Source organism: Vipera berus (assembly GCF_964194415.1).
Source record: "Vipera berus genome assembly, chromosome: Z".
Taxonomy (NCBI): Eukaryota; Metazoa; Chordata; class Lepidosauria; order Squamata; family Viperidae; genus Vipera; species Vipera berus.
Genome location: NC_138205.1, coordinates 110,301,726 through 110,373,814, shown reverse-complemented (window position 1 = coordinate 110,373,814; position 72,089 = coordinate 110,301,726).

Sequence of the window (72,089 nt, the reverse complement as noted above, 5' to 3'; positions counted from 1 at the left end):
AGAGTGGAAGTTCTCTTCTTTGGGGCATGCAAGACCTAAGCTCCTGTTCTAAATGCCCAGATATTCTGAATGGAATATCCTTCCAACCATTGCTGAATTGACTACAGGTATTCTTTTTTCCCTATATATTATATACTATTTTGAAATAGCATGGAAAGATTTGCAATGGGATAGAACCTGGTGTTTTAAATGGAGACTGGTTGAGCTAGGATTTGCGCTTTTCTCAGAGCCCAAAATGACCATCAAACCGCTTATAGGAGGAAAAGATCACATAACATTTTGACAAAGCAGAAGTCACAGCCTCAGGATAGAAATATGAATCTTTTTTCACAGTTCTTAATAGACTTTCATCATGTTCTGAACAGTTTGCATGTCAAAAGGTCATACTTGTTTTTATTGTAAAGTAAAGGGCAAATATCTTTACCTCAGGAGAATAGGTTAGGCGGCAAACATCTAAATATTTAAGGAACAAAAGCTTCTATAAAGAGAAAGTTGAGGATAATCCCATTGTATTTTTTTACACAAAGAAAGCAATAGTTAACATACTGACAAAAGATAGGCTTTTAGGATTCTCAGCAGGTTTACATCAAAGGTGTACAAAAATCTACATCTGGGTAGATGTACTGGTATTATAAAGAGTACCCCTGGAGTGAACATTTATAAACTCACCATAAGAGACAGAAAAGCCACTGAGGAAATATCTTGTGCCTGAAACTAATCTGAGATGATACACTTAAATATATTCTATAATAAGCACAATCATTATAAGATCAATTATATGAAAACTTCAAGAAAAAATGCATAAGACTGAAGCAAGTGTCAAGATGATTAGTGGGCGAGTTCATGAAAAGTAATGAATATCAACAGTAAAATCTGATAGAGGCAACTGAACTTAAAAGGAAGATGGGAGAACTGGACTGAAATCCTTTACAACCAGAATGATGGAATGAGAGAAACATTTGTAAAGAGGGTATCTAGATGAGTAGGAACTGCTTCCATTAGTAAGTAAGGTAAGTAGGCAATAATTTTGCTGTCAAATAGGAAAGCATCAAGGGCAGATAAAATACCCACTGAACTGTTGACAATTGCACTGTTAAAAAAAACTGGTGGCTAAATATTTTAAGAATCTAGTTTATACTGTATATGTATACTGAAGAAGGAAAATGCAAGATAATACTTAAAGTATCAATCCAATGCACTAACCTGATGCAAGTGAATTTTTGTTTATACTATATTATTTATAGTTTTAATAGTTCTGAATATGGGTAATTTTATGTTTATTTTACAATCTTTATAGTTTCAATAATTTTAATATGGGTTTTATGTTGTTTTAATTCCTGATGAGGAGCCTCCCAGAATTTGGTATAAGATGGACAGCTATACAAATGTTTTAAATAAATTATAAAGAAGAGAGAACTGCACATGGTGTATGTAATGTCAAATTAATATGCAACTTTTTGAAAAGCCAGAGAGATGAAAGGTCCTCCTCCTCCTCCTCCTCCTCCTCCTCCTCCTCCTCCTCCTCCTCCTCCTCCTCCTCCTCCTCCTCCTCCTCCTCCTCCTCCTCCTTCTTTCTTCTTTTACAGCTTCCAGTGCTGAGGGAGATACAAGGTCAATAATGCTGTAGATTTCCCAGAATTATGGAAAATTAAGGCTGATAATTATGCTAAATCATCTCATCATTTTATTGAGGATTCTTTACAATGTGCAAAAAATGATTGCAAGAACTGAGTTTTGAGAAACAAAGTGGTTCAAAATAGAGAAAGGAATGAGACAAGGGTGCATCTTGTCCCTTTAATGTCAATCTATATTCTTAATGATCTTTAAGACCAAACCAAAGTCAAGAATAAATATATATGCACAATATGTTTTTTTAATTTTTAACTCCAATTTTAATTTATTCTATTGGAGCTGTTAATTTAATTCTTTTTAACTTTTGTATTGTTGTATTTTATTGTTGTTAGCCGCCCTGAGTCCTTCGGGAGATAGGGCAGCATATAAGTCCCAATAATAAAATAAATAAATGTTAGAGGCAGTGTCAACTTATACAAGACTTATAACTAATGAGAAATTTCCAGTGGGAGCAATTAACCAATGGAATGACATCTCCAGAAATTGTGGGTGCTCCAACACTGGAGGCTTTCAAGAAGAGACTGGACAGTTACTTGTCTGAAATGATATAGGGTTTCCTGCTTGAGCAGTGGGTTGGGCTAGAAGACCTTTAAGGTCCCTTCCAATTCTATTATTCTGTCATTCTCTTATCATAAAGAATGAAAACAAAGATCAGTATACTTAAACAGTAGGATTTCCAATGGTATAATATATGGCTGTGAAAGCTGAATTGTTAAGCAACAGTAAGAATTAAAAAGAAGTGAGTATGATTGAATAATGAATTTAGGGATAATTACTAAAAATAACCGCATCTGTAAGAAATAGAGCAACTTAAATCAATAAAGGTAATAATCAGCAAATAAAATCTCATAAACCTGCAAGACGTAGCCGAGTTTGGAAAAATTATTATGCTTGCCAAGACTCAAAGCAACAGAATAGAAAACAATGGATATGATGGATGGAATCAAAAGGATTATTGGAATGTCCTTTGAAAAATTACAGGTTCCCCCCCCCTAAAGATAGGTCAATTTAACTGGCATTTGTTCATGCAGTCATCAGGAATCACTGCATATCACTGTCTGAAAATTACTATTTTACTGGGCTATTATGATATAATTTCAGATTAGTATTGCTGTGCATTAGTGACTTTTAGGCTCACAAAGAAACATATGTGGAGTTACATCTATGTAGTTTCCTTTATTGTTCCTCATTTATAGACAAAAATCTTGCCAAAAATAATTATTTGCAGGTGAAATCTAAAACTTGGTTTACAACAGACATGTCACACACAAGGCCTGGGGGCCGGATCCGGCCCGCGAAGTGGTTTCATGCGGCCCGCAAAGCCATCCTGGAAACAGTGAGGGAACGGTCCCCACTGCCTTGGCCCTGGCCCAGAGACCCTCCTTCTGCCAGAGACCCTCAGATCTGTCCCACTCCTGCCCAGGCCCCCATAGGCACCCTTGATGCGAACGATGTAGAGCTGGCCATGCCTACCCAGTAGGCTATACACACTCTAGCCACACCCACCCAGTAGGCCATGCCCACCCTGGCCATACCCACCCTGCCCCCTGAGGGCAATCGCAATACTGATGCGGCCCTCAATGAAATTGAATTTGACACCCCTGGTTTACAATGTCTCACATATTGCCCCCAACAACCTGGGTCCCCATTTTAGCAACCTTGGATGAAGACTGAATTAACCATAGCTTCATCAGGATTGAACTACAGACTGTGGGCAGAGTTTGCCTGCAATACTGCACTTTAACCACTGCTTCACCAGAGGAATCACTAGGGAGGAGATGTTTTTATTCTCTTCCTCCCAACTGAATCTTTTATGCTTTGCTGCCTTTTTGCAATCTGGAATGCAGCCCCTCCTCCTGGGAATCCAGAGTACATTGATATATTTTATCATTTTGGGACAGAAAATACACAAGCTTGAATCACAGAATATTTTTTTAAAAAGAAAAATATCAAGGGAGGGGAGGGAGAGGGGAAGGGGAGGGGGCAAGGTTTTTATATTTTTACACTAGATATCTACTGCATTGCATTTTTAATTAACTTGTCCACCATAGGGAGGCACTCTATGACTGGTTTAATCCTTTGGGGAATTTGTAAGATGTGCTGTTCTATGGGGCTCAAACCCTTTACTGGGAATTGAACTTATTATGTCGTGGGCTCTGGTGAGCAGGAATGAAGACACACAGCTGAGTACAGAGAAACTCATTCCTTTATTAAGCTGGAACTGTACTGGGGACTTGGGGTGCACCTTGCCACAATTTATAGCCAAACCCTCTGGTAGCAACCAATCAGATTGAACCCATGCTTGCTGCCCACGTTTGACCAATTGCAGGACCGGAGACATCCTGTCTGGGTTGCTGGGGAGCCGTTAACTCTCCAGCAACGCACGTGGTGAGGTACCAAAAGCCCAGTACATAACAGAACTCACAGATCTTACTTTCATACTTAAGATGACCATAAACAATGTACAACTTTAGGAGTTATATAGGTCTGGGCAAAGAGATATATAGAAGCTATCAGAATGGTATATGCAGTCCAGAGCAGCAGTCTTTTCTCAGAGCATAGAAATACAGCTTATAAAAAAAATGGTGGCACTTCAATCATATCTTCACAGTTGCCATCTTAACTTACTTTTCTTTTTTCTTTTTCTTTTTGCCATACCCTGCTAACACCACTGGCACCAAGAATAACGAATGACTGCATTTGTATTGGAAATGCTAATATTTCTCTGCTTTTTTCTTTAAAATATAATTCAAAAGGAAAAATGAGAGCATTCTTATACCCCAGTTTGGCAGTATCTCCTTTTGACATCTTTCCTCTCTTGTCATGCTCTTGCCTGTGTGAGAATAAATGCACTATAACTGGGGAAAGTGAGATAAATAAGGAGAATATAAAGCACAGTGTTTGAATGCTGCATTCTCAAAATACACCAGTCATGAAGCCTGACCAGGCCTGAAAGTAAAAAAAAAACCCTTTCAAATATGAATATAGGATCCCCACAGACTATTTTCTTATGTCTGTTCCACAAGGATATAGCATTAAATTATCATGAGTGCTTTACACTTAATTCCAGGTGTGCTGAAAAACTGTATGACACACATTCTTCACAGCTGTATAAAATTCTATAAGGGAATTATAGAATTTTATACAGCATTCTCCTGATGTATTGACATCGAAGGATCTTGAAAAACATACCCAGTTAATTTTGGAGTCAATGGGTGTTAAATTTGCACAGATGGAGGAGAAATTGGAGAAATTGGAGCAGAGAATGGAAGAAAGGATGGAGCAGAAACTTAGAGAGATGAAGGTAGACATTTTGTCCTCAGTGCATAAAGTAGCTAAATGTGTGGAGGTGCTGGATGATCAAGTGGAAGACTTGACTCAAAAGAATGCTATATTAGAAGCAAAAGTATTGGAAATTGAAGATTTAAAAGACAAAATGGATAGCGAACAGAGTTTGGCTCAATTTTACCAGATGCAGTTTGCTGTTAGAATTAGAGGCCTAAAAGAGAATATTAAGGAAGATTTAAAGCAGCTGGTTTCTGAGGCTTTTGAGGGGGTATTGAACCATCCAGCATCTGAAATAAAACAAGGCATGGACAAAGTGTTTCGTGTGAATTCCTGGATTGCTAAGCAGAGAAAGTTGCCTAGAGATGTGGTGGTTTATTTTGTAAAAAGGGAAATTAGAGATGAAGTTATACAAGCTGCCTATGATACTAAAGTTGTGATTGCTGGTCAAGAAGTTTTGGTTCTAAAAGAAATTCCTCCAAAGATTTTAAAGAGAAGGAAGGACTTTATATTTCTTGTGCAAGAGCTCAAGCAAAGAGATATAAGGTTCAGATGGGAGATCCCAGCTGGGTTGAGCTTCATGTATGATGGCAAAAGGTACTGTTTGGGTACTGTGAAGCAAGCGCATGATTTTTACAACAATGTTTTAAAAGCAACCCCATCAACACTTCTGGAAGCTGCAGAGGGATCTGGAGAAGGAGAACATCAAGAGGATGAAGATGGACAGATAGACGAGAAGGGTACAGGAGGAGATCAAGCTGCAACTCTTTTGGATGATCCTAGAGAACAGAGGGTGACGCGTGCTGCCTTAAAACGCTCAAAAAAGATTAAAAAATAAGACCAGTAGAAATCTATGGAACTTCCACAATATACTTATAGTCAAGTGGTAGCTGTGTTTTTAAGAGTTTTGGGATGATATCTATGGTAACAGAATGTTCAATTTGGAATTAATGGACAATTTACTACAGAGGAAGAGGAAGAAAATTTTGTGGGTTAATGCGGGTTAATTTGTGTAAGAACTATCTATTATAGCCTATTTTGGCTAGAGAGGTTAATAGGGATAGGTGCTTGTGATGTGTAAGTGAGAATATGTCTAGGTAATAGTGAATTGTGGAAGAACATAGATGGGAATGATGCTAGTTTTCTTTTATTTTAGTTCTTTATACATATTTAGTATTGTTAAGGATTGGTTTACTCTATATAAGCTAGAGAGTGATGGATTTTAGAGTTTATAATTGTTAGTATATGATTGTTTATGATTGCTTTTTAGATATATACCTTGTATTTTGCTCTGGGAAGTCGGGGGGGGGGAGGGGGGGAGGAGGGGAAGTAGAGGGGTGGGAGGCAGGGGAGGGAGGAGGGAGAGGGGGAGGGGGGGAGATAGGGGGGAGGTAGGGAGGGGAGGAGGGAGGGGGAAGGGGGGTTTTTCAAAGGAAAATTGTATTTTAAAACTTTTCAATAAAAAAAAAAAATTCTATAAGGGATGAAAACAGGATTTTCACTTATAAGAACTATGTGAAAGGCATATTTTTTAAAAAATATAAAACAGTACCTAAAATAGAGATAAATTACATTATGGATATTTCTGTAACTGAAAACTTACTGGTTAGAAAGTAGGCAGGAGCAGAGAGGGAGGGAAAGAGAGAGAAAGAGGGAGAGGGAGAGAAAGGGAATAATTTCAATATGGCACTGTGTTTTCAATCTAGAGAATATTTTAATTATTTTATTATTCTTAAAACATTTTTATATTCAAACCCATATTCATATATTCCTTCAGGTATTCTTTTTATAAATCAGAATCTCAAGTGTTTTTATTTTTTAATGGTTTACCACCAATGATTAGGTATAAAAATAGAGCTCAAAATCTTACTTGAAAGTTTAAAAGCATCCAGGAAAAATTTATAACTGGTTGATATAGTAGTTTAATTAAGGCATTGGGATCATTAAAACAAGGCATGTTTCTCTGAACAATGCAGCATAATGGTAGGTGTAAACAAGACAGACACTGCTGGATTGTAGGTTTGAAATCAATCTAGAAGGAATCAATTTATGTTATCCAACACTTCCAGCTGAGCAAACAGCAATACCTAAGGAATGGCCTACAACTTTAATAATACACGGGAATTAGGTGGTGGCGAATACCACCTCTGCTTAAAATATTTCAATCTCATATAAAAGAAAGAAATGAAAATAAATTTTGATCTAAAGTAGATTCCCTGCATTAGTAGTAGATTTACTACCATACTATATAGGGCACATTATATATAAAGATTTGCCAAATTAGAGTTAACATAGATACTAGCAGGCATATATTCTACTCTCAGTTGTCCCTGAACCTATATACCATTTCACACACTTCTATGTTCTATAAATTTATCTCTTGTGCATTTAAGAAAGGTCAAGTTTTTTTTAAACTTCTCAGTATAAGTATTCCCCAAGATGGCAGTGCAAAAGAATAAAAAGAAAAGCTCTTTGAAGAATAAATTTCCAAAGTCTCAAGTTAAGTAGTATTTATCTTTTTATTGTAAAAAAAGTGCCTGCTGTGCTTCAAATGTGAGATTTTATATTTATATGCCTCTTTCTGCTGCCCAAATAATATAATGAACTAAATACTTCTCTGTTTGGTCAGAAAGCCTGATTTCCATTTGTTTCATGTTTTGGTAATGGACAGATCTAGTACAAGGCTGCTTACTTTTAACTATATGTCTAGCACTTATTCTGATCCCAGGCTTTTAAAACAGCCATATCCAAATGTGAATTGGACTGATCTCTGTTTGTTTGTATCCCACCTTTATTATTTTACACATAACTCAAGGCAGTGAACATATCTAACACATCTTCCTCCTTCTATTTTCCCCATGACAACAACCTTATGAGATGGGTTGTGCTAAGAGAGAGTGGCTGGCCAAAATACTATATGATGGAAATATTAGTATATTTATATATTACATATAAGAACAATTGTATAAAAATCTGACATATCAGCAAGAAACTGTATCCAAAGTACTGGTAATTTATATTGTGTTTGTTGAATTTTGAATAGAAGAAAAAAAATGCTAGTGTTGTCTATGATTGGAAAGAAATATGCAATTTTCCCTGTTCTGCTGGATCAAATTAGCTAAAGTAGTGATGTTTACTGAGCCAGTATATTGTAAAATTTAGCAAAGAGCAAATATAGTTTTTCAGTAGAGCAAATTAACTAAATTTGTATTAATTGCAAACCAATCAGTTTTCCTTACAGTCTTGGTCTTTTCTACTTGATCTTTTCCATTATTGTAATTATGGTTGATCACACAAGAAGCCAAATGATTAGATTGGATATGGCATTTCTATATGTCTATTGAGTCCTTCCCAAGGATCTGGGATAGGCAAATGTTGTTTGATGGTGTCAAAGTAAGTTGTTCCAAGTGAAGCTGCTTTTTGTAACTGACTCGTGGTGATTTTATTACTGTTGATGGTATTCAAGTGATGCTCCAGTTATTTTTGGAATTGCATCCAAATTGCACCAGTCACTACTGATATTTATCACTGTTTTCCTTTGCCACTCTCCATTTAGAGACCTTTGTGTTCTGTGATTTTACAGCAGCATGGTGGCCTAGTGGTAAAAACCCTCACCTTCAGTGGTGGGATTCAGCCAGTTTGCACCACTTCGGCAGCTAATTTTTTGTTGCCCAGGCCCAGAATGGACTTCCAGAAGCGGCATCCACACAGAGAACCAGTTGTTCACATATTTGAATCCCACCACTGCTCACCTTCCACTTAGAAGGTTCAGCGTTCAGTCTTAGGTAGTGGCAGATATTTCTCTCCTAGGGCACAAGGAAAAAAGAGAACTGAAGGAAGAGCATTGGGACAGTAAATGCTCAGCTCTACCCAGAATTAAGGGATTACAGGATTGTAAAAATTAAAAAAAGAAAATGTTTTTGTGATTTTTTTCCAGTTCTTTCTCTTCTTTTCCACTGCTTCCAGGTACTGCAGTGTTCACTGTCCAGACTTTTTTTGTCTTTCTTATTAACTTTTGTTTTTTTTGTTATTGTTGTTATTATTTTTATTATTCTAAATTGCTTTGGTATGGAATCTCGTCAATCTAAATCTTTCCATGATCAAATCCATGTGTTTTTTTAATGTTTTGAATTAAAGGGCATTGTCCCTGTATTTCTATTTTGGCTCCAAACACAATTCCCTACTGAATAGTTGCTGAATTACCACATCTTTTTGGATTACAGTGTGCTAATCATACTGAAGATCTGTATAGCTTGATACAAAAGAGTATAGTTTTCTCAGTCAAAATTCCCTCAGGATATAATTCCCTGAGTTAAAATTCTCCAAGTAGGGATATTTTATTTTATCACAATTTAAACACATCTATTAACCTGGCAAAGATGCGACCTGGAGGCCAAGGAAAGACATTTTCCCTCCTGAGGGAAGAGTAAACATTTCAACTGCCAGAAGAGGAAATTTGTTTCAAGACAGATTTATACAGAATAACAGCATGAACTATGTTATATGAAGCCCCAACACCAGCACACAGATTTCAATTATGTTTTTGCCAATGGCTACAAAAATCAAACCATAATACTTAAGGGATAAAAATTGTTTCCTTACTCTTCCAGTTCTAAACAAGTATGATAAAAGCAAGCCAAACTGAAATAAAATATATATGTAATGCTACTGATAATCGTTAGAGATTATTAAAATGGTAAAAATGATAACAAACTTTAGTTTTAATGATCCTAGACTAGTTTATTTGGAATGTGCTTCCCTGCAAACTCTACAGGGAGATATTTCACAGTAGACTTATTAGACGGTTCTAGATATTTATATTGCAAATACTCTTTTCTTTTAGAATGGATTCCTAAGCCCTATTAAGTTAAGTAAGGATGTAGTAGGATTTTATTGGGAATGCTAAGGAAATAAAAATAGTGTTTTGTTCAATATTGAATATGTTGGCTGGGACCTAAAGGAAGTTATTCACAAAGAGGCCTTTATTTATTCCTTACATGTCTACTTTTCAGTAAGGACCTCAAGACAGTGTAGATAATGTTCCTGCTATTTTACACAAAACTACCCTATGAGATAGGTCAGATTGCAGGATTGGGACTGGCCCAAAGTACCCAGGCAGCTTCAGTGGCTGCAGTTGATGAGGGCCTGGGTATCCTCAATACCAGTCCAGCATCTTGACCACTACCCAATCCTGGTTTCCCATAGGTGTAGGGTTCATCCAGTATACTACAAATATATTTTCTTTAAATGTAACACAGGATTATACACTTTTAACATATTTCTCACTTTCCAGAAGCCCAAAACATTGAGACTGTCAATAAAATAAAATGAAGTAAAGTAAAATAAAATAATAAAATCAAAAGAAATTGCTTGAGCCCCTGAGGCACAATAGATATTTGCATATGACTGGGGAAATATTATCATAAATGAATTTTGGGTCACATTTGGTGCCCATGATATACAAATTTTGGTCTCCATTATATAAAAAATAGATAAAAAAGATGAGACTCTAGAAAGAGTCAAAGAAGAACTGGGTGCATCTGGTTCAATGAAAAGAAGGATATTATTGTGTAGTGGGTCCGACGCAAGGAAGAGACGCCAGCCGGTGTGTGAGTTCAGCTCTTTAATGAAGGGGGGTAGTGAACTGGGGAGTGAGGGCTACCTGGCCTCCTTAAATACCTAGCCAGGTAAGCGGACAGCCAATGGGGTTGGCCCTAGGTTTCCCGCCAAAACTGGGTTTCCCGCCGAAACCGTCCAGGCCAACGCCCCCTGGTGGCTGTTGCTATGCAGGTGCCTGCATACATAACAGATACGATAGCAGTGTTCCAATATTTAAGGAGCTGCCACAAAGAAGAGGGAGTCAACCTGTTCTCCAAAGCAACTGAAGGTAGGGCAAGAAACAGTGGATGAAAACTAGAACTAAAGAGAAATTTCCTGACTGTGGGAATAATTAATCAGTGCAATGACTTGCCCCCAGAAGTTGTGGGTGTCCCAACACTGGAGGTTTTAAAGAAGAGACTGGAGAACCATTTGTCTGAAATGGTATAGGGTTTGCTGCTTGAGCAGGGGGTTGGACTAGGAGACCTCAAGGTCCTTTCCAACTCTGTTATTCTGATGATAAGTGCCTATTGAAGGATAGCATCTCTGACCCAATTTGTCATGCTAACACTTAAGAAATCCACCTCTCCCAAATATTAGGTTGTGCATTTCCAGACCAGTAGACTTCATAGGAGAAGAGCAATGTAAATGTTACATAGCAAAACATAAACAGAAGGAATTGGATTCAATAAAGTTTTGTGAGCTGCACTGCCTTTTAATAACATTTGTTAGCTAGAAAACATGCTATTAGACGATTCCCAGCCAGAAAATCCCAAGATTTGAAGCACATCTAAAGAGCACTAGGTTGAATAGTATTTGGAGATAACATATTTAGGCAAATTACTTGTTTCATAGTTATTTCTGCTTGAACCTGAACAGCAAGCAATACAACATGGGGCTGTATAGCTCTTCAAAAGATATAAGAAGCTAGTCTTCTCAAAATGTTATACAGAATTCTTGCTCTGATATGTGATGAAAAATTTCCACATTATTTCTTCCTTCTTCATAGCTTCTTAAAGCTCCTTAATTTCCTTCATTACAGTACTGAACTTGCAGTCTTGTATAGCTTGTTTGGATGGTAAGATGTGATCCACTCCCACAAATAGTTTTCTCCTTACTCAGGACTTCAACAGAGATGACTGCATTCTTCAAGCTGGATGAACAGATAAAGGAAAGAGGCTGGCTGAATTGGCCTCAAGGCATTTGAAGCATGCAGAAATTTGTTTACTATCATCTGCGGGGGGGGGGGGAGAATAAAAAAATGTCTGTATGGCAATAGGGGAGGGGAAGAGATTATTCATAAAAGTCTTAGAAAAGTTTATAGCACAGAAATAAATAATTTTCTGGGCAATGTAGAACATCTGAAATTGTGACAAGAAGTTGTGGGGACTTTCATAAATAGCTGCCGCAATGACCAAAAAGTACGTTTCTTCTCAAGTCCCTTTATTCTCTGTGATGCTCTACCACTTTCATTTTTAATTGCTTTCTTTCTTTTTTCAGTTTGCAGGCAAAATTATAAATAAAGAATTTGAGTTTGTAGTAAATCTTATGGGAATCCTGAATTCCTATTTGCTTATTATTAATACCTATTACTTCTTATAAAATTAAGGATACTTTGCTTTGCCCTATATCAGTAGGCAAACTGGCAAATGCCAAAGATGCCTTAGCATATTGCTCTTCATGAAAATTCAACAAATGAGATTATTGGTTATTTTATTTAGTATATTTCTAAGCTGCTTATTAACAACAACAAAGGCTCAAGGTGGTATGCATAATTATAGGTGGTTACAAATAGGTCATAGCAAAGTGATTTGTAAACTCTCTCCATGAATAGTTTTTTTATATATCTCCAGATATTCTATTTTCAAATAAAAGGAATAGACTCTATCACCCAACACCTGATACCTGGTGATGCCTTAAAAATCAAACCTCAACTGTGTTTCTGATTCACAAGGAGAAATGCTGATATTTCAGATAATTCACTATTGCTATCCTTCTTTGCTTAGTCATGACATCATGTTGGAGATAAGTACACAACTTGTGGTCGTCCAGATGTTGCTAAACCACAATTCCCAGCATTTCCAGACAGCATAGCCAATAATGTGGGATGTTGAGAGAAATCATTCAACAACATCCTGAGGACCATAAATTCTGTACCAAGACCCCCTTTTCTAGTTTTCTGCTTGGTCTCTGACACCCATTACAAACACTGCAAATGTCCACCAGTCCATGGAAGCAACATCATCTTCTCCTTTAAAGTAAATTCAGAAACAGAACAGAAAAAGTCTAAGCTGGAAAAATAGGAATATTCTGTTGCTGCAATTCTTTCTTCAGACAGGCTACATGAAATTAGCTGATTTGATTAATAGACTTTTTAGGGCCACAGTTGATACAAGGCATACAAATGCCTTTCTTTAGCCATGAAAATCATGGCTTTCCTACTTTTCAAGGTTTGAAATTTTATCCCAGATGTGTTCATTATCAAATTGGTAAAGTTCAAATACAAATTAGGATTCCAATCTGCTGAAAAAAACTTGTTAGAAATAAAAATGAGAGTCCCCTTTTAAGCAAAGTGGTGTGTAGGGTCTTTGGTTATTAAATCATCTTAAAGAAGAAAGAATGAATGAGTCTTTCAGAAGATAAACCTGTTTTAAGAAGGATTAAAATATATAAACTGATCTACTCAGTTGGATATATCTCCTAGCTCTGCATGTGCTCACTCTAGGCTTGTTAACAATGTTTAACTGGCAAGAATGTATGCTCTACATGCAGACAGTTGTGCTTTAATAGACATTGTGCGTGTTTAATAAGTTGCCTTCTCTCAAAGCCTACCTAGAAGTGCATTTCTCTTTTTATATGCATTTTTGCTTTTCCCCCCTCAGGAACGATGTCACTTTTGGAGGGAGAGAGCAGAATCTTTGTCTAGTTAATACCGTATTTTCCGGCGTATAAGACGACTGGGCGTATAAGACGACCCCTGACTTTTCAGAAGATTTTCAAGATTTTTCATCTTATACGCCAGAAAATACTTACATGCCAGTTTCCAAGTGTCCGACACAAGCCCGATTCAGCCCCGTCTGATGCAAATGGTGCAAAGCCACGCGCTCTTCCAGGCCAGACTCTGCAAACAGCATGCCAGAAGCCGCAACCACCGCAGGAACTCTGAGTCCCCGCCTTTCGGCAGCCTGCACAGCCAAGCGCGATCCGGCTTTGAGATAGCATTTGCAGACGGAGCCGCTGCCACGTCTGGAGCCAAGCCCCACCCAGGAGACGGTTGGCCAGGCAGGCCCGGAAGATGCGCTAGAGAGCCGGGCTTGGGGCGGCCATGCCGAGGCCGGCTGGCGAGGGCCGCTGCATGGTCTGCGGGCAAGAGGGGTGCCAAGTACCGCTGTTCCGCACTCCGTGACGGGGCAAGCGATTCTTCCAGTCTGCGCGGGTCAGGCGGTGCCTCGGCAGGAGCAAAGGTGCTCCCTTCCTACTGTCAAGCAGCGCGCCTCTGGGGACCACCTGCCCCTCCTCTTTTTGGGGACCTGACAGCCAGCATTGGAAGCGCCAGCATGGCCAGTCCTACAGAGAGCAATGGCGGCGGCTGCAGTAGCTGCCCCAGGAGCTGACGAGAGTTTGCCCTCCATCACCCGTTCGCCATCGGCCGCTTAACCACGGGTCGCCATCGCCTACCTCCATTCATCCAGCGATCCCACCGTCCAGCAGAAAAGAGAAAAGATCAGAGAGGTGAACAGTATTTTCCGGCGTATAAGACGACTGGGCATATAAGACGACCCCCAACTTTTGAGAAGATTTTCATGGGTTAAAAAGTCATCTTATACGTCAGAAAATACGGTACCTGTATAATAACAATTTTACTACTGCAACTTTTCTAACAAGAGGGAATGATAGCAAAACTCCATATTCTAAACACAAGCTTATTGTCATGAAGCTAGACAGAAATTTTTAAAAAGGCAATCAGGTGTTTTATTCATTGGTTATTTCAGTACAGTAGTCCATTGGTGTATTGAAGTACTGTTTAGGAAATTACTGGATATTTTTAAGAAGAGACTAGGCAGTCACTTGTCTGAGATGGTATAGGTTCTCCTGCTTGAGCAGGGGGCTGGACTAGAAGATCTCCAAGGTCCCTTCCAGCTCTATTCAATTCTAAATAACTTCCCTATGGTTTAAAAGTAATTGACAATGTATAAAGTGTGCAAATATTAATTTCTGGAATCCCTACTCTTAGGATATAGCCTAACAATGCAATAGTTACAAGTTACAGGTAGTCCTCGACTTATGACCACAATTGAGCCCAAAATTTCTGTTGCTAAGTGAGACAGCTGTTAAATGGGTTTTACCCCATTTGACAACCTGTCTTGCCATAGCTGTTAAATGAATCACTGCAGTTGTTAAATTAGTAACATGGCTGTTAAGTGAATTCTGGCTTTCCCATTGACTTTACTTGTCAGAAGGTCGCAAAAGATGGTCACATGATCCCAAGACCCTGCAATTGTCATAAATATTAGCTAGTGGCCAAACATCTGAATTTTGATCACATCACTATATAAATGCTGTAAATGTGAAAAGTATCACATAAGTGTGAAAAATGTCATGTCACTTTTTAGTGCTGTTGTAACTTCAAATAGTCACTAAACAAAAGGTAGTCCTTAACTACTTGTAATTGTAATGTTTCTTTCTGCACAAACAATAAGGCAAATGTTAAATCATTCTTCTCTATAAAGTCTTAGGAGCTCTTGGGTATAGAATCTATGAATTTTAAATTCAATACAACTGTAATTTTGAACATCCTTTATCATTCAGCTTTGCTGTGGTTGTTTATTCATATCTTACAGCCCTAGTTTCACATTCTGGTTGAAAATTGTCTGTCTCCAACCAGATGTGAAAAACATACTAAATAAGAATTCTAATTCCAATGTAGTTGGCTGGCAGGTGAATTCTGGGAATTGTAATCTGCACATCTTAAATTTGCCAAGGCTGAAGAATGCCACTGTAGACAAAAGTAGATGAATGATTTATCAGGCATTTTATTGTTTAATATACATTTGACTTCCCAGTTATCCTAACACAGGGGTCCCCAACCCCCAGTCCATGGACCAGTACCGGGCCATGGCATGCCAGCAACCGGTCCAGACAAACAAGCAAAGCCCCATCCATGAGATGCAGGCAGCACACAAAACCCTCCAGTTCATGGAAAAGCCTCTCTCCATGGAACCGATCCCTGGTGCCCAAAAGGTTGGGGACCTCTGTTTTAACATACTGTAGACTGCCCCATCCCATCCACTTGCCCCTGTCAAATTCTTGTCATTCCTATATGTCTTCTAGTATCAATTACTCTTTGAATCTGTCCCCATTCTTTCTTATCCTTTTGCATTAGCAGTAAAATACTTGTGTCTGCTCTCTATAGCTCAGCAAGAGAGAGAGGATCTGATATGTGGCTTGTATAAAATATGTGAATTCACAAGAACATATAGGTATAAGAGCAAATAAAAGAAAAGACTGACTTTGGGCCAGTCACACTCCCTCAGCCCAGCTCACCTCACATAGTTACTATGGAGAGAATAGGAAGAAGGAGCATTAGGTATGTTGGCCACTTTGAGATTCATGGAAATAATAAAGGAATGATAAAAATATAATAAATAAAAATAAAATAAATATTAAGCTGAGAATCAGCAATATTAATGCATGCACTGTATAAATTGGTAATCAACTGCCAGAGAGAAGAATGTTAATATTTTTATATTTGGGGGCCAAGATGGTATAGAAGATGCGGAGTAAGCAATAGGTCTATTCAGAGGTAGCTGCCACTCTATAAAATACTCTTCTTCCAGGGGTACAGATAATTCCCTTGTGGACAGGTGTTTAACATGGTGGTTAAAACAAATATTTGGCACTAATTTAATTTATTGATGGCCTTTGAGATATTCGATAATTTATTCATTACTTTGTTTGAATTGCAATGTTTATTTCTTGCTTTTGACTTTCCTGTACCCTGCCTAGAATCCTTTTGCATCTGGACAAGCCATAAATATTGTTAAATAAGGAAATAAAATACAAACATTTTTCTATTACACTTAGATAAGAGAATCTGTCTCAAATACTTTAAATCAAATAAGTTCTGTATGATGTTGTTTTAAACCAGGGCTTTTCAATCTTTTCACCCATTATACCACTTTGAGGATATGGCAACATCCGAGTACCACCAGTCGCCTAGCAAGGTGTCAAAAACTTGATGACCCCAAAAAAAAGAAAAAAAATGATGAAGTACAGGTAGTCCTCGACTTAAAAAAGTTTGCTTAGTGACTGTTCGAAGTTACAATGGCCCTGAAAAAGTTCCCCCCAAGCCACAGCTGAGCAAGACGCCTGCCTGCCTGCCTGCCCGGTGGCGCTCTTCCTCCTGTCCAAGGTTTTCATTGTTGTGAGCATTTTTGTTGGGGATTGGCAGCAGGGGTGGGGTGGGGTTGTTTGGTTTTTATTCCCCCCCATCTGCTGGGTGGTTGCAGCAGGTTTTGGTCACTTCAGATGACCCTGGGACACTGTGACCATCATAAATATCAATGGCTATTATTGGATTGGAACTTGCTGTAAAGAGTGTTCATGCATCAAAGCTAATAAAAATACAGAAATGTACCATAGGACATATATTCTAAAATAAGATTCCTGCATTTTAAAATATTGCACACTTTTATTGCACACTTTTATCTCTCCAGTTACTAATAAACCAGGTATTTATTTTATTCATTTAATATAAGCCACTTTTGCAAGTACTATTGTTGGTATTCCAAGCACATTTACTATAAAAGTCCTGCATTTATCTGCTCTACTTCTTACTGGCTGCAAATTCAAAGCAGGTTCCAGAGATAGTCTTTTCTTGATAATTAAGATAACCATTTAACGATAATATGCCAACAAATAATAGGGTTCAAAATTCCATATATTGGATTGGTTCTTTACAATTTTCAACTATTGTTCCATTAGAGATCTACTATAATGTAATCAAACACTGCCTCCTTCAGTTTTTTTTTCAAATTTGTTTTTCATTAAGCAAAGAGTCCTTGTTTATCAATCACTCATTCCTTGTGAGCTGCGTGGGACTTAACAATTTCCTACCAGCTCCCCCACTGTCTTTGGTTGTTGGAAGTCAACAGGAAATTGCAAGGAGGTCTTTGTTTAACAATCCATGATTCTCATTTAATGACAACAAAGGGGTTACTGGTCTTGTACTAAGTGATGTGGTCACATGAAATTGTACTTTACCATCACATTGCTTAGTGGTAAAATTTGTGTCCCAACTATCATACTTAAGCAAAGTCTACTTGTAATTTGCTTCAGTCCTACAAAAAAAAAAAATCAAAGCCAGATTTTTATAGATCTACAGTATTAACTTAGGAAATTCACACCACAAGAATCTATCTTGTTGTTCTTCTTTGTAAACAGTTTGAAAACGCAAACGATTTGACATATTTCTACTGGTTTCATTCCCCACATTCTGAAAAGCAAATTGAAGTGACCTATGTTTATTTTTTTCCTAATGTTTTAAAATGTCGAGAACAAGAACTAAATATCATTGTTCCCATTTGAATTGCTGCAATCCCAAAGGAACAAAAATACTCTTACTCTTGATTTCACTAAACAAAGGATGGGTGGAGAGAACGAGTAGTCAGACTGTCTGCTCTTAAAAAGAGAGAAACAATTAAAATACGAATGAAGGCGAATATACGTGTCCCAGGATAATGTTGCAGGGTCCAATACGGGTCGGTTCCTGGGACCAGAGGTTTAGTCTTCCAAGCTTTCAGACTTGTGCTAGAGCCCATCTTCAGGGAACTTCTCTATAGCCCAGACATGTCAAACACAAGGCCCGGGGGCCAGATCCGGCCCGCAAAGTGGTTTCATGCGGCCCGTGAAGCCATCCTGGAAACAGTGAGGGAACGGCCCCCACTACCTTGGCCCTGGCCCAGAGACCCTCCTCCTGCCACAGACCCTCAGATCTGTCCTGCCCAGCCCCCCATAGGCACCCTTGATGCGAACGATGTAGTGCTGGCCACGCCCACCCACTAGGCTATACGCACTTTAGCCATGCCCACCCAGTAGGCCACACCCACCCAGGCCACACCCACCTGGCCCCCTGAGGGCAACTGCAATGCTGATGCGGCCCTCAATGAAATTGAGTTTGACACCCCTGCTATAGCCAATTAAAATTAAAATACTTGTAATTTTACCTGTACATCTTCTGATTACTGAGTTGCAAAGTGTTCAAGTTAGCATTTTCATTCCATTCCATTCCAAGGTTGGGAGGAGATATAAGACTCTGTAATAGTAAAAAGGAGCCACAATCTCAGAAAACAAACAAATTCCTAGCCTTAAATTACTTAGAACCAAGATTCAGTTACACTGGAAATAAATCAGCTCAGATCTCTAACAATGTTTATTTTGTAGGAATACAGAGATTGGGGCTTAAAAAAACCCCAAAATATTGGTATTAATTCTTGTGTAGAAGCATTCACAGTCAGTGTGTTCATTCAGTAACCTCCATATTGTTACAGCTACTTCCTCCAGCCTGGTGTCCTTTAGATATTTGGATTCAACACACAATAATTCTTAGGTATAGTTATAATTTGGAGATACCAGACTGAAGGAGGCAGAGGCTAATCTCCACTGATTGGCTAAACTCTGGAACATAGGAAGTTAGCAAACTGATAACAACTCAAAAATTATGAAATCTGCCAGAGTAAAAAGTCAAGTAAGGATTTGTCCTGATCTACTACTGAAAAAGGATTTTTAGTAGTAATAACATTTGGATCCCCTGCAGCAGTTGCTATCTTTGGTATTCGACTCTTTAATGATCAGTTTGTTTTGAAATAGTTCCAAAATGGAAATAACTTCAGTTGCAAAACCCATCCCATTTAATATTTAATAGTTTCCTTCCCATTGGAATGAGAGGGTGGGAGTCAATTACATTTATTGCTATCCCCAAGAGAAGACAGAATAAATGAATGAACTAAGTAATGAATTAAGTAAAATCCCCAGGAATATTATCCTTCAATAAAAAGGGATTACTTTAGGTATTAACATGTAGCAGTATCTACAATCTTTGCTTGTGGTGCAGATTAGAGCATGTTGTACGTAACATGATTAGTCTAGATCAAACAGATTTCATAATTCCTGGAATTATTTAATTAACATAATATTTCTATTATGCAATCAAGTTACTTTTATTTATTTACTATAATTTTTATTTATATTACACTGTCTCAAAAGGTGAAGATTCTATATCATTAGAGAGTCTTAATTAAAAGCTGATAATCACCTTTTGATAAACAGTAGCAAATTTCTTGCATCAGCAATCAATTGGACTGCAAGTCTCTAAGGGTCTCTTCCAATTCTGTAATTTCACAATTTACTATATTCCTAAATCTTTGTTAATTTGTTATTAGTTAATGAAGAAAGAATAGAGAAAGAATCACACGGGAGCTAAATAGACTTGTTGGGTTTTTTTTGCAGAAAATGGTATGTGCAATTGGTCATTATTTTTCTTTAGTTTTATTTTAACTGTTTGTACACTACCCATTTATGATAACTCTGGGTGTCTAACAATCAAAATCATTACAATCATCAAATAATAAATATAGCCTCCACGGAATAATGAATGATCCCTCCATATAAACAAAGACAAATAATCAAAAATTATAAACTAGAAAATACATAGTCATGTGCCTGCTGGACTTCAACATGAAATCACAAAATTCCCTCCTCTTGCCATAGAGCAGTGATGGCGAAACTTTTAGAGGCCGAGTGCCCAAACTGCAACCCAAACCCCACTTATTTATCATTGGGTGATGGGTGGGCGTGGCCCAGAGGGTAGGCGTGACCACTGGGTGGGCATGACTGCAGTGGTCATGACAGACTGGGTGGGCATGGCTGGGGTGGGTGTGGCCACCTTGATGTTGCTTGTGGGGAGGGATGCCTGTGGGGGCTGGACAAGGTTGGGGGAGATCCAGGGGGTCTCTGGTGGGTGGGATGGTGGGCAGGGTGCAGGTTGAGGCGAGACCAGGTAGGGGGGCAGGGCAGGGATGCCATTGCTGCAGGGCAAGGCAAGGCAAGGCAGGGACCAGGGCGGCTGCTGCCTGACACCATCAGCCCACACACACAGCAAGTGTATGTGGAGCAACAGTATCTGTCATCAGCCATAGCCTGTTGGCCCTTTCACCAGCACACTCTGAGGCTCTGCAGCCTCCTGCAAATACCGGGCTAGCCCTCCAGGAGTAGGGGAAGGGGGGTCCTGTATACCGGTTCCTTACCTCCACCTGGCTTGTTCTGTGGCCTTATAGCAGTGGCATTGGGTGTGATGCGCGAGGCAGCAAATGGCCAGTTTTGGCACGACATGGCTGTTTGCTACCAGCTGCGGCCATTTGCTACCTCACATGTTGCACCCAATGCTGCTGCCATGAGGCCACAGAACAAGCTGGGCAGAGGTAAGGAACCAGTATATTGATTTCTTGCTGCCGCCGAGCTTGTTCCAAAGCCTCATGGTGGTGGCATTGCTCAGGAGGTGGCAAACAGCCGGTTTTGGTGTGGCGCAGCTGTTTGCCGCCTTGCGTATTGCACCCAATGCAGCTTGGATGAAAGCAGCCATGGAACAAGTGGGGCAGGTTCCCCCCTCACCTGTCCATTCATCTACAGCTTTGGTGGCGCTGTAGGGAGAGCCACCAAAGCAGAAAGTGGATCACCGGAGGCTCAGGGAGGCTCAGTGGGTGGTCGGGCCATTGGCAAAAGCAATGCAGTTGACCGGAAAGTGGCCTCAGAACAAGTGGGCAGGTAAGGAAAGAAATCCTCTCTACCCCCAGAAATTGCCTTTCTTTCCTTACCTGACTCCCAGTCCAGTGCCATTTCTCCTTTGCGATCCGCCGCCACCTGCAAGGACAAAGGAAGTTTTTTGGGTGGGAAAAAAAGGTCAATCAATTAATTCCAACTTTTTGTGAAAGATTGAAAAGTTGGAATTGATTGAGTGACCTTTTCCCCCCAAAAAACTTCCTTTGTTTCCTTGTGTAAGGTCTCATGAGATGTTAGAAAGTCTGATGAATTTTTTTTTACCAATAGTTCCACAAACACCTGGTGAAGGCTGAGAAGTGAATGGAGAAATGGAATGCAGCTGAAAGGCAAGTTAGTAAAAAACAAAACAAAATGCTTTGGGGAGGCGAGGGCATCTGGGCAGGGGCAGGCCCGGTAACCTTACCCTGCGTGGCTTCGGCAGGTGTCTGGCAGGGGGAAGGAAGCAGCTGCATTGCTTCTCTACCCCATGCACAGGCCCCACCCCACCCCTCACATCGAATGCCCTGCTCCCACCACTCCCACCACCCTCACACGGCACCTTCCTTCCAGCTCTGATACATCACTTCCTCCACCACTGTGTGGGACTAAAAATAAAGTTGAATCAATCAATTCCAACTTTCCGAGATCTTTTTTTTTACTGTGAGAAGTTGAAATTGATTGATTGATTGATTGAACTTTTTTTTTTGTACATGGGAGTGGAGGCCTAAAACAAAAAGGTTTTATAAACCCAGCTTAAAAAGGGAGATTTTGATGCAGGTTGCTCATGGATGGGACTTAAGGCCTTGGACTGGGGTGACGGCGCACCTGCACAAAGAGAGGGCTCTGCATGCCACCTGTGGCATGCCTGCCATAGGTTCACCACCATGGCCCTAGAGGAAATAACTAGAACATGACTGTTTTTTGAAGCCTAGACAAAAGAGCAGACTAGATTTCTATATACTGGGAATTCTAGTATAGGAGGGTGTTGAAATTTCTAAAGTCCTGTCAAATGACAATCTCCTTAAGTTTAGGAATTGGAGGAAATTAACTCGATTGAATCTGATCAGATGGCCAAATCAATATAGAAGAAGGTAAGTTCCCTCAGATAACTGAGCCAAGAACTATATAGTTTCTGAAAGCATCTTCAATAGCCACAATTGGTGTACAAGATAGAGCTAATGATACCACCTGTTTATCCAGAAAAATTGTTTTCCATCTGTTACAACAACAGAGTCAAAAAGATATAAAATATATGGTGAATAATATCAACAATTGCTATTGTGGTGCTTATCTCAGAATAGTTTAAAATATTAATACTTAAACATTCTTTTATTTACATCACTATTTGCTGCTTCATATTTACAGTTATTCAGGTGATTTACATAATAGATATAATGTGTGATGAATCAACACATACTGTAACAACTAAGAAGTATCAATAGTGTGGGGATTTTCTATGAGTTATAAATTAAATTAATTATTTGTAGTGTAAGCTGTCTAATCATTTTGGAATTTGGCAGATTCTAAATTCTGTAAATTAATTAATTAATTGATAGAATCTGAATTTTAAAATATATATATCAAAATATTATAAACCACCCAAGTAGACTCTATCATAGTTGAATCTATTACTGTCCACTGTTAATTTATATATATTCATAAAATTTGTGCAATAGACTATATATTTGGAGTGGCTATGTTGCAAGAAATAGTGTATATTAAAGCACAGGTTTAGATTGTAACTGATACAATTTATTGCATTTTCTCACTGAATATGAGTTCACCAAAAATGTTTAGACTAAAAGATTATAGAACATTGTTTTAAGTGTTTTATGGACTATGGAGCTGACAAAAAATCCTCTCAAGTTTCGAACAGGCTTTGCTTTTGTAGACAATACAGTTAAGTTCTAATATCTCTCATCCATTGATTCAAAAAGTTACTTGAAGAATTCAAATTTCATTCATTTGGCCTACATAAAATAATTTGAAAAATCCAAAGAGAGATTATATAATGGATGAAGAGAGAAATGTTCACAGAAACACTTATCTAATCAAAGAAGGATGTTAGGTAATGTATATTATTATAACATTCATAAGATAACTTTAACTTAAAAGTTCTTTGTTAATCATTTCCTACTGTGTCTCCATCTCTGTCCCTGCTGGGCTGATCTGCAACTGTGTTCTCTCTCTTTTTATAAAACAGTTTCCTTGTCTGCTTGCAAAATGTTATCCTAACTAGGACTAATAAAGATATACTGGAGAGAGTCTTATCTTTTATGAGAATTATGATTATATAAAAAAGTTGTAATCTTAGAAAAGAGAAGAAGTTAAAGGAAGCCAAAAAGATAAATTACTGTGTCAGAAATAGGAGGAAAAAAATCCCTCTCTTCTAAATTATGCCTTTAATCAAAACCCTATCAAAAACAAATGCCATAAAATCTGTGGATAATTAAAAGTGACTCAAAATGTTATAATTAATCTACAATGTTAAATCAGAGAAAAATATGCTTTTTATATGCTTAATTGGCTTAAAATATCTGTTCCTTGTTGTTTCTTGGAAATAAAAATAGCACTGAATGTCAAATACACCATCTGAACAAATGTGTTATAATTTGCATTGGAATCCATATACGGTATATGTGGTGTCTAGAAAAAGAATAGCAGAGAGCACATAGCTCACTGTTTTTTTTTTTTCTAGACACCACAAGTATGGATTCTGATAGGCATTTTTGTGGCTGTCACAAAATTGTCCTCTTCATATATACTATTTGCTCACATGCAGTAGAATAATAAGGATTGCTTGGCTATATTTTTGCCAGTTTTGAACACATGCATGTACATACTGCATAAAATGAAGGTAAGAAAATTGAAAACATTGCATGAAATTTCAAGTAAGAATATGCATCCGTTGTGGGAGTTATATATAAATATAAAACTTTCATGTACTTAGCTTTCCAGGATGACATATTATTCAAATCAGAAGCTTTTCATACTGAGGATCTTTTTCAGTTCTTTTGGATATCCTTCAAGAATTTCTTTGCTTCTTAGCTAATGCCTTGGATTCACAATAGTTCAACACCCTCTTGTTAGAGTCTTCATTATGATTAACTGATGTCCTTATAAACCAGTTGTTACTAATCTTCTTGGATGCAGCAATGGGATTTGAATGCTTTGGGGTAGGAACTGAGGTATGCCAAGATACTTAGGCTATTCAAAGACCAGACTTTTGTATTGGTATAGGTTATTGCACCTTCTTAGAAAAAGGCTGAATAGGCATCAGTTACCAAATAGATGAGTGTAACTTTATGTTGTCAATTCATATAAAAACAATGGTGTTGGATACTGAAAGCCAGATAATCAGAGCAGCAGATAATCCAGCTATAATTATATAGCTGGCCATTTTCAATAGGCTATTCTACTCAGAAAATGAATATCCCATGATACTTTTCAGAAACACCTCTTTTAAAAAGACATCATCTTCTCCAAATTGTAAACTTGTTATCTTAAAAGTAAAATGTTTTCAGTTTAAATTTCTAAAGTGTAACTGCACTGGTTCTTTAACAGAAATTTGTGGAGGTGCAAGAGACATATTATTAACTCTGTTGGTCCCTCTGAATCAGCCAACATTAAGCCAGCTGAAGAGATTTAACTGCCTATGTAACTCATTAGCCAAGCAAATTACAATAGCATAAAATAAAAATAAACAATACCATTACAAAAGCAAACATTTTAAAATTGAAAATGTTTTATTAAAAATCAAATGTGCCACAAAGTTTCTTTTCTTTTTAGTATTCTCAAGTCAAGTTATTACTTTTTTCTAAATGGTATTTTTAGATAAAGAAGTCAATGAAAGCAGCAGTTTTAAAGGTACTTAGTTCATTCAATCATGTGTGTAAAACATTCCCAGTTTTTGTACTATGCACACTGGTAAGAGATAAAATGAACCTTGTTCCCACAGAGAAATTTCATTGAAGGGATAAAGTTCTAGAACTGTCGGAATTTGGAATGACTTGATACAGGCTGGAAATCTGTCAAGAGCGTTTCAGATGATGACGTGCATAGAAAATCTACATTGGCAAAGCATTAAAATTATATTAGAATGTATTCATTCTGGATCCAAGTTAGCAGTTTATATTTAAAGCTAAACTTGTACCATTAAAGAAAAAAAATAAAAATAAGCAGATGGCCAGGGCAGGAACTTCTAGTCTGATTTGGATATATATCCTGAAAATATTTCCTCACATCAGTCATAAGCATTTCTGCATGAGGGGGTGGAAGGGAATAACAAGAGGATAAAAACTTTAATAGAAATACACAAAACTGAGAATATATTTTTGATAGTTTAAAAATACAACAATTCCTGTCACTATAAATGGATAGAAGTTCTGTTAATTATTTTGCTGATAAAAATATTTGAATTGTAAGTTAAGAATCTAATATTTGCATAAGTATTTCCATCATCATTCATTTATCCAACCCTATAGCTATGTGAAGATGAAGCTAATTTTGGCCAAGCATTCTCTGATGGACACTTTTTAAATCAGAGGCCTTATTAAGGGACTCATTTTCTACTTTGTTTTGTCATGTTCCATATTCCCCAAACCATCATGCCATTGGCTAGAGTAACTACCCCAGCAGCTGACATCCCTCTTAGATGTCAGTGACTGTTGTTTCTGCTGTGGCAAGTAGCAAAGTATTGTGAATAACTGTCCTTGCAATTATTTAGTATTTCCTTGATAATGTCACCCCAGGGCATTGTAGGAAATTCAAATGATGAACAGTTGCTCATCTGATCCAAGGGGGCTATAAATTAATAATAATAATACAGTTGGAAGGGACCTTGGAGGCCATCTAGTCCAACCCTCTGCTCAGGCAGGAAACCCGATACCATTTCAGACAAATGGCTGTCCAGTCTCTTCATAAAAACTTCCAGTGTTGGAACATTCACTGCTTCTGGAGGCAGGTTGTTCCACTGGTTAATTGTTCTGTCAGGAAGTTTCTCATTAGTTCTAGTTGCTTCTCTCCCTGATTAGTTTCCATCCATTGCTTCTTGTCCTACCTTTGGGCACTTTGGAGAATAGCCTGACTCCCTCTTCTTTGTGGCAGCCGCTGAGATATTGGAACACTTCTATCATGTCCCTGCTTGTCCTTCTCTTCATTAAACTAGACATACCAATTCCAGCAACCGTTCCTTATATGTTTTAGACTCCAGTCCCTAATCATCTTTGTTGCTCTTCTCTGTACTCTTTCTAGAGTCTCAACATCTTTTTTACATCGTGGTGACCAAACCTGGATGCAGTATTCCAAGTGTGGCTTACCAAGGCATTGTAAAGTGGCATTAATACTTCACATGATCTTGATTCTATCCCTCTGTTAATGCAGTCTAGCACTGTATTGGCTTTTTTGGCAGCTGCAGCACACTGCTGGCTCATATTTAAGTGATTGTCCACTAGGACTCCAAGATCCCTCTCACAGTTACTACTATTGACCAAGATACCACCTATACTATACCTGTACATTTGGTTTTTCTTGCCTAAATGTAGAACCTTGCATTTTTCACCATTGAATTTCATTTTGTTAGATAGTGCCCAGTGTTCAAGTCTGTCCAGATCCTCCTGTATCTTAAGCTTATGTTCTGGAGTGTTGGCTATTCCTGCCAGCTTGGTGTTGTCTGCAAATTTGATGAGTTTCCCATCTATCCCCTCGTCCAAATCATTGATGAAGATGTTGAAGAACACTGGGCTCAGAACAGAGCCCTGGGACACCCCACTACATATCTCCCTCCATGTAGATGCAGTTACATTGAGGACCACACGCTGAGTATGGCCAGTTAGCCAGCTATGAATCCATTTGGTGGTGATACTGTGTAATCCACATTTTTCTATCTTATCAAGTAGTAGGTTGTGGCCTATTTTATCAAATGCCTTACTGAAGTCCAAGTAAATCATATCCACACCATTACTCTGGTCCACTAATTTTGTCAGTTGGTCAAAGAATGCAATAAGATTTGTCTGGCATGATCTGTTTTTGACAAACCCATATTGGCTTTTAGTAATGATTTTGTTTGCCTCTAGGTGTTTGCTGATGCATTGTTTGGTTATGTTTTCCAGAATCTTCCCAGGCATTGAGTTCAGGCTGATAGGTCTGTAATTTCCTGGATCCATTTTTTCCCATTTTTGAAGATTGGAACTATATCGGCTCTTTTCCAGTCCTCTGGTAGTTCCCCAGTGCTCCAGGATCTTTGAAAGATATAGTTCAGTGGTTCTGAGATCACATCTGCCAGTTCCTTGAGAACCTTGGGGTGTAATCCATCTGGTCCTGGTGATTTGAATTCATCTAGGCTTGACGGGTGCTCACTTACCATTTTCTTGCCTATCTTAACTTGTGTTTCTAATCTGTTTTTTATGGTACTGTTTTTGATAGTTGGATTGTATTTTCCCTTTGTGTAAAGATGGATGCAAAAAATGAGTTAAATAGTTCTACTTTCTCCCTGTCGCTTGTCACCTTCTTGCCACTTTCCCCCACTAATGGACCAATCATTAACTTTTTTCTTGTTTTTTACATCTTGAAAGAAGCTTCTTTTGTTATTTTTGATTTGGTCGCAAGCCTTAGTTCAATTTGAGCTTAGCTTTCCTCACTTCATCTTTGCAGGCACAGGTTATTTGCTGATATTCTGCCTTAGTTATGTGCCCCTCTTTCCACTTTTTATACTTGTCCTTTTTATCTTTCAATTTATCAGAGTTCTTTATGCAGCCATGCTGGTTTCTTTTGAGAGCTGTTATTTTTCTTCTTTGTTGGTATTGTGCTAGACTGGGCTTTTATTATCTCACTTTTCAAAATTTCCCAAACCTCTTGAGTTGTTTTCCCCTTGAGGATTCTCATCCATGGAATCCTTCTCAAGCTCTAAGTTTATTGAAATTAGCTCTCTTAAAGTCCAAGACTCTAGTTTGACTGTGTTGTACTGCTTGTGCTTCCAGAATGTTGAATTCCAATATTGCATGATCACTTTCCCCCAAGGTTCCTTCAACACCCTCTATCATTTCATCTCTGTTAGTGAGGATTAGGCCCAATAGTTCCTATTCTAGAGAAGTTCCCTTCTCTACTTTTTGGGAGAAAAGTTGTCTGCTAGGTTTGTCAGGAATCTGTTTGATCTTCCACTTGGTGCAGAGTTTGTTTCCCAGTTGATGTCAGGGTAATTAAAATCCCCCATTATTATTGTGATGTGCTTCCTACATACCTTAGTTAGCTGACTAGCAAAAAGGTCATCTCTTTCCTCTATTTGGTTGGGTGGCCTATAGTACTGTATACACTTATGGCAATGTCATTCCCCACCCACCCCCTGTTAAATTGACCCAAATGCATTCAAGACAGTTTTCATCATTGTTGTGCTCTACAGCATCTGTAGAGATGTAGTTATTTCTTACATGGAAAGCAACTCCACCTCCTCTTTTAGTTGGTCTGTTTCTTTTAAATCCCTCTAGCTGTGTGTTCTGTTTGTGGGTTTCATTCCACCATATTTCCATAATGGCAACAATATCATAACTGCCCTCAGTTACCTGAATTTCTAGTTCACCCTGCTTACTGTTCATACTCTGTGCATTCGTTTATAGACATTTGAGTCCTTTGTGGCTGACCCTGTGTTTACTTTCTACATAACCTGTGTGGTGCCTGAGTTCCCCTATTTTCTTATCACCTGTTTGGTTAGTGTACTTTGTGTGAAACTCGCTATTAAAAGCTTAATTTTGCTTGACAGCAAGGTTGATATTCTTGTCCACACACCTATCTATGTTACGTGCACTGATAACCCTATAGTTTTTAGATTGTTGGGGACAGGGATGTTCTGTATCAATTAACTCACTGTCCCTGTTGTTTAGTTTAAATATTCCTCCAGAAAATCTGTGAATTCTGCTATACGCTGGCCTTTTCCATTTTGCTCCTTATACACTGGTAAAACCTATACACTGGTAAAACCTCTGAAAAAGTAAGCGTACAGCCTATTCTGCTGAGTTTCTGTCCCAAGCTCTGGTAATCATTCTGCACAGAGAGTACATCTGTTTGGGACAGTTCGTTAGTGCCAAGATGTACAATACATCCACCTCACAGTCCTTGCTGGCGTTCTTGACTACTTTAAAAATATGCTTCTTGTGCCTACTGGCAGTAGCACCTGGAAGACATCTGACCTCTTTTTTGAAACCTCTGTATCCTTTCCTAAATTTACATACCTTATAAATGAATCACCAACCTGAAGGTGGCTTCTCTTTTTGGATGTCTTTCTCTTCTTGCATGACTGATGTGTAATACCTGATTCACACTTCTCCCTGTCAAAAACGAGTTCTTCATCTTGGACCATGATCCCCTGCTTATTTGAGTTATCATCACAACTACCTTGACCTGTCTCCTTAATGTCCCTATTAAGGTCAGCAAGGGTACTGTATCTGTTATTCAGGGACACAGCAAAAGCTTTGTGTTTATGGTTCACAGCTCTCACCCTGCCAGATGCCCACACTGCCCTTCTCCTGCAGGATCTTTGTGGTAGAGGGGGCAGATAGTGCTGAGGCTCAATAGAGTAGAAGGGCTGAACTGGACACCTAATTTCTGTCTGAAGAGTGCAGATTACAGAGTTTAGCTAAATAATCTGTCCTTGTAGACTAGTGATTTGTTTAGAGATAAGATAGTTTCCCAGTTTGAAAAGAGTACTGTGAAAGATAGCTGCAAAACAAGTGTTGCACTGAACTAAGCCAGACATTCTGAGATAAAAGGAATCTCACATGCACTTGCCCTGAATGTACGACCTCTGTTTTTGATTTTTAGTTATATGATTCATGCACCATTAGGTTCGCAGGCTGCTACTTTCCTCCTGCAACCGCCTCCTTCTTAACTCACAGATTGTAGTTCTCAGCTAGTAACATACACAAGGTCTCACAGTTTTCATCAGAATGACAGAGGTGGCATTATTACATCATGTGGCAAGCCCAATCCCATTTGGTCATGTGTTTTGGTCACAATGCAGACACAAAAGGGTTAAGGCTTGCATCCAAATACCCTAGCACTGCTTGCTTCATTTTGACCTCCCCACCTTGCAGACCCTGTTGCTCTTAAGTGCTTTAAACTTCATTTTTTCCTCTCATCCTTCCAAATTACAGACATTCAGCACGAACCAATTGTCTCCATACATTCACAGACATTATGTATACCTCTAGCTTGGAAATCTCATCTACTTCAGCCTATATACTCTTTTGTTCTTCATTTTTCTTCTCTCTTCCATTTCTAAGTCTTGAAAAGTCAGGAACCTCTTTCCCTCCTCCCGTCTATTTTTGGGGTTGCCTTGCCTGCTTCCATCTCATTCCAGCCCTTTCCATATCCATTTTCCAGCAATATCCACAGAATCTTCCAGCTTTCCTCAAAATGAGGAAACCAGCATTGAAGTGGAACAAAGTCTGCCCACGTTGGGGTTGCAACAGATCTGGAAAAAGTAGGATTGCATTATAATAGCACAGTGCTGTTTTCATCTGTATGACCTTTTTAGTATCCTATAGGCACTGATGATTTTTTTTGCATAAGGAATTGCCTCCATTTCAGAAGTTTTTATTCTTTCCCCTCCCAGCTAAGGGCAATTGAAGAGGTAATTTCCATTGTACATATGGTCAGGAACTATGCCCATTTTGAAACTTTTCTTTGCATTGAGTAGAGAGTCAATTAGTCATGCCATTGACCTCCTTCACTCAGAAGCAGAACTTCAGAGCATGTAGGCATGTGAGGTTATTTCAATTGGAACTCACAAGAAGTTGCGGTATGTGTACATTATTTTCATCTCCCAAAATATTTCAAAGCTAGGTAGATCTTCCAGGAAGTTAAATATGTCATCATCCCATGATTCTAAAACACTGTCTACCTTGAATTCTTCCCCCCCATCCTTACTGAGAAGTTGATGCAGATGTGTGCAAAGGGCAAGGAAGTTCTAGGACCAGGAGGAAATGTTGGAAAATAGGGCACATTTTTTTAATGTTACTGGAGGCTTTTCAGCTAAAATGTCACAAAATTGATCTGTGCTGTCACAGGAAATAGTTCAAGAAACATGGTAACCAACTTCTTAGAAGGTCATATAGAAGAGAGATAACAAATAGAAAGCCAGATGAGATCTCCAGCAGTAATTGAGGCAGCCTTCCTGATGATAACTGTCATAGAGGCCTCAGCATGATCTACTTGATCTTTGAAGAGGCACTGGCTTGCCTGAAGTTTCCTAGTGAAAACGAGAGGCATCTGGAAAAGGGAGAAGAAGGGAGGTGTTTTGCAGCAAGCAAAGTTGATTGTAATAAGTCACCTGAAATAGTCACAAAATAAGTGGAGGCATGACCTGAATTATTATAGGTGAAAACATGGGTAAAAGGCAAGCCCTATTGCCTTGCTGGTAATTTATACAGTAATAAATGAGGCATTTTTCAAGTGGCTGACAGCAGAGGACAAGCAAAACTTCATATATAATAACTGAAATAGAATTTCCAAAAATTTGTTGTGAATTATGGACTATTGTCAGAAATCAACTGAAAATCTACTGAATGAAGAAGCCAGGGTCTCCACAATATTGACATGGGCTTTCTGTGTGATTCCCTAATCTTTTTTATACAGACATTCAAGCTCTGCTGATTCCCAGCTGCATGAGTTCAACTCCTAAGTATTTATTATTTAATTTAATTTAATTTAATAATTTGATTTCTATACCGCCCTTCTCCCGAAGGACTCAGGGCGGTGAACAGGGCAATACACAATAAAAATCAGATACAAAAATTAAAAAACCATTAAAAACCAATTAAACATCATGCCCATAAAATCAATACATATTGAGTTAAGAACTAATTTTAAAAACCCAACCCCATCCCGTCAGACCAGGCCAGCTTGTTCGAAAAAGAATGTTTTAAGATCGCGCCGGAAGGAGCGAAGGTCGGGGGCCGTCCGGAGCTCAACCGGTAAGCTGTTCCAAAGGTCTGGCGCGCCCACAGAGAACACTCTCCCCCTGGGGGTCACCAATCGGCATTCTTTGATCGGCGGCACCCTGAGGAGGCCCTCTCTGTGGGAGCGCACTGGACGGAGGGACGTTGACGCCGGTCGCAGGTGTTGCCGTAGGTAATCCGGACCCATGCCATGAAGGGCTTTGTACGTCATAACTAACACCTTGAACCTCACCCGGAGAGCAACCGGTAGCCAATGCAGCTCGCGGAGCAGAGGTGTAACATGGGAGTATCGGGAAACTCCCAAGACGACTCGCGCGGCTGCATTCTGCACCAGCTGGAGTCTCCGGGTGGACCTCAAGGGCAGCCCCATGTAGAGAGCATTACAGTAGTCTAGACGAGAGGTCACGAGCGCATGAGTGACTGTGCGCAAGGCATCCCGGTCTAGATAGGGCCGCAACTGGCGCACCAGGCGAACCTGGGCAAAGGCCCCCCTAGTCACAGCTCCAATATGCTCTTCCAAAGAGAGCTGTGAATCTAGAAGGACCCCCAAGTTGTGGGCCCTATCTACGGGGGGTAATAGCTCACCCCCCATGGCCAATGATGGGATAATCGGAATTTCCCGGGATGCCGGCACGAACAGCCACTCAGTCTTGTCAGGGTTGAGTTGAAGCCTGTTCCTCCCCATCCAGACCCGGACCGCCTCCAGGCAACGGGACATCACGTCGAGGGCATCGCTGGGGTGGTTTGGGGTAGAAATAAAAAGTTGGGTATCATCAGCATATTGGTGATACCCAACTCCAAAACCATGAATGATCTCACCCAGCGGCTTCATATAGATGTTGAACAGGAGAGGCGAGAGAACCGATCCCTGAGGAACTCCACAAATGAGAGGTCTCAGGGTCGATCTCTGCCCCCCTGCCAACACCAACTGCGAACGTCCCAGGAGGTAAGAGGAGAACCACTGGAGAACCGTGCCTCCCACTCCTAGCCCCCTGAGACGTCGCAGCAGGATACCATGGTCGATGGTATCAAAAGCCGCTGAGAGGTCTAAAAGGACTAGGACAGAGGAACAACCCCTGTCCCGAGCCCACCAGAGATCATTCACCAGCGCGACCAATGCCGTCTCCGTGCTGTACCCGGGCCTGAAACCCGATTGGTACGGGTCTAGGTAGTCAGCTTCCTCCAAGAACAAAGGGAGCTGATGCGCCACCACGCTCTCAACAACCTTCGCCAAAAAGCGAAGGTTGGAGACCAGACGATAGTTGTTTAAAATTGCTGGGTCCAAGGCAGGCTTCTTGAGGAGGGGTCTCACCACCGCCTCCTTCAAGGCGGCGGGAAAACTACCCTGACTCAAAGAAGCAGTAATCACTGCCTGGAGCCAGCCTCGTGTCCCATCCCGGGCTGCATAAGTCAGCCAGGAGGGGCACGGGTCCAACAAACACGTGGTGGAGCTCAGCTTCCCCATGATCTTGTCCACTTCTTCAGGGGTCACAGGATCGAACTCTTCCCAGATTGAATCGACAAGACCGCCCGTATCCTCTTCGTCAGACTCTGCCCAGTCGGAGTCCAAACCGGTCCGGATCCGAGCGATTTTGTCCGACAGAAATCGACTAAACTCCTCAGCTCGACCCTGCAAGAGTTCCTCCCTCACCTCCTGATTAAGGAGAGAGCGAGTCACCCTAAACAGGGCGGCCGGGCGATTCTCTGCGGACGCAATGAGGGTGGCAAAGTGGTTAGACCTAGCCACCCTCAATGCTGCGAGATAAGTTCTCGTAAACGACCTTAGTCATAACCGGTCGGATTCGGATCGGCTGGACCTCCAACAGCTCTCTAGGCCCCGTCTCCGACGCTTCATCTCGCGGAGCTCCATGGAGAACCATGGGGCCCGTTGGGATCTGCGTCGGGTCAAGGGCCGCATGGGTACAACTTGGTCGAGTGCCTCTGTGGCTGCCCTTTCCCAGGCTTCCACCAGGGCATCGACCGAGCTGTGAGCAAAGGAGGCAGGTGGGGGCCCAAGCGCCGTTTGGAACCGCTCAGGGTCCATAAGGCGCCTAGGGCGGAACCATCTTGTTGGCTCAGCAACCCCACGACAGGGAGTGGCAAAACGGAAGACCATCCGCAGGAGATGATGATCGGTCCATGACAGGGGTAAATTAATTGGGGAACCCCCCCCAAGATCATCTAACCACCGTCCAGATAGAAAAACCAGATCGAGCGTGTGACCCCCTCCGTGAGTTGGGCCCAGAATAACCTGCTTCAGGTCCATGGCCGTCATGGAAGCCATGAACTCCCGAGCTAACTCAGATGATCCCCCCAGGGATGGTAGGTTGAAGTCACCCAAAACTATAAGTTTGGGGAACTCAACCACCAACCCTGAGAGGATATCGAGAAGCTCAGGCAGGGCTGCTGCCACGTGTCTAGGTGAAATATACACCAACAGCAAGCCCAACTGAGCTCTGGGACCACATCTCAGGAGGAGGGACTCACACCCGGCTATCTGGACTATGGTGGCCTCCCGCGGACATAAGGTCTCCCTCACAACAACTGCCACTCCACCGCCCCTACCTTGAGCCCTAGGCTGGTGCAGCACCCGGAAACCTGATGGGCTAAGATCAACCAGGGGGACCCCGCCCTCTGGGCCCAACCAGGTCTCCGTGATGCAAGCCAGGTCCGCATGCTCCTCCTCAATCAGATCGCGAATGAGAGGTGCTTTATTCATTACAGACCTGGCATTGAAATACACGAGCCTGAGCTCAGGTGGCTGCTCATCCTCGCTCCTGGTACCACCATTATGGAGGAAAGTAGGGGGATATAAAAGAGAATATCTTGTCTTCCCACATGTCCTCTGCCATAATAGTTCTTTGACCTCTCCATTGCTATCTAAGCAGACCTTAATTCATCTTTTTATATTGCTTGGTATAATTAGATCAATGACTCATCCATTTTTTATCTGAAAGCCCCTACCTAATTTGATCAATTAAACCTTCCTTTTTTCAGGCCATATTGTGAACTAATAGTTGAAATAGCACACTCTTACACTGCATATTTACTCTATTATAGCCAATGGATTTTTCACGGTTGATAGAGAACTTAACTGGATCCTAACAGCTTTCAAGCATGTCATAACACTTATTTGATTCTCCAAATTCAGACGATTCTAAATAAGAAGAAGAGCTATCCATTTTACAGGTTTCTCAATCCTTAGGCTAATTATAAATTCTACATAGGTTGATGATGAAAGTAAATTAATCTCAAGGAGACCATACAGAATGAAGAAAGCAGTAAATAAAGTTGAACTTTACACTTTACACTTCAAGAAAAACAATTGTTCAGAAAAATATTTTCTATAAAATAAATATTCTCTTAAAACATTGTGTCCAGACACAGCACATCAAGCAAAAACAAACAGAAAACAATGAATACAAGTAAACCCCCCCTAAAATCAAAAGAAGTGAAACCCACAATTATAAAACAATATGCACCCACCCAACATACAATCCAACTCCCAGAAGGCAGGGGCATCTATTGTCCTGCCCAATTCCTAGGGGGGAAAACAGATTTTTAAAGCTGGCACGCTTTAAAGCAGCCATCCACATGTTGGTGGGAAGATCAAAGAGGAAGTACTGCCTCAGAAAAGGCAGGCCTCCTAGTTTTCATCAGAAGACATTGTCTGAAGAAGGAGACCTAAAGCATGCACACACTGGAATAGCATATGGAATGGGCAAAAATAATCAGTCTGGTGGTCTCACAATAACATTTTAGCATGCCAGGTAGGGCTTTGTAGTATTGGAGAGTTTATTGGTTATTGTAATGTGAATTTTAATTTTGTAAGCCACTTGGAGTCACTGTGTATGATTTGGGCAGCCATGTAATAAATAAATAATAACTTGACACACATTGAATTGCATCTGAAGGCCTACTGGGAACCAGAGCAGCTTGCAAAATGTTGTTCCATTGGTATACTATTCATGCCTTTTGGAACCATTGCTGCTTCTGGAAGGTCTATAAGGGCAGTCTCATCTAGAAGCATTGCCATAGCCCACCATTACTATTTGATTTTTATTTGATATTCATTTCAGATATAACACACAATTTTCACTAATACTGGATATTTTCAGATTTCAGATGTTGCTGATGCTAATGTTGTTCATGATGATTGTTGTGTACTGGGTTCATTGCACAGGAATGAAGATGAGGCAAGTGAGTTCAGCAAAGAACATGGTTTATTTCTTGCAGGATCTGAACTAGAGAACAGGGCTGTGGCTGCAGCTGCAACAATTTATACCTTGGCCCCTAGGGGGGGGCAATAGGTTTGAAGCAACCTATTGCTGCCTAGGGGCAACCAATAGCAGCGCTGGAGACAGGTTGTCTGAGATGCTGGGAGTTAGCTAGCTTCCTGCTCTAGCAACCTACCAGCTGTTACCACTGGTGTTAACAAGCAAGGCCAATACATAACACCCCTCCCCCCTTAGAACGAACAATACTATAGCAACAATAGACATAGCAATACACTTACAAAGACTTAACACTGGTGTGAATAGATTCCACTTAGCAGCACAATAAAGTACTTACAACACTATAGCTCCATTGTCCATTACAATCTTATAGGTCAGCATTAAATACAAGGTACATACAACTTTATAGCTTTATTATTACTGAACAAAATCTTTCAGATAAGCAGGAGGTTTGCATGGCCTTGTGGAATGCCTGGGGGACCCAGGCACATCCTGGCCTACCAGCTTGCCCACCAGTCTGGGTAGACCAGTGTCTCTTAGTTCAAGTGATTCTGAGTGGCTTGGTGCTCTCTGGCTGGCCTTTCCAGGTTGGCCCACCCCAGAGTCAGTTTGTTCAGCAGAGTTAGCACAGCGGCTGTAGCCATCAGATTGGCTTTCTCCGTCAGGGGACCCATGTTGCACTTCTGGCTCCCCTCCTCTACAGCCAACTCCTCATTGCTTGGGCTGTGTGAGCCTTCAGGGTCTATGCATTGGCTGGCTTGGCTGCCGGTTTGTGGACCTGAGTAAGGACTTATGACAAAGTCCTTGTTTTGTGGCCGTTCAGGAAAATGCTTCCTAAGCTGATCTATGTGACGCCGGACAACTCTCCCGCCTTCCAGCCCCACTTCATAAGAGAGGGGGCCTGACATTTTAGTAATTTTTCCAGGCACCCACAAATTCCCATGCCCATAGTTCCTGGCCCACACCCCATCGCCCACTTGCAGCCCCCTCGGGGGTTTTGGGCACGATGCTTCTGCTGCCACCCTATCTGGATGCAACCTGTCCAGTTTTGTGATCAGTTGCCTCCCCCAGCGCAGCTCTGCTGGTCTTTTCCCTGTAGCCATGCAGGGCATGGAATGCTGGCAAAGTAAAAAATCTGCCAATTGCTTCAGTGATTCTTTTGTGGTCTGGACCATCTGTTCAGCTTGACTATTAGAAGAAGGGTGAAATGGGGCTGATGTTGCGTGCCTGATGAGGTTTGCTTTCAGGAATGCCTGAAATTCTGCCACTGTAAATTGGGCTCCATTGTCAGATACTATGACATCTGGCAGCTCATGTGTGGCAAAGAGTTTCCTAAGCAGCTGGATGGTCCTAGCAGTAGTCATGTTAGCAACTGGAATTACTTCAAGCCATTTAGAGTGGCTGTTGACCACTATAAGGAAGAGCTGTCCCTGAAAGGGCCCAGTGAAGTCTATGTGAATTCTAGACCAGGGAGTGTGAGTCTCCTCCCACCTGTGAACTGGAGCGTGCGGCATTTCAGGCCTTGATTGTTGGCATGTGTAACATCCATGCACCTGGGCTTCAATGGCCTTGTCTAATCCTGGCCACCATAAGTAGCTTCTAGCTAAAGCTTTCATATGGACAATACCCAGATGACCTTCATGCAGTGATTGTAAGACCCTGTCTGTTAGTGAGGTGGGGACTATGACCCTGTTCCCCCATAGGATACAACCCTTGTGAGCTGATAGCTCATGTCTTCTAGTAAAATAACTCTGGAATTCAGGGCCTGGGCTTTTATTCAGTCATCCTGTGTGTACCCAAGAAAGTACTTTACTTAATCTCTTATCAGCTGCTGTTTCTGCAGCTATGTCCCCTGTGTGGAGAGGAAATTCTGGCAAGTCCTGGATGGACAATACGCGGGCTGCTGGGGCCGGGTCTGGTTCGATTTGTGGCAGTGGAAGCCTGCTCAGGCCGTCTGCATGGCCCATTTCTTTGCCAGGTTTGTGAATCAGCTTAAACGTGTAAGCTGATAAAAATAGACCATCTCAGCATTCTGGGGGATAATATGTGGGATGTCTGTTTGTCTGTGGTGAATAACCCCAATAATGGTTTGTGGTCTGTGAAGACCGTGAAATCCCTGCCATATAAGTAGTCATGGAATTTTTTAACTCCAGCTACTATGGCCAATGCCTCTTTGTCAATTTGAGCGTAGTTATGCTCAGCAGAAGACAGCGTCCTTGAATAAATTGCAATGGGAACCTGGGTTCCATCTTTCTCTAAGTGACTCAAGACTGCACCCACTCCGTATGGGGATGCGTCACATGCTAAACAGACTGGTTTAAACTCCCTGAAATGAGTGATAGTGGAACTGACCAACAGAAGTGCCTTCAGGTCCTGAAAACTTTTTTCGTGAATGCTGGTCCACTTCCAAGAAGCTTTTTTATCTAAGAGCCTGTGAAGCGGCTCTGCCACTGCGGCCTTGTTAGGAAGGAACGCATGGTAGAAGTTGAGGAGGCCCAAGAATGCTTGCAGCTCTCCTTTTGTTTTAGGGCTAGGTGCCATCTGAATGGCCTTTACTTTGGACTCAGCTAGGTGGATGTCATTAGCATCAATGCAAAACCCCAAAAATTCAGTCGAGGAAACCCCAATACTGCATTTGCTCTTTTTTAGTTTGAGGCCTGCTTCATGCAGCCTCTACAGGACGGCTCTGAGCCTCCTTGCTAGCACTTCTGTGGATTCTCCGGCAATCAGCACATCATCAAAATAGGGGCAAACCCATGGGATGCCTTTGAGTGTGTGTTTCATGATTCCCTGAAAAATGCCCGGGGCTACACTGACCCCAAATTGCAAGCATTTTACCTTGAAAGCCCCCCCCGTGGGTCATAATTGTCTGTGCTGTGGCCATGGCCTCATCAACAGGTAGTTGCTGATAGGCCTGCACCAAATCTAATTTTGCAAATGTGGTGCCACCCTGCAAAGATGCCAGGATGTGGCTCACCACTGGAACTGGGTATGCGGGCTGTTTAAGGGCGCTGTTAATTGTGCATTTATAGTCTGCACATATTCTGACTTCCCCGTTGGCTTTAAGCGGTGTTACAATAGGAGTTTCCCATTCCCCACCATCTACTGGAACACCCTGTTCCACAAGCTTGTCTAGTTCCATATCTGTTTTGTGCTTGAGGGCAAAGGGGACCCTGAGAGGCTTAATTCTGGCTGGAACCACGTTTGGGTCTAGTTTAAATGCTATTGGCAGCCCGGTGTAAGTTCCTAGGGCTGAATCAAATACGTCTGTGAAGTCCTCGCAAACTGATGCTAGACTCGCGACTTGTGTCCGGTTGATACTGGTTACTTGGATGCCTAGTGCATCAAACCAATTGAGCCCAATTAGGCTCGTTCTCTGACCCCCTAATCCAACAACATCCAGGTGCCCTGCAAACCCTTTAAATTTAACGGCCAAGGTGGCTTCACCCTTAACTACAACCTTTGCGTTCTGGAAATCTGTTAAAAGTATGTCAGAGGGCCTCAGCTTGGCCCATCTCCTACTGCGGCTGCACATGCAGTTAAATGTGTCCAGAGAAATAATGGAAACGGCTGAGCCTGTGTCCAGCTCCATCTTACAGGGGACCCCTTGCAGCTCCACCTGGAGTCTATACTTGAGTTTAAGGGGGCGTCGGGCCCCGGTACGGCAGACACTTCTACGGCTTGAGCAAAACCCCACGCTGAATGGCCTTGGGGCCCTAGTACCTCTCCTGGTCGTATCTTCTGACTGGCGATTCGATGGCCGGTCCCTCTGGCAACCTCTGCAAATGGATGCGATGTGGCCATTTTTTCCACAGGCCCGGCATGTGGCTGTCCGGAACCTGCAGCCTGAGCTTTGGTGGCGGCTGCCACAACCTGGACATCTAGGCAATGGATCTGCCTTGTATGAAGTCTCTTGCTGCTTGCTGCTGCGGAGCTGTTGTTCGGGTTGTCTGTGCAACTTGTCAACTTTGGCGTCTTCTTCGGAGTCCTCAGTGAGTTCTGCATCCTCATGGTGGATGGCTTCTTCACATAGCATCGTTCTGGTGGGCTGGATTGTTTGGATGGCTCCACCGGTGGCTTCGTCTGCCATGACTTCATTTTGGGCATCAGCGAAAAACAGGACTTCTCTTGCAAAAAGTTTCTGCTCCAGCCCTCTGTTGCGGAAGCCGCAGACGAGCCGGTCTCGAAATCGCTCTTCAACATCTGAAAATCGACACAGGCATGCAGCCTGCCTCAAGGCCGCAATGTACTCTGATGTGGTCTCTCCTGGCTGCTGTATTCACTGTTAGAAGGTGTAGCGCCATGCAATCACCAACATCTTTGGTTGGAAGTGTTCTCCAAGCTTCTTCTTCAGTTCGGTGTAGGAGACAGATTCCAACGGCGTGGGCGCAAACAGGTTTTCGGCCAGATCGAACGTCGCTGGGCCACACACATAAAGCAGGGTAGTGGCCTTCAGTTCGTCTTCTGCGACCTGGTTCACCCGAAGGTAATTTTAGGGCAGTTTCTGCTTTACATTTGCACAGATCCTTCTTGCTTTATTTATATGAGTTAAGCTTCATGTCTCCTTTAGCCTTGATAATTTGAAAAATGGTAATAGTAACCCTATCATTTGAAATTGATTTATCTAAAGAAAACAAAGCAAGAATTTCAGATCCAAGTTGCACACAAGAGAAGTATTTGTCTTTCAATGACCAAGAAGTGAAGTTATGAAAAGACTATTCATCTCTGGTTAAAAAAATAAGTGGACAAGTTGCTGCCATTAATTCTGTAAGCAATAACAACAGAGTCTAATTTAAACATTTTCATAGCAATAGTAGGATGTGGAATATTTATCTCACTGTTAGGTAAAGCTATGCTTAACTGATAAACTGAGTGCAACTAATGAAATCCACCTGAGAAGTGGTGATGCTGGTCAGATTTTTCTTCGCCCATGGTGTTGAAGATAATAAGATCATCTTATGCTGTCCTGAAACAACTATTTAGCTGATTGCCTAAGGCAGGTTTATGGAATTTTCATAAATAAAGATGGTGTACATTAACCATCAGTTAGATACCAATGATTCTGCTGAATATCAGGTACAGAAAAATGAAAAAAAACCTACATAAGGGATCATATTAATTTTGCAAATTGTTCATCAAGCATAAGATAATTTTATGAACTGAGCTAAAGAAATGGTATGAATTTGCTCACTATTGCCACATAAAAAGAAATTAGAGGAAATTAGGGGAATGGAGAACATAACAACAAAACATAATTATAATTATATGAACATAATGAGATCTGGTAAAATTTATTAACATTAATATCTATGATGATCATCACCTGCAGTGTATGTCAGGTTTTTGCTAATTACCTGAAGTAACCCCATATTTGGTGCACAGTGAAAAACATGAAATTATAGGTCATACCAAATAACACTGGTGTAAAGGCCTTCTTTTTCCACAGTCCCAGCCCCCACCTCCCCTAAATATCTGATTATAGAGAGATAGTGGGGACTTACTACAAATTCCATTTGAGGTGTAAATTATTGACACATTTTTCTGTCACAATTACGGTTTGTATTCAGTTGTACATTCTGGAGAAATCTGGCTGAACTATTCTTAGATTTGCATTACTGCCTTACTTTTACATTATTTGCTTATTTGCATCAAAACAAACTAGAATAGATTTGGGAACCTTCAATCTTCACTTGTCTTAGAATGAGAATAATATTGAGAACTAGAATGTCTCAAGATAGGAATATTAATTTTAATTCCTTCACCAAGCAAGCTGGGGAAAGACAACAGCAAAGTCAGGAAGAAGAAATGTAGAAATTAACCCAAAAGAGGAATAAGGTACTGTAGCTTCATCTTAATTGTACTAAAGGTACTAATCTACAGTAGTCCCACCTGATCTGGTGCCTAAGTTGTTTCTTGCTTCATCCTAGTCATACAACCTAATGTTTGAACAATTCCCCACATCCAACCCTTGATGTTGCCTTGGCCAATGTCCTTGCAACATCTTTCCTAACATTAAGTCAACCAAAATAAGGAACATGAATCCACATAGCCATACAGCCACCAGGAGTTAACTTCAAGTGGCAACCAACTATACTAACGAACAGGGCTTTTTTTTCTCATAGAACGTTCAGAACGGAGTTCCGGCACCTTTTTTGGATGGAACCTTGTAGGGTAGGCAAGGCGGGTTGTATAACATGTGTGAGTTCCGGCACCTTTTTCTTTTACAAAAAAAGCACTGCTAACGAATATAAGAAGTATTCATTTGTTTTGGCACAAACAGAAAAACAATAGCTTTGTGCTTTCTGAACACAGCTACATGTATTCTATCATATTCTGTTCATACACACATACATATACATCAATGCACGATTTCAAACCCCTTCGTTCCAATGCATAATACAGCATTGGAAATTTGACAGGAAAATGCCACGTTTTCTTTGAGGCCTGTAGAGAAATTTGCAGTAGATAAAATCTTAAGGGACTAAACATTCAAAGGTAAATTAATGATGAATCTGCAGGTCATGAATATGACTACAGGCTGTTTTTCTACTGTTGTTTTCTTTTCCTATTCAGATCATGGTTCTCAGTAATTAAGTTTCCCTTTTTGGGATTATGGCACAGGTACAGAGGTCCAAAAGCTTAGCATTTACTTAACTGAGCCAGTAACAAACCTTGAGGCAATGAACCTTCTGCTGCAAAGAGAGGGGAGGAAAAATAACAAAATGCACAGCTGTCTAGACTCACTGACTGCCTTGGTGACAAATTTTCATCCTGCTCTTTCTCCATAAAGATACAGATCTAATCCCTCACTTTATCTCACCTACACCTGAGATATAGACAAAGAAAATAACTGCATTCATTTGCAAATTTGTAGCTTCTGTGAAAATCAGTAACTTTTGTGCAGAACTGAAAAGCTTGATGCTTCATTGTGTTCATTTCAGTGTAATACCTGTAATAGCGCTTGAGCATTTGGCAGCTGCACACGTCAACTCAAGTCAACTCAAATGTTTATTACAGTCAAAGACCAGTACAATTAAAAATACTCAATGAGTACCTAGTTAAAAGTTCTAGAATAAAATAATAACAAATAAATCAATAAAGTGTTAGTTACTGTGTTAAGGGTGGAATATGATAAAAATAAAGCATACATGAAAATAAAATGAATGCTTGGTGAATAGTCCATGTTGATTGGAAGCAGGACAAAGTGGCATAATGTCTCCTTTTATTATTAAATGTATTTATGGATAGATATATGAGAAATCCCCTTCATGGATTACTACCTTGTTGTGGCGAAGGGGCTTGCGTAATTCAGTGAAGCTATGAGCTATGCCGTGCAGGGCCACCCAAGATGGACAGGTCATAGTAGAGAGTTCTGACAAAATGTGATCCACTGGAGAAGGAAATGGCAACCCATTCCAGTATCTTTGCCATGAAAACCCTATGGACAGTACCAAAAGGCAAAAAGATATGATGCTGGAAGATGAGCCCATCAGGTCAGAAGGTGTCCAATATGCTACTGGGGAAAAGCAGAGCGCAAGTACTAGTAGCACCAGAAAGAATGAAGCGACTGGGCCAAAGCCGAAAGGACGCTCAGCTGTGGATGTATCTGGTGAATCACTGAACTAAAATGGACAAAAATGGGTGAATTTAATTCAGATGACTATCAGGTATACTACTGTGGGCAAGAACCCTCAGAAGAAATGGAGTAGTCTTCATAGTAAAATCAAATAAATAAATAGTTAATAAAAGAGTAGGAAAAGAAATACTGGGATACAATCCCCAAAATGACAGAATGATCTCAGTTCGAATCCAAGGCAAACCATTCAATATCACAGTAGCCCAAGTCTATGCCCCAACCACCAATGCTGAAGAGGATGAAACTGACCAGTTCTATGAAGCCCTACAGCACCTTATAGAACTAACACCAAAAAATGATGTCCTTATTGTTAAATAGTGGGTTCTTTGACACAGGAATGAAGACGCGAACAGAATACAGGTAACTCATAGTTTATTCCATGCTGTGACTGTACTGAGGGAAATGGCTGCAACCAGCCGCAATATATAGTCTAACCCCTAGGCGGCAGCCAATAGGTTTGAATCAACCATTGCCGCCTGGAGATAGCCAACTGCAGCACAGGAGACTTGTAGTCTGGGTTGCTGGAGAGCCGTTAGCTGCTCCAGCAACCCACGTGGTATTCCCTCAAAAAGCCCAGTACATAACACCCCTCCCCCCTTAGCTCAGACCATAATAACATCAATTAGCCTCAACAATTGTCAAAACCTAATATCCAAACACACTAAAGTAAAGTGATAAAAAACAATGTGGACTACAATGTTATTAAACGTCTGAATGAATAGGCTACCAAAATGGCACTTTAAGACATTTACATCATAACACTAGTTCTATAGTCAAGTGGCAACAGGATTTACACAACATAGGTAAAGGTAAAGGTAAAGGTTCCCCCGCACATGCGTGCTAGTTGTTTCCAACTCTAGGGGCCGGTGCTCATCTCCGTTTCAAAGCCGAAGAGCCAGCGCTTGTCCAAGGACATCTCCGTGGTCATGTGACTGGCATGACTAGACGCCAAAGGTGCACGGAACGCTGTTACCTTCCCACCGTAGTGGTCCCTATTATTCTACTTGCATTTTTACGTGCTTTCGAACTGCTAGGTTGGCAGAAGCTGGGACGAGTAACAGGCGCTCACTCTGTTACATGGCACTCGGGATTCGATCTGCCAAACTGCCGACCATCTGATCGACAAGCTCAGCATCCTAACCCACTGAGCCACCGTGTCCCTACACAACATATAGCTTTTTATTTTACAATGTAATCTGCAAGATATGAAGGAGGCTTGTGAGCCCTAGAGGAACGTCTCGGAGTTCCCATCAGTTTGTGGTCTACCAGCTTACCCAGTGGGCTGGGTAGACTTGTGTCCCTTTGTGCTCCTGAGTCAAGGGGATTTGATGCACTCTGGCTGGCCTCACCAGGTTGGCCCACCCCAGAGTCAGACTGTTCGGCAGAGTAGGCACAGCGGTTGCTGAGGTTCGGTTGGCTTGCTCCTTCAGGGGATCCATGTTGCACTGCAGAGCTACCCAGTTCTCCCTCCGGTTCCATCTCAGTTAAGAAGGAAAAGTCCTGGTGGTCCACGTGAGGGCTGGCTTGACCACAAATGTGAAGACCTTAGGAGGGACTTATGATGCAGTCCTTGCTTAGTGGCCATTCTGGAAACCGTTTCCTGAGCTGATCAATGTGTCTGACAACTCGCCCTCCCTCCAGCCCCACTTCATAAGATAGGAGCCCGGATGCCTTGGATGCCCACAGATTCCCATGACTATAGTTCCTGGCCCAAACCCAATCGCCCATGTGCAGCCCGCTTCGGGGTTTTGGTCAAGAGGCTTCTGCTGCCATTCTATCTGGATGCAACCTGTCCAGTTTAGTGATCAAACGCCTCCCCCAACATAGTTCTGCAGGACTTTTGCCTGTGGCAGTGCAGGGCGTAGAATGCTGGCAGAGTAAAAAATCTGCCAATCTGTGATGCCAGTGACTTGTGACAATGCGCTTGAGTGCCTCCTTCATTGTCCTCACCATGTGTTCAGCTTGACCATTAGAAGATGGATGAAAAGGCGCAGACGTTGCATGTCTGATGAGATTAGCTCTCAGAAAGGCCTGAAATTCAGCAGCAGTGAATTGGGCCCCATTATCTGAAACTAAGACATCTGGCAACCCATGTGTGGCAAAGAGTTTTCTCAGCACCTGGATGGTCCTAGCAGTAGTCATGTTAGGAACAGGAATTACTTCCAGCCATTTGGAGTGGCTATCCACTACTATAAGGAAGAGCTGTCCTTGAAAAGGCCCAGCTCTCCTTTTGATTTGGGCCTAGGAGCCATTTTAATGGCCTTCACTTTAGAATCAGCTGGGTGAATGCCGTTAGCATCAATCGGAAACCCAGGAATTCTGTTGAAGAAACCCCAATACTACACTTGTTCTTTTTTCATTTGAGGCTTGCTTCGCGAAGCTTCTGCAAGACAGCCCTGAGCCTACTGGCAAACATTTCAGGGGATTCCCCTGCAATAAGAACATCATCAAAATAAGGGCAGACGCCCTGAATACCCTTGAGTGTACGCTCCATGATTCCCTGGAAAATACCTGGTGCAACACTGACTCCAAACTGTAAGCATTTGAATTGTAAGCATTGAATGCCCCTCTGTGAGTCACGATAGTTTGAGCCGCAGCTGTGGCCTCATCAACTGGCAATTGCTGATAGGCCTGTGCTAAATCAAGTTTAGCAAAAATAGTACCCCCTTGCAAGGAGGCTAAAATATGGTTGACCACAGGGACCGGGTAAGCGTGTTGCTTGAGGGCTTTATTTAATGTCCATTTATAGTCAGTACAAATGCGAATTTCCCCGTTGGCTTTAAGTGGAGTGACTATAGGAGTTTCCCACTCCCCACCATCAACAGGCTGTAACACGCCCTGTTCTACAAGCTTATTGATTTCGGAATCAATTTTATGTTTTAAGGCAAAGGGGACCCTACGAGGCTTAACCCTGATTGGAACTACGTTGGGATCTAGCTTAAATGAAATAGGCGGGCCTTTGTATGTCCCTAGGGTTGAATCAAAAACATCCGCGTATTCCTCACACACTGACGCGAGGTCTGCAGTTTGTGTCTGGTTTATGCCAGTAATCTGAATACCTAAGGCATCAAACCAATTGAGTCCAATGAGACTCGTTCTCTGGCCCCCTACTACTATTACATCCAGGTGCCCCACAAACCCTTTAAACTTGACCAACAAGGTGGCTTCTGCCTTAAGTTTAACGTGAGCATTTTGAAAATCCGTTAGGATTATATCTGAGGTTCTTAGTTTGGCCCAATTGTTACTGCACCTACACACAAAATTAAAAGTGTCTTGAGAAATGATTGAGATAGCAGAGCCAGAGTCCAATTCCATCTTACATGGAACTCCTTGTAGCTCTACCATGAGCTTAAGTTTGGGTTTGAGCGGGCGACGAGCCCCAGTGTGGCATACGCTTCTACGGCTTCTGAAAAATCCCACACTAACTGGACCCTGAGCCCCAGTACCTCTCCTAGTCGGTTCTTCCAACTGGTGTTTGGGTGGCCGGTCTCTCTGGCGGGCTCTGCAAACCACTGTGATGTGGCCTGTCCTTCTGCAAGCTCTACACATGGCTGAACAAAATCTGCAATTGGCGCGAACATGGTTGCCGCCGCACTCCTTACATCTCGGTAAGAGAACTGCCTTGTAACTATCCTCTCGCTGGTAGCTGTCGCGGTGTTGCGCGTTGGTTTGCTTTTGGAGTCGGTTGATTTCAGGTTCTTCTTCCTCAGAAAATTCTCCGGTGTGTTTGGTGTCCTCACGATGGACCGTTTATTTGAACTTTGTCGATTTGGAGGGCTGTACTGTCTGAACTGCACCCCCAGCAGCTTCATCGGCCATCACCTCATCCTGTGCTTCAGAAAACATTAAATTTGGCCTAGCAAATAGTCTCTGCTGAAGCGTTCTATCCTGTAGGCCACAGACGAGCCGGTCTTGTAATCGCTCTTCTAAATTTGAGAATTTGCATAGGCGTGTGGCCTGCCTTAGGCCCGCTATGAACTCTGAAACTGACTCCCCGGGTAGCTGCACTCTTTGGTTGAACTTGAACCGCCAAGCCATCTCAGACATCTTGGCCTGGAAGTGCCTGGTTAGCTTCTTTTTGAGATCTGCATAGGAGACCGCTTCGATTGGTGTCAGCATGAAAAGGTTCTCGGCTAAATCCAAAGTTGCTGGGCCATACATGCAGAGTAGCATTACGGCCTTCAGTCCTTCTTCTGCTATCTGATTGGCTCTGAGATAGTTTTCTACTTGCGATAGATATGATGGCCATTCCTCTGGGTGTTTCACTTTGAATTCTCGCAGTTTTCTGACTTTCAGCATTCTTCTTGCTTTGTTCCTGCATTCTTCAGGATCCTGCTTCCAGGATCAGGGAATGAGCCCACTGAGCACAAGGTCACTAGCATAGCTTGCTAGCCGACCTTGAGAGAGGGGGGTGGAAATGCCTCTTCCCTCAGTGTGCACTGCCTTTACCTTGTAGACTTTAGCTGTTTAGTCAGTGAAGCAGGATCCCATCCTCGTCGCCACAGTTAAATAGTGGGTTCTTTGACGCAGGAATGAAGATGCAAACAGAGTACAGGTAACTCATAGTTTATTCCATGCTGTGACTGTACTGAGGGAAATGGCTGCAACCAGCCACAATATATAGTTTAGCCCCTAGGTGGCAGCCAATAGGTTTGAATCAACCATTGCCACCTGGAGATAGCCAATTGCAGCATAGGAGACTTGTAGTCTGGGTTGCTGGAGAGCCGTTAGCTGCTCCAGCAACCCACGTGGTATTCCCTCAAAAAGCCCAGTACATAACACTTATCATCATGGGGGATTGGAATGCTAAAGTAGGAAGCCAAAAGATAATTGGAGTAACAGACAAGTTTGGCCTTGGAGTACACAATGAAGCAAAACACAGGCTGATAGAATTTTGTCAAGAGAATATGATGGTCATAGCAAACACTCTTTTCCAACAACCCAAGAGATGGCTCTACACATGGACATCACCAGACAGTCAACACAGAAATCAGATTGACTATGTGCTCTGCAGCCAAAGATGGAGAAGCTCTATACAGTCAGTAAAAACAAGACCAGGAGCTGACTGTGGCTCAGACCATGAGCTTCTCATTGCCAAATTTAGGCTTAAACTGAAGAAAGTAGGGAAAAGCACTAGGCCACTCAGGTATGAACTAAATCATATCCAGTAGAGGTGACAAACAGATTTAAGGAATTAGATCTGATAGACAGAGTGCCTGAATAACTATGGACGGAGGTTGGCAACATTGTACAAGAGGCAGCAACTAAAACCATCCCAAAGAAAAAGAGATGCAACAAAGCAAAATGGCCGTCTGAGGAAGCTTTGGAAATAGCTGAGGAAAGGAGGGAAGCAAAAGGCAAAGGAGAAAAAGAAAGATACATCCAATTGAATGCAGAATTCCAGAGAATAGCTAGAAGAGATAAGAATGCCTTCTTAAATGAACAGTGCAAAGAAATAGAAGAAAACAATAGAATAGGGAGGACCAGAGAGCTCTTCAAAAAAATTGGAGAGATGAATGGAACATTTCATGCAAAAATGGCCATGATAAAGGACCAAAATGGCAGGGATCTAACAGAGGCAGAAGATTAAGAAGAGGTGGCAAAATTACACAGAAGAACTATACAAGAAGGAGCTTAACATCCCTGATAACCACAATGAGGTGGTCACTGACCTCGAGCCACACATCCTAGAATGTGAAGTGAAGTAGGCCTTAGGAAAGCTGAGCAACAACAAAGCTAGTGGAGGTGACAGTATTCCAGCTAAGCTATTCAAAATCTTAAAAGACAATTCAGTAAAAGTTCTACACTCAATTTGCCAGCAAATTTGGAAAACTCAACAGTGGCCACAGGATTGGAAAAGATCAGTTTACATTCCAATTCTAAAGAAAGGCAGTGCCAAAGAATGTTCAAACTATCGCACCATTGCACCATTTCTCATGCTAGTAAAGTTATGCTTAAAATCCTACAAGTTAGACTCCAGCAGTATGTGGATCGAGAACTACCAGAAGTACAGGCAGGATTTTGAAGAGGCAGAGGAACTAGAGATCAAATTGCCAACATACGCTGCATCATGGAGAAAGCTAGGGAGTTCCAGAAAAACATCTACTTCTGCTTCATTGACTATGCTAAAGCCTTTGATTGTGTGGATCATAACAAACTGTGGCAAGTTCTTAAAGAGATGAGAGTACCAGACCATCTTATTTGTCTCTTGAGAAACCTATTGCGGGTCAAGAAGCAACAGTGAGAACTAGACACAGAACCACTAATTGGTTCAAAATTGGGAAAGGAGTCCAGCAAGGCTGTATACTGTCACCCTGCCTGTTTAACTTATATGCAGAGCACATCATGAGAAAGGCAGGGCTAGATGAATCAAAAGTTGGAATTAACATTGCCGGGAGAAATATCAACAACCTAAAATATGCAGACGATACCACTCTAATGGCAGAAAGTGAAGAGGAACTAAAGAGCCTCTTGCTGCTGGTAAAGAAAGAGAGTGCAAAAGTTGGGTTGAAACTAAACATTAAGAAAATGAAGATCATGGCATCCTGCCCGCTCAATTCCTGGCAAATAGATGGGGAAGAAATGGAGGTAGTGACAGATTTTATTTTCCTGGGCTCCAATATCACTGCAGATGGGGACTGTAGTCAAGAAATTAAAAGATGCTTGCTCCTGGGGAGGAAAGCCATGGCAAATCTAGACAGCACACTAAAAAGCAGAGACATCAGCCTGCCAATAAATGTGCATATAGTCAAGGCTATGGTCTTCCCAGTTGCAATGTATGGTTGTGAAAGTTGGACTGAGCACCAAAGAATTGAGGCCTTTGAACTATGGTGCTGGAGAAGACTCTTGCGAGTCCCTTGGACTGCAAGGTGATCAAACCGGTCAGTCCTAGAGGAGATCAATCCTGACTGCTCCTTAGAAGGCCAGATCCTGAAGCTGAATCTCAAATACTTTGGCCACCTAATGAGAAGGAAGGACTCACTAGAAAAGAGCCTAATGCTGGGAAAGGTTGGGGAGAAGAGAAGAAGGGGACGACAGAGAATGAGGTGGCTGAAGCAGTAGGTGTGAGCCTAAATGGACTCCAGAAGATGGTAGAGGACAGGAAGGCCTGGAGGAACATTGTCCATGGGGTCACAATGGGTTGGACACGACTTCGCAACTAACAACAACAATATGAGAAATGCTTGTAGTAATATCAGAGAGGTGTTAGTTGGGGATATGAATGCTCATAAACATGAATGCTCATACATACATGATGCAATGTCTTTGGCTGGAAATCCCAATTATTTTGGGTAACTGAAATATTAGCTCAGTGGTATAATACAGTGAGAATGGATCTGAAAATTAATGTATTAAAGACCAAAGTAATTTTGCTTGACAGGAAATTCTACTATATATTTTCAAGTACATTTATATAGGCATAGAAATCCTGGTAGAAAGATAATACTAGTTAATTTGGAAAGAAGGGATCAGGATCTTGCACAAATAGTACATGGATGTGATGAAATGTTATCAAATATTTATTTTAAAAAATGGCCAAGTTTGCCAATTTTCCCAATATTGGTTGCTTTATTCCAAACCATCTTCCTTTTTATCTCCTATTCATGTGAACCAAAATTATTCAGGTTTTGAAGTATTCCATCTTGTCTGCCTTGGTTTGGTTTTACTTGACTGTGTCCTTGGCTCCTTTCTGTAATTTCCCAGGAAGAAGTAGCAGCCTAATGCATTCCTCTTTAGCTGTTGAAAGCCTAAGGATCATATATGAATGTATGTTAATACACACAGACACACACGTGTGTGTGTGATATTACTTACCATGTATATCTTTTCAGCTTTGTTTTAATATGCCTTTTCATTCTGCCTGAGGAGTTATCTATATAGTGGATGACAGCTCTTTAATCTGCTTATGTAGCTAGGCTCAACCAGGTGAAGATAGACGTGGTAGTTCTTGTTGGATGGATTAGAACATCTCACATCAGGTCACTCTCTAAATTGAAAGTTTCTGCTAATACAGACAAGTATAGGGTAGCAAAAAACCCAATAATCCAGTGCCCCAGGTTGTTGAAAGCTGAGCAGGTATTTCAGCTGTTTGTTCAACTCCTTCAGAATCTTCAGAAAAATGGTTTGGGGAAGTTTTTGTTTTTCCTGCTTTTTGCAGACACACTGAAAATGGCTATAGCATGGTTTGCCTACTTGTAGTTTGTTTAACCTTCCCATATTGTAATGTATTGGGATTTTTACTTGAACTGTTTCACGTGTCTATTTGAATGCTGCTTAAGGTCGCTCAATGGTGTATCTGTGTAACGGTCACTGACTAAGCCAGACTTGTTGTCTCCAAGAGCATCATTGGATGATTTGGGGCGGGAATGGGTTCCTTTAAACCTATTGGCCGCCACATAGTGGCCAACCATATAAGTAGCTGCGCAGCAGCCTCTGTTTCAGTTCTGTTCCTGTTTGCCTCAATAAAGCAATCTTCCTCTTTGCAACCTTCCATCTTGCTTATTGCCTGCAAAGAACTGGCTACACAACACTGGCAATGAGGGTGGGATGCTGCTTCTTTGAAAGAGCTTGAGGTCACTAGGGGTGAGGCCAGAACAGCACCTGGCAGGGACTGCGTCCCCCCCCTTGGTCTGCTAGAGACCACTCCACCTTGCGGACCAGTCCCAGGGCCTACCAAAGAAGCAGCAGCACAAGGCAATGCAAGACACGAGCCGCAAATACTTCTCACCATGTCGAAGGTCGGAAGCTTGAGGAATTCGATATCACACACCTGGAGAGATGGTCATCCTATATTTCAAGAATAGAGAACTACCTTCGCACAAACCAAGTCGCTGAAGATGGCCTGAAGGCCGCAACACTTCTCTGTGTCTGCGGGTCTGCAACATTCGACATTGCAGAGAACTTAGTCGCACCGGCACAGCTGGAGTCCGTTACTTACGCGGACCTGAAGAAATGGCTTGGTGACCATTTCCAACCGAAGCTGTCGGTGATAGCATGGAGGCATGCCTTCGAACAGCGAGTACAGCAACCCAGAGAGACGGCCACAGAGTTCATTGCAGTGTTGAGACAAGCTTCGTGCTTTTGCCAATTCTCAGACTTGGAAGAAAGGCTTTGAGATCATCTTGTCTGTGGACTAAGGAGTAGAGAGCTCCAACAAAAACTTTTCGCTAAGGAGACTCTCTCGCTCCAAGAAGCATTAAAAGAAGTTATGGCGGACAAAGCTGCCAGCGGGACCGTGAAGGTGTTACAACTCGCCAAAAGCATTCCACACGAAGAAGCAGTCCACCACGAGGACGCTGAACATCAACAAGACATTAACTCTGACCACGAAGTCAACAAGATCCAACGGCACCACAACAAGGAACTGAAGCCTCCTTACAAGGCGGTTCCTTTCCTTCGATGCTTGGGCTGTGGCAGCCGCCACCAACAAGCAGACTGCCAATTCTGGTCAGCCATGTGTCGGGCCTGTGGGAAATCTGGCCACATCGCAGCTGTCTGTAGAGGTCACCACAAAGACCGTTAACCAGACGAGCCATACAGGAGAGGTACCAGGGCACCGGGACAGCATAGAGTAGGGTTCTGCTCCAGTTGCAGGAGTGTCTGCTGCACAGGAGCTTGCCGCCCCCTTAAACCAAAACTTTGGCTTCAAGTCGAGCTGCAAGGCGTTCCTTGCAGGATGGAACTGGACACTGGTTCAGCTGTATCCATTATTTCACTTGATACTTTCCGGTTTGTGTGTAACCACAGCAAGAGGTGGGCCAAGCTTAGGCTGCCCAACATCATTTTAACTGACTTCCAGAATTCCCGAGTAGCCGTCAAAGGCGAGGCCACTTTGGCCATCAAATTCAAGGAGTTTTTGGGGCTACTAGATGTAATTGTGGTGGACGGCCAGATAATGAGTTTAATTGGGCTTGATTGGTTTGATACACTGGGTATTCAAGTAATCGGGATCCACCAGACACAAGCGGAGAACTTGGCGTCAGTATGCAAGGAATTCGCAAATGTTTTTGACACAAGCCTGGGAGAGTACAAGGGCCCTCCGATAGCCTTTAAGTTTGATCCTTCCATAACGCCCATTAGGATCAAGCCCCATCGAGTGCCATTTGCACTAAAACACAAAATCAATGCAGAGCTGGACAAGCTAGTCAGTCAGGGGGTACTACAGCCAGTAGATGGGAGTGAATGGGAAACCCCCATTGTCATGCCACTTAAGGCCAATGGGGAGATCAGGATTTGCACTGATTACAAGTGCACCATTAACCGGACACTACAGTAGCATGTGTACCTAGTGCCAGTCATTAGCCACATTTTGGCATCACTGCAAGGGGGTACTGTATTTGCTAAACTAGATTTGGCGCAGGCCTATCAGCAGTTACCTGTGGGTGAGGCCACAGCACTGCCCAAACAATCATGACACACGGGGGCTTTTAGAGTCAAACGCCTCCAATTCAGGGTTAGCATAGCCCCAGGGATCTTCCAGGGAGTTATGGAGCATACGCTAAAGGGTATTCCGGGGGTCTGCCCCTATTTTTACAATGTGCTCATCGGTGGTGAATCCACTGAGGTGCTAGCAAGGTGGCTCAAAGCCATCCTTCAACAGTTCCGTACAAGCTGAAGAGGGACAAGTGTAAAATTGGGGTTCCTTCCACTGAATTCCTGGGGTTCTGTATCAATGGTGAGGGCATCCATCCGGCAGAAAGCCCCAGATCCAAAGGAGAGCTCCAGGCATTCCTGGGTCTCCTGAATTTTTACCATGCATTTCTTCCTAACAAGACTGCAGTGGCAGAGCCGTTACACCGGTTCTTAGACAAAAACACCCCGTGGAAGTGGACCAAGGTTCATGAAAATAGCTTTATGGCAGTAAAGTCACTACTGTCCACAAATTCAGTGCTTACGCACTTTAATGAAAACTTGCCTGTATGCATTGCGTGTGACGCATCCCCTTATGGGGTGGGGGCTGTATTAAGCCATTTATCAAATGATGGGACACAAGTCCCAATTGCCTATTATTCAAGGACATTGTCCCCAGCTGAGCGCAATTATGCTCAGATTGACAAAGAGGCTCTGGCTGTCATGAATGGGGTGAAGAAATTCCATGATTATTTGTATGGCAGGGAATTCACAGTCTTCACTGACCACAAGCCATTGTTGGGGTTATTTACCACAGACAGTCAGACGCGTCAAATACTTTCCCCTAGAATGTTAAGATGGTCCATTTTCATGTCAGCCTACAGCTATAGGCTGGTTCACAAACCTGGCAAAGACGTGGGCCACGCAGACGGCCTTAGCAGACTGCCATTGCCACACGTGGAGCCAGATTTGGCTCCAGCAGCACGCATCTTGTCAATTCAAGATTTGCCTGAACTTCCCCTCCATGCTGGGGATGTTGCTGCAGAAACTGCTGCAGACAGAATTCTAAGTAGAGTGTTGTAATGGATTCACACCAGGTGGCTGAAAAATAGCCCTGGACCAGAGTTCCAGAGCTACTTCACACGGAGACATAAGCTTTCAGCTCATAAAGGCTGCATCTTATTGGGGAGTAGGGTTATTGTCCCCAGTTCATTAAGGCACTGTGTGCTTCAGTCTCTTCATGAGGGCCATCTGGGCATAGTCCAGATGAAGGCTCTCGCATGGAGCTACCTTTGGTGGCCAGGGTTAGATACGGCTATTGAGGCCCAAGTACACAGGTGTTACACATGTCAACAGTCCAGACCAGATATGCTGCAGGCCCCTGTCCACTGGTGGGAGGAGACTCATATACCCTGGTCAAGGATTCACATTGACTTCGCTGGGCTCTTTCAGGGACAGCTGTTTTTAATAGTGGTCAACAGCCACTCTAAATGGTTGGAAGTAATTCCTATGTCTACTATGACTACTGCTAGGACCATCCAGGTGCTTAGGAAGCTTTTTGCCACACACAGATTGTTGGACGTAGTAGTCTCAGACAACAGGGCCCAGTTCACAGTGGCAGAATTTCAGGCTGCCTTGAGGGCTAACCTCATAAGGCATGCAACATTGGCTGCCTTTCACCCCTCAACTAATAGACAGGCCGAACGCATGGTGCATACGACAAAAGAGTCATTCAAGTGCATTGTGTCTGGGGATTGGCACCATAGGCTAGCTGACTTCTTGCTTTGCTAGCACACTAGGCCTTGCACAGCAACGGGCAAGAGCCCAGCAGAGCTTCGCTGGGGGAAAAGGTTAATCACAAAACTGGACAGATTGCATCCTGACTGGGTAGCAGCAGACACCGCATGCCCAAAGGCACCAAGGGGGTTGCAAGTGGGTGATGGGGTGTGGGCCCGGAACTACAGGCATGAGAACATGTGGGTGTTGGGAAAAATTGTCAAAATCTTGGGACCCCTTTCCTACAAAGTGGCCCTGGATGGGGGGGTGAATCATTCGCCGCCACATTGATCAGCTGCGAAAGCATTTTGCAGAACGTCCACTAAACAAGGACCTCACAGCAGGTCTGCAACCAAAGCCGGAAACCGGCAGCCTAACAAAGCAGTTCACATGCTCTGAGGACTCATTCAGTCATTTCAACGGGGAGGTGGTTGTAGATGGACACAGTCCGGGAGTGCAACATGGTTCTCCTGACGGGGAAGGTCAAACCAAACAAGGCAGCAGCCTTGCTGACAAAGCTACCTCACTGGACTTTGGTTTGGGCCGACCAGGAATGGCCAGCCAAAGGAACTCGAGTCAATCCAACTCATGTGAACCTAAGAGTCCCGGTCTACCCAGCCCAGTGGGCAAGCTGGTAGACCAGGAGTTGTCTGGATCCCCCAGGAGTCCTGAACGGTCATGTAGACCACCATAATATTTACAATATTATATTCTTAAATAATGTGTGTACATTCTAGGGGGGAGGGGTGTAATGCATTGCGATTTTTACTTGAACTGTTTCACGTGTCTGTCTGAATGCTGCTTAAGGTTGCTCAATGGTGTGTCTATGTAACAGTGACTGACTAAGCCAGATTTGTTGTCTCCAAGAACATAATTGGATGATTTGGGGTGGGAATGGGTTCCTTTAAACCTATTGGCCACCACCTAGTGGCCAACCATATAAGTAGCTGCGCAGCAGCCTCTGTTTCAGTTCTGTTACTGTTTGCTTCAATAAAGCAATGTTCCTGTTTGCAACCTTCCATCTCGCTTATTGCCTGCAAAGAACTGGCTACACAACACATATTATTATTAACACTGAAGCTGTACAAGTCCCACTAACAAGTAGAAGTAAAAAACCTGAAAATAAGATTTAGAAATGCTGAGCAGAAGCTGCAATATGTTTGCAAATGTTGCAAGCACTATCTTTAAGAACAGACTCTACAAGGTAATAGTATTTAATCTGTCATCGTATCATAACTGTAAGAATACCATGAATTTTGAAATTCATGATTCTGCATGAGTGTTATGAAACACTTTCCGACAATAAACACTATTGACAAGTGGAGCTAATTATGTAGAAAGATTGTGAGTTCCCTCATTACTGGATAGGTTCAAGTAAAAAGTGGATAAATTGAAAGAATGCTTTCATTTGTATTCTTGCACTGAATTGAATGGGCCTTTTCAATTCTGTGGTTTTAATTAAATACGGAATCGGCAGCTAGATTATGCAAAAAGCATCTCAGTAGCTAGGCTCACACAGTGCATTAAAGCTAGAATATAATTTGATTGAGTTTTGGTTTAAGCACATTATTTCAGAAGTCAGAATTAAATAAATTAGAATAATGTAATGAATTTGTACAATATTGTAGACATCTTTTTGTGTGCTTTAGAATGTCTTGCAAGAATGAAAGAGAGAATGAAGGAAAAAATGTTTTATTTTAGCAATGATGATTGGAGAATTCTGGGAGCTGAAGTAAAGTTGCCAAGTTTAAAAAACACTGGTCTGTCCAGTGATCTGTCCATTGAGCTCATACCAATACTTCTAGATTTCAATTCCAAATCAGTGCTTACTTTTGATTTACATTCTTGCCTTATAATTGATTCAAATATTATATTTATGCATATCTGAATCCTTCTCTCTAACAGTATTGAATCAATCTTAATATTAAGCAGAAGATATATTCTGGTTACAGTGAGTAGGGGCTGCAAATTAGTTCACTAGTTTCCTGGCTATATCCATAAGTATTAGCAGTTGGAATTATTGAAAACCTGCCAAGACCCACATCCTAGCATGGAGCTCTTTGTTAACTTCCAGAATTATCGGAGCATGCTCCTCCTTCTTGCTAACCATGCTTCTTTATCTGATCTCTCCATGTATATGAGTAGAGTACAGAAGAGATTATCCTGCTCGCTGTTTGAATCACTTTGCAGATTGAATCCATAGATATAACCACTCAATGTAAGTGATCATATGCATAATTTATGGAAATCAAATTATTTCTTTTAAAAAAATGAAGCTGCTTTTATAACTAAAACTTAGTAAACCATGGAACACTAAATAAAATCTAACATATTCTTAATCAATAGCAATGTCTGTCTGCCTCTCTCTCTCTCTCTCTAGCTTGGAAGAAATTTAATGTACTAAAATTAATAATTCCAGTCCTATAAGAATTTTCTTCACTTTTTTTTAGGCACGATACTTTCTCCAAAACTTGTACCCTGTAGATAAGCATCTATTGCTTGTTAGCTCACAATTGACTTCAAATAATAGTGTACTTCAAAGTGAATTCTTTATTCACCTGAGTTTTTAATGATGTCAATGAGCTCTCATTATCACACTTAATTGAATAATTCAACAAGGTAATGTGCCAGCACGTAGACACTGTAGAGCTAAATTTGTCCATGCATCTTTCTATGGCAGTAGTTATGGCAACCATTGCTAAAGCACAAAGATGTTCGTTATGCATGCAACAGGATATACAAAATCCTTCAGTAGCATACAAAAACAATCCATGTAGTGGTAGAGTTCATTGGCTTGTCTTTCTTCTACAAAAGGCACTCCGGCCTCTTTAGTGATGAGAGCTTCAGAGTGCATGGCATCCACTGTTGTAGACACGTGAAGACTTTTTTTTTAAAGTGTCTGACCTTCAAGGCAGTCTAATTGAGGAGCCCCACTCACAGCTTGTTCCATACTCTTTTTATACCATCTCCAGTTGTGATCATATGTTCTGTCATCAGCCAAACCAGGTCAGGTGAACCCTTGCAGTGCAGACCACCAGGGATCACAAAGATGTACTGGCAGGGGTGCAGAGACCACTTTTACCTTTAAATGGGCTAGGTATTCATATCAGGAATTTCTGAAGTGTTTGAATTTCCTTGACATCTTTCAGTTCTTGAACCCCTAGTTTTTAGCTCAGCTCTTAAGCTTCATTGAGAACAAGTCTTATCAAGCTCAGTGGAACCTACATCCAAATACCTTGCCTAGGATTGTACTTTTTGCTCATAGTCATTTATTCATTATTTTTAAACACATTTATATGTATGTGTTTTTTTTAATTATGCAAGATAAGGAGGCTGAAGCCAGGAGGTGATGTTTTCCAGTAGCAACACCAACGGTTTGGAATAGCCCGCCTTTGGATATTAGATTAGCCCCCACTGTGACAGTCTTCTGGAAAGCATTAAAAACTGGGCCTTGGGAGTTGAATGTTGTCTCATTGCTGTCTTTTCATTGTGATCTGCGGGATGTAGTGTAACTGTCATGGGATTGTGTAATAGGGTTTATTAATATTTTATGGCAGGAAGATGTTATTTTGTTTGTTGTACTATACCATGAATGTCTTTTGTATTACTGTTTGCTGTGGGTATTTTAATGTTTTATTGTTCATTGTAGACATTTTAATGTAATGTGGGTTTGGGGTTATATTTATTGTAGATGTTTTTTATTATTGTTTGCAGTTTAAATTGCTATTAGCCATTTGGGATTGAATGACATTGATGGCATACGCATTTTTAAAAATAAACAAATTAGAGGTAATTCTTATATCTTGAGAATAAATCTGATTAGATTTATTGCAAGAGACCTAAATATAATAAGTGTAACCTTCTGCTCTGAAGACTTGAAACATAAACAGAACAGATATCAGGCAAAGTTCTTATTCAGCTTAGCTTATTTAATGCCAAATATGTCTTTCTCTCTGGCTCTGCCTGCCTGCCTCTTTCTCTGCTTGGAAGAAATTTAATGCTACTAGAGTTAATAAGACAACATGAAGGGCAGACCTTTTCTGTGGCAACACATAAATAGCATCCTGCCATATTTTATTCCAGAAGATCTTTAAATTTTTGTATTTTATTTATTGCCTTTTTTGTTTAGAATCCTTTTCAAGATAATTTATGTTGCCATTCATGTTAAATACTTAATTCTGTGTGGCTGACAATCACAACTAATACTTCTTTTTTAAAAAGCTTGACAATTGACTTGAGGCATTATAACATGCAACTATGCCTTTTTGGGGGGGCTCATCAGATATCTTGGCCTATCATCTGGAAGAATAGCCAGATCTTGACAGGTTTCTGGAAGGCAAGGAGAATCAGTTCTCCTGGATCGTGAGGAAGCTGCTCCATAGGGCAACATTGCAACAGAGAAGCCACATCACGGTCCCATCAAGTGACATGATCTGCAGTATATATTCCATCAGATGTTCAACTGTAGGTGCTCTTCTGGGCATTTGTGCATGAGTGTATCTGTCAGTATAACTTATTTTATAAGAAGCTTTGGTACTTTTAATGTTTCATGTAACTAATAGTGAAAAAGCCAACAAGCTGGTATGATTTATTTCTTAAAAATCCTAGGATTACATTCCTATTTATTAATTATCCAATCAACATTGTTGTCACAGATACAGTAACAGAACTGCAGCTGTATAGAATTCTTCTTTCTCTTTTTACAATTTAAAGATTCTAATTACAAAGAAATCCAGTGTGAAACCAAAGGTTGTGTGACATATCAGTAACTGCAATAGTTTTCTGCCAGCTTGTCACATTACTGTGCTTTCATGGAGACACTCAGGAAACACTTTGTGCTAGTTTATGTTAGCTTTGCTAAAAGATGGAAATATTTTAGTTTTCATAGGAAAAATTTTCATGAGAAAGGAAGGACAGGTTACAGGTGGAATGACTTTAGAAGTGGAATCTTAAGAAAATACCAGCAAGCAATCTGCAGGAGAAAAACGAGAAATGGGATGGAGCTCACATCTAGCAATTAAAATGGAATAGACAGCTCTGAATGTTGAAGACTTAATTCAGATTTTAATAAAGAACAATGTGGGTTGCTAAACCACAGTCAAATTGAGAGCATTTTATTTGTTTGTTTGTTTGTTTTATTTAATGTCTATATCCACCGATCTCCACTAGTGATTCTGAGCAGCAAACATGATAAAACACAAAACAAATAAAAATTAAAACAATACACACATATACACACATATACATACACACACATACATATACATATACTCATACACATACATGTACATATGTCATGGGTAAATCTGGAAGATGTTGCTGAAGACAATTGTGGGCAAGAATCAGAGAAGCAAGCTGAAAGTCAGAAGAAAAAGAAGCAGTTAGGGATATGTCAATCCAAGCAAAAGGCTATAGGAAGAGTTGAAGAGGAAGGAAGAGAAGAGGATCAAAGATTTTACCAGCAAAGAAAAAGAGAGCTGCCATCCTGACTCCTAGAGGGAAAAGTTACCAATATCTTCCTTAGCATTAATTTAGGAAAGAGGTAAGGTTAGGAACAGAGTATTACACAAATGTATTAAATTCAGAAGAGCTAGTCTGGTGTACTGGTGAAGGCATCAGGCTAGAAACTGTAAGATTGTGACTTCTAGTCCCACGTTACATATAAAACCAGCTGGGTGATCTTGGGCCAGTTACCCTCTCTCAGCTCTAGGAAGTGGGCAGTCACCCGTCACCATACATAATGGGGGAAAAAATCTTCTCGCACTTATGAGTGTTCTATGATTTCCTCAATCTCGAGTCCTCTGCCTGAAGCCTGTGAGTTTAAGGTTTTTGTGCAGTGTCTTAGCTGTTCCTGGCACTGCACTCTTCTGGATGGAGAACTCTGATGTCCTTCCTGAGATTTATTGGAATCATATGCTCATATGCTTCTTACACCACTGGGACCATTTTGGCCTTTAATGTCCATCCTCTCTAGTATCTCCTTCAGGCTCAGGTACTTCTCCAGCTTCTCATATTCCTTCTTCCTGATGTTGCTGTCACTTGGCACCACTACATGTTTTCTGGTGCTTGTCTACTACCACAGTGTCTGGTTTGATTGACCATACCTGCCTGTCTGGATCTAGAAGTGCCACAGGATCCTAATCTTGTTATACTCCATGACCTTCGGTGGAGTCTTCCATCTGAAAGTGCAAATTTCTGGCACAAGGGGCATTGGAAGTTTGTTGCTGTAAGAATTCGAAACTGTTAATAAAGAGACTCTCTGGATCTGCAATAGTGGTGAATATCTGCAGCTCGGATGTAGGATGAGGGTGAAGGTTGTTTTTCTGAGCTTGTGGGTTGGTTTCTGAATGTTTCTTTACCAGGCTAAGTAACATCTTCAGTGACATTTAGGGAATGTCTGTGTCAGGGCTCTTCTATTTATAAGGGCTTCAGATGTGGGTGTGTCAAGTGAGGGTCTTGTGATGAGTCATCACAGAGAGGCTTGTGATGGGTCTTGTGATGGGGAGATTACTTCACATCTGGGTCATTGGAAGGTGTGAATTATCAGTGGGTCAGGGGTGAGTCATCAGTGAGAGGCTGGTGATGGGTCTTGTGATGGGGAGATTACTTCACAGCTGGGTCATTGGAAGGTGAACTGCTGGGGGGGAGAAGGGTTTGAGAGTTGGTGCTGTCTCCGGGTGGCTGTGCAACTGGATTCGGAGGAGTTCATAGGCTGGTTGTAGATAAATGTGTTTGTTGATGGAATTGCTTGTGGAGTGCCAGGCTTCGATGAACTCACAAGCATGGCAGGTGGTAGCATGCCAAAGATTTTAGTATTGTTTGGTGTTGGTGTGGGAAGCAATTAAGGATTTGGGATTGTGGCATTTATTAGCCAGTGTTCGTGTACCCTGGTTTTTATTGATGTGATGTTTGCCCCACGTAGAAGTGGTTGCAATTGTTACAGTTGATTCTGTAAATTAAAGAATCTCCCCATCACAAGACCTATCACAAGCGTCTCTGTGATGACTCATCACAAGACCCTCACTTGACACACCCACAACTGAAGCCCTTATAAATAGATGAAAACTGACACTGACATCCCCTAAATGCCACTGAAGATGTTACCTAGCCTGGTAATAAAACGTTCGGAAACCAACCCACAAACTCAGAGAATGAACCTTCACCCTCACTCTCTGGACCATTCAGAGATATTATGGACATATGTGTGTTTGTGTTTGTGTGTTTATGTGTGTGTATCAAATCAGTGTTGACTCCTGTCAAGACCCTGCAAATATCTTGCAGGATTTTAGAATGCCTTCTTCTACTGCCTTCTTCCTAGGGCTAAAAGAGAATGACTAGCCTAGATCCACTCTGCTGACTTTGTGCCTAAGGTGGTGTTAAAAATAATGATCTCCTGATTTTCCAGCCTGGTGCCTTAATTACTACACCAAACTGGTTTTATATTGTGTTATAGTTATTGGTTAAAAATCAGGGGGGGTAACTATTGCATTCCCCGCTAAAACAGTTGAAGTTTAATGACTTAGTCTTAAAAGAAGTTTAATGATTTAATCATTAACTTTCAGCCTAATCCTGGAACTTCAGTGGAAGAGTTTGGTATCAAAAGAAGTCATAATGGCAGCTGTAACCTTGGAACTGAAGCTCAAGGCCCTTTTTACATGAATTTGCAAACCAGGCAGTGGTAGGATTCAGCCGGTTTGCACCGGTTTGATAGAACTGGTAACTAATTTTTTGTTGACTTCAGCGAGCCTAGCCTTTTTTGCAAGGCCCAGAGTGGACCGCCAGAAGTGTGGATGCCACTTCCAGAAGTCTGTTCTGAGCCAGGGAGGCTTCCCAGGTCCACAATGGAACACCAGAAGTGCCTGGACTTCCAGAAGTGGCATCCATGCACTTCCATCCATGTTGTGGACCTGGTAGGCCTCGCTGGCTCAGAACGGACTTCTGGAAGTGGCATCCATGGGGAGAATCGTTTGTTCAGGTATTTGAATCCTACCATGGAACCCAGACCTAACCTATTTGTTATGTATACAAGTGCAGGCATCTGCATAGCAACAGCCCCCAGGGGGCGTTGGCCTGGACGGTTTTGGCAGGAAACCCAGTTTCAGTGGGAAACCTAGGGCCAACCCCATTGGCTAGCCGCCTACCTGGCCAGGTATATAAGGAGGCCAAGTAGCCCTTGTTCTCCAGTACGAACCCCCCCACACACAATAAAGAGCTGAACACGGACTCCGGCTGGCGTCTCTTCCTTGCATCGGACCCACTACATTACAGTGGCGACAAAGGTGAGATGATGACCCTGCTACCCCAAAGGAGGCAACCCCGATGTGTGGATATCTCATGTCGCCTGGTGAAGAATGCCTGGAATTCGGGTTGGGGACTTGTCCTGCCAGCCTGTGCAAACCCACGAGTGTACCCTGCTCATGATGTTGTCTGAGGCTGTCTTGGCTGCAATGTCCTTGGCATGTACTGGGCATTCTGGTAGTTCCTGCAGGGCTAGGATCTGTGTTGATGGGGCCGGGTCTGGTTCCGGGGTGTCTATGGGTAGTCTACTTAGGCCATCTGCGTGGCCCATCTCCTTCCCTGGCTTGTGCACCAGCTTGCAATTGTATGCTGCAAGGAAGATGGACCACCGGAGCATTCTGGGAGATAGAATTTGGGGGGTTTGCTTGTCTGTTGTGAACAGGCCCAGCAGTGGTTTGTGATCTGTGTAAATTGTGAACTTTCTGCTGTATAGATAATCGTGGAACTTTCTTACCCCTGCCACTATTGCCAGGGCTTCCTTATCTATTTGGACGTAGTTCCTCTCTGCTCCAGACAGCGTTCTGGAATAGTAGGTGATTGGAATTTGGGCCCCTGAAGGTTCCAGGTGACTTAGGACAGCGCCCACGCTGTAAGGGGACGCATCGCATGCAATGCAAATGGGCTTGGACTCTATAAAATGTGTTACTGTGGAATTGTCTGACAGGAGCGCTTTTAAGGCTCTGAAACTCTGGTTGTGGATGGGGGTTCAGGTCCATGCTGCCTTCTTGTCCAATAACCTGTGTAATGGTTCTGCTATTGCGGCCTTGTGTGGAAGGAAGGTGTGGTAGAAATTGAGCAGACCCAGGAATGCCTGTAGCTCTGCTTTGTTCCTAGGTGTGGGTGCCAGCTTGATTGCCCTTACCTTGGACTCTGTGGGGTGAATTCCCTTGGCATCTACCCTGAATCCCAAAGATTCTGTGGAAGGAACACCAATGCTGCACTTTTCCCTCTTTAGTTTGAGGCCAGCAGCGTGCAGTCTGGTTAGAACCTCCCTAACCCTACCTGCCAGTTCTTCAGCTGATGCTCCTGCAATCAGGACGTCATCAAAATAGGGGCATACTACTGGGATGCCCTTGAGGGTTTTTTCCATGATCTCCTGGAAAATGCCAGGAGCTACACTGATCCCAAACTGCAGTCTGTTTACCCTGAAGGCTCCCCTGTGAGTTACTATCGTTTGAGTGTCAGCCGTTGCCCTGGTGACCATGAGCTGTTGGTATGCCTGCGCAAGATTGAGCTTTGCAAAGATGGCGCCGCCTTGGAGGGAAGCGAGAATGTGGCTGACCGTGGGGACCGGGTAAGCGTGTGGGTTTAGGGCGCGGTTCACTGAGCATTTGTAGTCGGCGCAGATCCTCATCTCCCCGTTGGGTTTAAGTGGGGTGACTATCGAGGTCTCCCACTCTCCCCCATCTGTGGGCTCTAAGATTCCCTGGCCCACTAGCTTGTCCAGTTCGCGCTCAATTTTATGCTTGAGCGCGAAAGGTACTCGCCGTGGCCTGACCCTAATGGGGGCGATGCTCGGGTTCAATTTGAACGAGATGGGGGGCCCTGTGTACTTCCCCAGCTTTCCATCGAAGACGTCTGCAAACTCCTTGCAGATGGCCTCGATGGATTCTCCCTGGATCTGGTGGATTCCCATGACCGCGATTCCCAGGGCCTCAAACCAGTCTAAACCGACTAGACTGGCTCTCCAGCCCTCTACCACCACTACCTCCAGGTGCTCCTCATGACTCTTAAACCCCACGGACAGGGTGGCCTCCCCCTTTACCTTGACCGGCGTGTTTTGGAAGTCGGTCAGCGCTAAAATTGAGGGCCGTAATTAAATCCGCTGCTTGCTCCGGCTGTTAATGTACTTAAAAGTCTCGTCAGAAATGACGGAGACCGCAGAGCCAGAGTCAAGTTCCATGTTGCAGGGAATGCCCTGTAAGCGGATTGTTAATCTAATTTTTGGTCTGAGCAGCTGGCGGCTACCCGTGTGGTATATGCCCAGCCGGCTCTCAACATAGCCAATTTTAATTTGGATCGGGGCCCCAGTACCTCTCAACGGCGACTTCTCCCGGTGTAGCTCATGGATCTCCTCTCGGGGGCGGCGGCTACAACAGACCGCGGCTATGTGGCCTGTCTTCTTGCAGGCCCGACACGTGGCTGACCGGAACTTACAGAGGCTGTGCACGTGGTTTCCGCCGCAGCCTGCACACTTCTGTGAGTTGTTGGCCGGCTTGGGCTTGTCCGGGCACCCACCTCATTGGTTGGGGATCGACTTCAGCCGGAGGAGGTCGATGCTTTGTTCGTCCTCCTCGTCCTCGGCTGAGATTACTTGCTGGTGGATTCTGGGTGTCTGGCTGCCGGTTCTGGACTCCTGGACAGCCTGGACAGCCCCACAGGCCGCTTCGTGGGCCAGGATAGCATCCTGGGCCTCCTGGAGCGAGACCTCGTCTTTCGCGAAAAGGCGCTCCTGCAGCCTTGTGTCTTGTAGGCCGCAAACCAGCCTGTCATGTAGCCACTCCTCCAGGTTCAAAAATTTGCAGGTGACGGGCGGCAATGTAGTCGGCCCCGGACTCGTCAGGATGCTGGTCCCTCTTCTCAAACTGTGACCTCAAAGCCAGTTTGGACCTGCGGGGCCCGAAATTTTCATTTAGCTTAGTGACGAGGTCCCGGTAAGAGACGGTTTCTATGGCCTCTGGGGTGAACAGGTTTGCGGCGACCTCGAGGAGTGCGGGTCCGCCTATGCAGAGCAGGGCTGCCGCCTTTGAGCCGTCCTCCAAGATCTGATTAAATCTCATGCAACAGGTACCGGGCACATTTTTCCAGGTGGCAGGTGTCGAACTTGCGGGGTTGCCCTGTTTGTGCCATCGCTCTTCCATCGGTTGCTGCGGCGGGCAGTTCCGTTGCTTGTTGCGGTGGCCAGAGCCGGTCTTGGGTCTCTCGTGGTGGCCGGTCACGGTGGCTGGCGGTCGCGTTGGGGAGAAAGGAAAGATTCCTCTTTCCTTCAGCACGCGGTGCATTCCCCTAGTGACTTCAGCTCTTCTGTTGGCATCATCGGTGGCAGGAACCTGGCAGCCGGACTTAACCCAGCGCAGGAGCAACGCAAGCCAGATGTGCTGGGCCAGGGAGAAGCCACACCCAGACGGTCCACCAGACCCCACAGGACACCTGCGTACCTAGCAGGCTATGTGTGCAAGTGACCTCAACTTGTTATGTATTATGCATGCATTGTAAATAGTTATGTGTGTTATAGTTATTAAGGAGGTTCTTCTCTAAGGGGGGAGGGGTGTTATGTATCCAAGTGCAGGCATCTGCATAGCAACAGCCACCAGGGGGCGTTGGCCTGGACGGTTTTGGCGGGAAACCCAGTTTCGGCGGGAAACCTAGGGCCAACCCCATTGGCTAGCCGCCTGCCTGGCCAGGTATATACGGAGGCCAAGTAGCCCTTGTTCTCCAGTATGAACCCCCCACACACAATAAAGAGCTGAACACGTACTCTGGCTGGCGTCTCTTCCTTGCGTCGGACCCACTACATTACACTATTTGCCAAGGAATCTCACAAGGCTGTTATGAGGTTAAAAGAGACGGAAAAAGCATATATGCCATCTGGACTAAAGTGCAATATAAAGCTAATTTGTTGTTGCAATATGAAACAATATTGTTGCCATATAGCAGGGATATCAAACTCGCAACATCATATGATGTGTCACGACATATTGTGACTTTTTTGCCATTGCCAGCAATGGGGTGGATGCAGTTTTGCTATGATGCATCTGGCCCATGGGCCGGCAGTTTGACACCCCTGCCATATAGTGTAGCATTATTTTTTTAATGAGAAGAATTCTTACTCTTTTTATGTAAGTTAAGAATAGTATTCTTCGAATTGTGCTGGATTTTTCTATTCTTTTACATTAAGATCAACCCCCAAATAGTCAATAATACTCAGTTTGCTTATTTGGAGAAATGAAAGAAACCTAGAGCTTCCTCTCTATCTATGTATGGATACAGGTGTGGAAATATAAAGTTTCAAGCCATATTAATTTTACTAGAAAGAATAATGTAGTCAGGAATAAGCTATACATCACAGAGTCCTTTTCCTTAAGCAACATCTTTTTTGGGAGAATAAGAAATGTGAGTGATCTCTCTTGAACGTATTTTAATGGCTTGCTAATAGGTATCGAAAAATAGCTTAGCTGGAGACTCCCTCAGCATGTCCAATACTATAAGATGTACTTTCAAAAATTCAGCTTTTCAATGTAATCTCAAAAGAATCATTCTTCATAATAGTCTTCCTTGATTTAAAGACAATAAAAGATATCTTACACTTTGCACAAGGTGGTTTCACTTTACAGCATTCAGTGATATTTTATAAGGTGACAGTGAATGTGCACTAAGAAAAAGGAATTCACTGCCAAGCTGATGTAACAAAAAGGTTTGCATCTTGAAAATTTCCTTAAGCTCTTCTCAAACAACAACTTGAATTTCTTTTGAGTAATATATCTCTCCCCTTCATGGATTACTGCCTTGTCGTGGCGAAGGGGCTTGCGTAATTCAATGAAGCTATGAGCTATGCCGTGCAGGGCCACCCAAGATGGAAAGGTCATAGCAGAGAGTTCTGACAAAATGTGATCCACTGGAGAAGGAAATGGCAACCCACACCAGTATCTTTGCCATGAAAACCCCATGGACAGTACCAAAAGGAAAAAAGATATGATGCTGGAAGATGAGCCCCTCAGGTCGGAAGGCGTCCAATATGCTACTGGAGAAGAGCAGAGGGCTAGTACTAGTAGCGCCAGAAAGAATGAAATGACTGGGCCAAAGCCAAAAGGGCACTCAACTGTGGATTTGTCTGGTGGTGAAAGGAAAGTCCGATGCTGTAAAGATTTTTTCTCCATAGGAACCTGGAATGTAAGATCCATGAATCAAGGAAAGCTGGACGTGGTCAAACAAGAGATGACAAGGCTGAACATCGACATCTTAGGAATCAGTAAACTAAAATGGACAGGAGTGGGTGAATTTAATTCAGATGACCATCAGGTATACTACTGTGGTCAAGAAGCCTTCAGAAGAAATGGAGTAGCCTTCATAGTCAATAAAAGAGTAGGAAAAGCAATACTGGGATACAATCCCCAAAATGACAGAATGATCTCAGTTCGAATCCAAGGCAAACCATTCAATATCACAGTAGTCCAAGTCTATGCCCCAACCACTGGTGCTGAAGAGAATGAGGTGGCTGGGTGGAGTCACTGAAACAGTAGGCATGAGCTTAAATGGACTCCAGAAGATGGTAGAGGACAGGAAGGCCTGGAGGAACGTTGTCCTTGGGGTCGTGATGGGTCAGACATGACTTCGCAGCTAACAACAACAACAAATATATCTCTCTCTCATGCACCTGAACATTTGTTTTTCATTATTACTACAAATAAATTTTAATTTAGTGGTACATAACCAATTATGCTTAAACACCTTCCTAATTGTATCTGCATCATGTTTTACATTGGCTTGCATCTTGATATTAAAGTCAAAGGAATCATTTATGTATCCTGGTACAGGAGCATATCATCTGGTGCCCTCTAGATGTTTTGAACTTCAGCTCCAGCCAGAAAGGCCACTGAGAAGGAATTATGAAAGTTGCTTTTCCCTGTATTGGTTGAACATAATCCCATTTATGAAAATCAAAGAGAAGTGAAATATGGCTCTCCAGTTGCTTAATAACTCCAGTTCTTACCTACAGGGGAAGGAAGAGGACCTTGCTGGAAATAAGTAGGGATCATTACCTAGGCAAAGGGGGCTGAAACATTTTTTTAAAGTCCAAAATAATCGGATAACATTCAAAATTAGTTCAGGTAGACGCTTCCCCAAAGTGTAAGAAGGACGTTATCCAGGCTATCCAATTTGATTGCTATAGTTTGACTGAGTGGCATCATAGATGGAGTCTTTCAATATTATTATAGCATAGCAATACTGCAACAAATATATTTCTGTCACATCCAGCTTTTCATACTGCCATTCTAATGAAAATAGATTTAACTGCTATTTTTCCTTATTTTATTTTATAGACCTGGAATATATTTGTCAGTCAAAATGCTAACCAGAATTCAGGTTTTTTTCTGAAAGTTTAAGAGAAAAGCACATGCCTGAATGCTTTTAAGATTACTTGCATATGTTAGCATTGATACAACTAACTGTAATCTTTAGAGTTGCACATATTCATGGCAATTCAATCTCTAAGGTCACTATCTGCTATAGACATTTAAAACCATTGTCATAAATAAATGTTATACCAGACTTGTCAAACACAAGGGCCGGGGGGCGGATCCGGCCCGCAAAGTGGTTTCATGTGGCCCGTGAAGCCATCCTGGAAACAGTGATGGAACAGCCCCCTCTGCCTTAGCCCTGGCCCAGAGACCCTCCTTCTGCCAGAGACCCTCAGATCTGTCCCACTCCTGCCCAGGCCCCCATAGGCACCCTTGATGCGAACGATGTAGAGCTGGCCATGCCCACCCAGTAGGCCATACACACTCTAGCCACACCCACCCAGTAGGCCACGCCCACCCAGGCCACACCCACCCGGCCCCTTGAGGGCAACTGCAATGCTGATGCGGCCCTCAATGAAATTGAGTTTGACACCCCTGTGTTATACTATGTATGTCTGTATATGTTATATTATTTCCATATTAATTGTAATATAATATTATAATTTAAATACTTATGAAGAATCATACAATTGAGTGTGCAACTTTGATAATTAAACCATAAAGTCAAACTGTGTCTACATGCGCACATTGGCAATTACTTATTAAGAAAACCATCATACAAATGGCTTCATTGGTAATATGCAAAACTTCAGCATAATCAGACCTGCAAGGCTGTGTTATTATAACCTATCTCAATAAAAGTTGAGCCTTCCTGTGAAGTTGTTTTCCTAGTCTGGTCTACCTACTGTGTCTGCCACTCTCAGATTTAGCTTCCATTGAAAATATTTAAAGAACCATAGGTTGCCCATCCTTAATTTAAGTGGCCTTCACCAGCAAGTGGATCTTAACTACAGATGTTAGTTAAAACAGATTTTGATAGTGGATTCTAAAACTCTGTTAGAACTGTTTATTATATTTACATGACAATTCTTTGAGCTAAAACACTGTAGAGATAAGATACATTGGAGAGACTTATAATCTATTCCTGATTTTCCTCATTCAATTTACTGCAGCTAATTTAGACTGGTAACTAACTGTGATCCTAACTGCACAAGGATAGTCTTGCTTTATGTTACTTGTAACTTCCTGTTTTGATTATAACAATCAACTCTTCAGGAGGCTATTTCTGAAAAAGAGTCTAGAAAGTTCATACATACCAAACAGCTTTTTATGTGAAGCTTTTCTTCAAAGTGTGTTATGCTGGGTTGCATACTGCAATTTATAGCAGATGATTTTGACTGAATAAACAATTGCACACTCCATCTGTGAGTTACATCTCTCTGCATATGATATTAGCCAAGACCTTTCAATTATTCCAGATCTTTTTAAAAAAATC